At 36.2% G+C, this 60,948-nt stretch overlaps 1 protein-coding gene across 1 annotated transcript; it reads left to right on the top strand.

Moving 5' to 3' along the window:
* The first annotated feature begins 34,486 nt into the window (after positions 1-34,486).
* Positions 34,487-57,829, top strand: LOC101976827 (alcohol dehydrogenase 1). Its single transcript, XM_078020768.1, has 9 exons — positions 34,487-34,525; positions 35,582-35,683; positions 47,058-47,196; positions 48,602-48,689; positions 48,804-49,023; positions 49,225-49,485; positions 50,190-50,325; positions 53,785-53,923; positions 57,691-57,829. The coding sequence occupies exons 1-9, from the start codon at positions 34,487-34,489 to the stop codon at positions 57,713-57,715; spliced, it is 1,149 nt and encodes a 382-aa protein (XP_077876894.1). The 3' UTR covers positions 57,716-57,829.
* The last annotated feature ends 3,119 nt before the right edge of the window (positions 57,830-60,948 follow it).

A 60,948-nucleotide genomic window follows, 5' to 3' on the forward strand; every position in this document is an offset into this window, starting at 1 on the left:
ACAGATATATAAATTGAAGAGGCATACAGGACACCGAGCACACAAAATCACAGTAGACCAACGCCAAGACACATTGTTATGAAGATATCCAATATACAGAACAAAGAGAAAATATTAAAAGCTACAAGAGAAAGGAGACAGATTACATTCAGGGGTAAACCAATAAGGTTAACAACGGACTTTTCAACTCAGACACTTAAAGCAAGAAGATCCTGGAACAATGTATTGCAAACACTAAAAGACAATGGATGCCAACCAAGAATTCTGTATCCAGCAAAATTAAGCTTCAGGTACGACAACGAAATAAAAATCTTTCAAGATAAACAAAAGTTAAAAGAATTTGCAGCCAGAAAACCAGCACTGCAAAGCATTTTGAGCAAAACACTACACGAGGAAGAAATGAAAAACAATAACCAAAACCATCAGAGGGAAGTGCCTCGGTAAAGACAGAGGGCGGGGGAAAAGATAATCATGGAGAAACAAACTAAATTTTTTTTTAAAAAAAGGATAAATAATCAAACATGGATGGAAGTACAAACCATATATCAATAGTAACTCTGAATGGTAATGGCTTAAACTCTCCAATAAAGCGACATAGGCTGATATCATGGATTAAAAAAACAAATCCAACAATATGCTGCCTCCAGGAGACACATCTGATTGGAAAAGACATACACAGGCTGAAGGTGAAAGGATGGGAAAAAATATACCACACACACGGTCCTCGTAAGCAAGCAGGGGTGGCCATCCTCATATCGAATAAAATCGACTTCAAGACTAAGTTAATCAAAAGGGATAAAGAAGGACATTATATACTGTTAAAAGGAACCATTCACCAACAAGACATAACAATTATCAATATTTATGCACCAAATAATGGCGCTGTGACATTCATAAAACAAATTCTCCTCAAGGTCAAGAATCAAATAGACCACAACACAATAATTATGGGTGACTTCAACACACCTCTCTCACCATTGGACAGATCCTCCAAACAAAAGTTGAATAAGGAAACTATAGAACTCAATACCACAATCAATAACCTAGACTTAACTGACATATATAGAATATATCAACCATCATCAAATGGATATACTTTTTTCTCAGTAGCACATGGTTCCTTCTCAAAAATAGACCATATATTATGCCACAGGGCAACCCTCAGTAAATATAAAGGGGTGGAGATAACACCATGCATTTTATCTGATCATAATGGAATGAAACTGGAAATCAATGATAAAAGAAGGAAGGAAAAATCCTACATCACATGGAAAATGAACAATATGTTACTGAATGATCAATGGGTTACAGAAGACATAAAGGAGGAAATCAAAAAATTCTTAGAGATAAATGAAAATACAGACACAACATATCGGAATCTATGGGACACAATGAAAGCAGTTTTAAGAGGAAAATTCATCGCCTGGTGGTCATTCCTCAAAAAAAGAAAAAAACCAACAAATAAATGAGCTCACACTTCATCTCAAAGCCCTAGAAAAGGAAGAGCAAAACAACAGCAAATGTAGCAGAAGGCAAGAAATAATTAAAATCAGAGCGGAAATTAATGAAATTGAAACAAAAGAAACTATTGAAAAAATTAACAAAACTAAAAGTTGGTTCTTTGAAAAAATAAATAAGATCGACAGACCTTTAGCCATGCTAACAAAGAGAAGAAGAAAGAGAACTCAAATTACTTACATACGGGATGAAAAAGGCAATATCACAACAGATGCTACAGAAATACAGAAGACAATTAGAAATTATTTTGAAAACCTATATTCCAATAAAATAGAAGATAGTGAAGACATCGATAAATTTCTTAAGTCATATGATTTGCCCAGACTGAGTCAGGAGGATACACACAATTTGAACAGATCAATATCAATGGATGAAATTGAAGAAGCCATCAAAAGACTACCAACTAAGAAAAGCCCAGGACCGGATGGGTATACAGCGGAGTTTTACAACACCTTTAAAGAAGAATTAATACCAATACTTTTCAAGTTATTTCAGGAAATAGAAAAAGAGGGAGCTCTTCCAAATTCATTCTATGAGGCCAACATCACCCTGATTCCGAAACCAGACAAAGACACTTCAAAGAAAGAAAACTACAGACCAATATCTCTAATGAACCTAGATGCAAAAATCCTCAATAAAATTCTGGCGAATCGAATACAAAAACATATCAAAAAAATTGTGCACCATGATCAAGTAGGATTCATCCCTGGTATGCAAGGCTGGTTCAATATACGGAAATCAATAAATGTTATTCACCACATCAATACACTTAAAGATAAGAACCATATGATCATCTCAATAGACGCAGAGAAAGCATTGGACAAAGTACAGCATCCCTTTATATTCAAAACACTTGAAAAACTAGGGATAACAGGAACGTACCTTGACATTGTAAAAGCTATCTATGCTAAGCCTCAGGCTAGCATCATTCTGAATGGACAAAAGTTGAAGGCATTCCCTCTAATATCTGGAACAAGACAGGGATGCCCTCTATCACCACTTCTATTCAATATAGTTCTCGAAACACTGGAGAGAGCAATTAGACAGACAAAAGAAATTAAAGGCATAAAAATAGGAAAAGAAGAACTTAAATTATCACTATTTGCAGATGACATGATCCTATACTTAGAAGACCCAAAAGGGTCTACAAAGAAACTACTAGAACTAATAAATGAATTCAGCAAAGTGGCAGGATATAAAATCAACACGCATAAATCAAAGGCATTTCTGTATATCAGCGACAAAACTTCTGAAACGGAAATGAGGAAAAACACTCCATTCACAATATCCTCCAAAAAAATAAAATACTTGGGAATCAACCTAACAAAAGAGGTGAAAGATTTATACAATGAAAACTACAGAACCCTAAAAAGAGAAGTAGAAGAAGATCTTAGAAGATGGAAAAATATACCCTGTTCATGGATAGGCAGAACTAACATTATCAAAATGGCGATATTACCAAAAGTTCTCTATAGGTTTAATGCAATGCCAATCAAAATCCCAATGGCATTTCTTGTAGAAATAGATAAAGCAATCATGAAATTCATATGGAAAAATAAAAGACCCAGAATAGCAAAAGCAATTTTAAGCAGGAAGTGTGAATCAGGCGGTATAGCGATACCAGATTTCAAACTATATTACAGAGCAATAGTGACCAAAACAGCATGGTACTGGTACCAAAACAGGCGAGTGGACCAATGGTATAGAATAGAGGACACAGAGACTAATCCACAAAGTTACAACTATCTTATATTTGATAAAGGGGCTAAAAGCATGCAATGGAGGAAGGATAGCATCTTCAACAAATGGTGTTGGGAAAACTGGAAATCCATATGCAAAAAAATGAAACTGAATCCCTTCCTCTTGCCATGCACAAAAGTTAACTCTAAATGGATCAAGGAGCTTGATATCAAATCAGAGACTCTGCGTCTGATAGAAGAAAAAGTTGGCTCTGATCTACATATTGTGGGGTCGGGCTCCAAATTCCTTAATAGGACACCCATAGCACAAGAGTTAATAACAAGAATCAACAAATGGGACTTACTTAAACTAAAAAGTTTTTTCTCAGCAAGAGAAACAATAAGAGAGGTAAATAGGGAGCCTACATCCTGGGAACAAATTTTTACTCCTCACACTTCAGATAGAGCCCTAATATCCAGAGTATACAAAGAACTCAAAAAATTAGACAATAAGATAACAAATAACCCAATCAACAAATGGGCCAAGGATCTGAACAGACACTTCTCAGAGGAGGACATACAATCAATCAACAAGTACATGAAAAAATGCTCACCATCTCTAACAGTCAGAGAAATGCAAATCAAAACCACCCTAAGATACCATCTCACTTCAGTAAGATTGGCAGCCACTATGAAGTCAAACAACAACAAGTGCTGGCGAGGATGTGGAGAAAAGGGTACTCTTGTACATTGCTGGTGGGACTGCAAATTGGTGCGGCCAATTTGGAAAGCAGTTTGGAGATTCCTGGGAAAGCTGGGAATGGAACCACCATTTGACCCTGCTATTGCCCTTCTCTGACTATTCCCTGAAGACCTTAAAAGAGCATGCTACAGGGATGGTGCCATATTGATGTTCATAGCAGCACAATTCACAATAGCTAGACTGTGGAACCAACCCAGATGCCCTTCAATAGATGAATGGATAAAAAAAATGTGGCATCTATACACAATGGAGTACTATGCAGCAATAAAAAATGACAAAATCATAGAATTTGCAGGGAAATGGATGGCACTAGAGCAGATTATGCTTAGTGAAGCTAGTCAATCCCTAAAAAACAAATACCAAATGTCTTCTTTGATACAATGGGAGCAACTATGAACAGAGCAAGGAGGAAGAGCAGGAAGAAAAGACTAACATTAAACAGAGTCATGAGATGGGAGGGAAAGGAAGAGAAAAGGGAAATTGCATGGAAATGAAGGGAGACCCTCATTGCTATACAAACTTACATATAAGAGGTTGTGAGGGGAATGGGAAAATAAACAAGGAGAGTAATGAATTACAGTAGATGGGGTAGAGAGAGAAGATGGGAGGGGAGGGGAGGGGGGATAGTAGGGGATAGGAAAGGTAGCAGAATACAACAATTACTAATTGGGCATTATGTAAAATTGTGGATGTGTAACCGACGTGATTCTGCAATCTGCATTTGGGGTAAAATTGGGAGTTCATAACCCACTTCAATCTAATGTATGAAATATGATATGTCAAGAGCTTTGTAATGTTGTGAACAACCAATAAAAAAATTAAAAATTAAAAATTAAAAAAAAAAAAAATAAATAAATAAATAAATAAATAATGCAAAAAAAAAAAACAAGAAAAAATTACAAACCAAGGTGTTCATCATAAAATTCTTTATAAATAGAAAAAAATGATGGAGAATTCCATACCTAGGTAATTACTGATGATGCAAATTAGGAAACAAATGATAGACTAGACATTTAAAATTAAGATTACAAGACATTTTGATGTCATTAGAAAATTATTATAAAGAAGTAAATGGTAACTGTTCAATAAGTGCTGGCTGTTATAAGAACAAAGTAGAATACAAAATTATTTATGTAACATGATCCCAACTATATGAAAATTATTCTAAAAGACTAGGAAGAAAGATGTTAAAATTTTAGCAACTTTTGCATGAAATTGTAGATTTTTCTCCTTTTCTCTCTATGAATTTTTCATTTTGACAAATTAGAAAAAGTAACAGTCATTTGTATAATCAAAAAAAAATTTTAAATGTTGTCACTAAATGTCATTTTATTTCCTTCAATATTTAGACAATCACATGCTGAGCAACCATTTCCTGTGTTGAAAATTCTCCTCCTTCAATTGAATAAGTATAAGTTGAACCACCAAAGACTGGAAAAGTTAGTGCTAAAATAAAATCAAATCTTTTAACCTTTATTGATAAAGTAAAAAAATCTGTTTCATTTTATATATATAGACATGTGCAAGCAAGAATTACATTTAAGTTTCATTTTGAAGATCAAAATTTTTCTTAGTAAAAGAATTTTCTAATAAAGTTAGTGAACATTTAAGATTTTTTAATAACTTTAAACTATCAGTAACTCACTTATGGCCATTATTATTTTTTAATTATTGAGATTCTTACTTAAAGTTAATGATATTACAGGTCTATGTATCTTACAGTGCAACCTAGAAGGTTTTGTGTTATTTTTTTTTCAGTTTTAACGGGACAGGGATTACATTTTCTCATAGTTCTATGACACAAATTGATACTCAATAAATGCATATTTAGTGACTAATAAATATCCTACTCCCTTTTTTATGCCCATACATTCTGTAGCCTCAGAATATTAATCTTAAAAGATATACTATGTGGTACCTTTCATCTCCCAGAGGTAAACAGCAAGGATTCATTAAGGCATTTAAAGTAACTTCAAAGATTTAACAATTATTGAAGAGAGTTTAAACCAGGTCTGGAAAGACATAGATCTATCAAAGGCCCCTTGCCACTCTCAAAAAAGGCACCTCAAATTTTGGAAAATCATTAAATATCTGAGATTAGGAATATTTTGTTAAGAATTTCATTATACATGGTGTAGATCAGCTTTCTGACAGTATAACAAAATACCTGAGATAATTATAAAGAGAAAATGCTTATTTCAACTCAGTTTTGGAGGTTTCAGTTTTATGATCAACTGATCCCACTATTTTGAGCCTCTGGTGAGGCAGTGCATCATGGTAAGAGAGCTTAGCGGAGCCAAACCACTCATGGCCAGAAAGCAGAAAAGCAAGGAGGGAACCAGAATCATAAAATCCCCTTCAGAAGCATGCTCCCAATGACCCCAAAGTCTCCCATTACACCTCATTTCTCCTTCCACTACTTTCCAATAGTGCTAATCTGGGAATCAAGACTTTACCACATGGGCCTTTGTGGGACAGTCAAAAGATCCAAAATAGAGCACACATTAAATTCACCTACTCTTAAAATTAAGCCCAAGAAATTCAACACTTGATTTACTGACTACAACAAATTTAAAAAAAAACACTATATACTTCTAGTCATTATTTCATTAAAGCAGGAGAAGGTATTTGGGAATGACTACAAGAGTAACAAAGAAATGAAAGGGATCAAGAAGATGCTAAGAAGGAAAAATGGAGGAAAAGAGGGAGGTAGAAAATATAAATGAGAAATAATGAAAATAGGGGAACTAATGCTCAACAAATTGACACCTCCATGTCTAGTGCTGTTTCAAGGACTTTACCTCACTGATGAGAAAAAGTGAAGAATGAAATAAAAAATAATAAAAATGTACAGAAAAAAAGGAGTTCAACAATGTATGTTAACCAACTCTTCAGAAGCTACATTCTTTTATCATTTATTGAAACAGCATTTAGTCAGTAATTATTGTATGCTGGGTCACCATCATCAATATGTCCACTAATTAGCCAGTGTTCTCTGCTTTTTCCTTGATAAATAAAGTAACCATAAAGTATGTAACACAATTATAAATGCCAAATAGTCCACCAAGGTGAAGGCTGGAGTAGCAAGAACCTGAGCAGTGCCACTCTGATTCCTTGATAAAATCAATGTCCAGGACTATATATGCCCATTGGGGCAGCTGATCCCTCTCCTAGTTTATTCTACCAACAGCTTCCATAGACAATTACGTATTCTTATTTGATATGTAGAAAAAAACCTAATAAGGATATTTTAGCTGCCTGTCTATCAAAAAAGAACATTTAAAGATGCTGTTTCAACACAGTAGGAAATAAATTCACACATTTTTTGTTAGCATAACTCTCACCCATTTTTTACAATCATGACATAGTTGTTTCCAGTGTCCTTACTAAATAAACAAAGTTGCCCCTTCCACTGCAGATACTGGAAAACTAGTGAATATGATTTTCGGAACTAGTTTATATAAAGTAGTAATATGTGAGCTATGGTACATGAAATATTTTATTTTTATGATCTAATACAATTGGGTTGGACCTACCACAGGCATAAAAATTTAGGCCATTAGCTAAGAAGCTTTCAAACTTCCAACATAAGTTAGATTTTATAATAGTTATCTTATTTAGCTTAAATTTATTTTATAATTTTAGCTTAAAGAATATTTTCAATGTACAAGTTTAAAATTTTGAAAATTGATGTTTCTAAAAGTATTGGGAAAAAACTCACAATATTGGACCTAAAATTCTGTGCTTCTCAGTAACAGTGATACAAATATTTGTTTAAAAAAAAGAAATATATTGTTTGAGAATAATTCTCATATTTCAAAACTCTTTTTGATATAGGATACACAGACTAGATTTGAAAAGACTAAATATAAACACAAATCAAAACACAAGCCATGTGATGTTGGACAAATCATTTTATATCTTTGAATCTTCCTTCCCGAATTGCTAAGTTGGGGATGAGAAGACCTGTGTTCTTGTGGATATTGTTACAGAGATCAAATGAAATAATTCATGTAAAAACATTTTTTTAATATTCAATTTCGGAAAGGTGGGGAGGTACAGAGAGACAGAAAAAGAGAGGAGAGAGAGAGAGAAATCAAAATCACAAAACAATTGATTCTTGATCACTTAATTTCTATGCAGTTGATATCTTCTGGGATCTGGGGTACTGATGATCCTGTCCTGAAAGGAGCCTGTCAGTGAACTTTCCTTTAACACCAGGCCATGAAGGACCTGGGATTGTGGAGAATGTTGGTGATGGAGTTCTGTGAAACCAGGTAGGAAACTGAGAAGCAAAAATCTTCCCACAACAGCATACCAAAGAGTTTCTCTTGCAGAAATGGATTAATATATTTACCAGACAAAATAAAATGGTTTTCTCTGTATGATTCTAATCATATGTCAGGGATTTGCCTCTAGATTCTTCTAACTACATCATTGTATCAAAGAGATCCTGTGACTCCAAGAGTCATATCTCACCTCTGTCTGGTAATTCAGTGGGACAGTATCTGGGCCAAATCTATGTATCCACACCAAATAAGTTTTGAGAGAGCCCATCCCCCACAGCGGACACTCCACCAAGGGAATCAGCAGTCAGCATCTTGAACAGCTGAAATATCCACCGCCATTCTCCGACAGATCTCAACAACAAAACAGGTGTGTGGCACTCAGCCCATCCCCCATACATCGGGAGCTCGCATAAAATCTCTCCTAGGCTTGCTGGGGGAGGGAGAATCAGAGTGAGCCTGCATAAAGACTAGGGGGGAACTAGAGGCACCTGACCTGCAACCCCCCCTACCCATCTGCAGCCAAAAGGAAACCTGTCTAGCTAGAGCTGGGGGTGGGGCAAGCAGGAAAAATCCAAAGGACAGAGTGCCTGGGATCCCAATTGCCAACTGTGGGACCCCGGAGATCCAGGCCCACTGATTCGTGCGGCCTGCCCTGCGGCTACAGAAGGCTAGCAGGAGAAACCAGGAGGCTAGAGGCAAGGCCCTCGAGACTGGGCAGCTGGAAATTGCAGGCCCGCCGGCGACAGTTCACCCACTGCCCGCATAGCTGGGCGGTAGGAGAACACCCGGCCGCAGGTGACTGATCACCCACCCGCAGCCTGTGATACTGGGCGGCTAGAGACCGCCTGCCTGCCGCGACTGGGAGCTGAAATCAAACAGAGACAGTCCAGTCACACCACCTCATCAGGACACCCAGGCAAGGAACTGGGGCCGGTCATAGCAAAGTAGTGTCATCACTGGAGCTCGGACGTCGGATCTTCCTTCACAGTGGAATCCACGTCAGCAGGCATAGTTTAACAACACTAAGGAGAGGCATCAGAGTAATACAGAACCAAAACAAATCTATAGAAGAGAGTAGAAACACGACAATCAAATAGAGCTGGAAAGCAACGGGGACAACATGAGAAAACAAGGGAAAAAAGGAGTACAAACAATGCAAGACAACTTAATTCTACAAGAGGACATAGAAACATCAGAAGCAGGGATAGGGAAAGAACTCAAGGCATACCTAACTCAAATGGAAAGGAATATTAGAGAAGACATGAGACAGCAAGTCCAAGCAATAAAAATATATTTTGAAAATGAATTAAACAAACAAATTCAAATGGCAAAGAACGAGCTCTACCAGGAGATAGAGATCTTAAAAAAGAATCAAACTATAATCCTAGAATTGCAGGAAACTATAAACCAAATTAAAAACTCAAACGAGAATATTACAAATAGACTTGATCAAGTAGAAGTCAGAACATCAGATAATGAAGACAAGGTTTATCAACTTGAAAAGAGTATAGTCAACACAGAAAAGATGCTTAAATCCCATGAGCAATCTATTCAAGAGATATGGGATGTCATTAAAAAACCAAATTTGAGAGTCATCGGGATAGAAGAAGGCACAGAGATTCAAACCAAAGTAATGGACAGCATATTAAATGAAATAATTGTAGAAAACTTCCCAGAGATGAAAGATGGAATGGATTGCCAAATCCTGGAAGCCTACAGGACCCCAAACATTCAAAACTATAATAGACCAACTCCAAGACACATAATTATGAAGATAGCCAACATACAGGACAAGGAGAGAATATTAAAAGCTACCAGAGAAAAGAGACAGATTACATTCAGAGGTAAACCAATTAGGTTAACGACTGATTTCTCAGCACAGACTTTGAAAGCGAGAAGATCCTGGAACAATGTATTTCAAACGCTGAAAAATAATGGATTTCAACCAAGAATACTGTATCCAGCAAAATTGAGCTTCAGATTTGACAACGAAATTAAAATCTTTCACGATAAACAAAAGCTAAAAGAATTTGAAGCAAGAAAACCAGCACTGCAAAGCATTCTGAGCAATATACTACAAGAAGAGGAATTGAAAAATAGTGCCCAAAACTAACAACAAGAGGTATCTCAGTAAAGGAGGAGGAAAATAACCAAAAAAGTAAAACTAGCCAAACTAAAATAAATAAATAAAGAAGCATGACTGGAAGTACAAATCATATCTCAATTGTAACTTTAAATGTTAATGGCCTAAACTCACCAAACAAAAGAGACATAGGCTAGCAACCTGGATCAAAAAAACAAATCCAACAATATGCTGCCTTCAGGAGACTCATATGATAGGAAAAGACATACACAGGCTGAAGGTAAAATCATACCACTCACATGGCCCTCGGAAGCAAGCAGGAGTGGCCATACTCATATCAAATAAAATCAACTTCAAACCTAAGTTAATTAAGAAGGATAAAGAAGGACACTATATACTGTTAAAAGGGACCATCCACCAACAAGACATAACAATTATCAATTTGTATGCACCAAACAATGGAGCTGCAATCTACATAAAACAAACGCTCCTCAAGTTCAAGAGTCAAATAGACCATAACACAATAATTACGGGTGACTTCAACACACCGCTCTCGCCATTAGACAGATCCTCTAGACAAAAACTGAATAAAGAAACTATAGAACTCAACAGCACAATCAATAACCTAGACCTAACTGACATATATAGAATATACCAACCATCATCAAGTGGATACACGTTCTTCTCAGCAGCACATGGATCCTACTCAAAAATAGACCATATATTATGCCATAAGGCAAATCTTAGTAAATATAAAAGTGTGGAGATAATACCATGCACCATATCTGACCATAATGGAATGAAATTGGAAATCAATGATAAAAAAAGGAAGGAAAAATCCTACACCACATGGAAAATGAACAATATGTTATTGAATGATCAATGGGTTACAGAAGACATAAAGGAAGAGATAAAAAAATTCTTAGAGTCAAATGATAATACAGACACAACATACCGGAATCTATGGGACACAATGAAAGCAGTTTTAAGAGGGAAATTCATATCCTGGAGTTCTTTCATCAAAAAAAGAAAAAACCAACAAATAAATGAACTCACACTACACCTCAAAAACCTAGAAAAGGAAGAACAAAACAACAGCAATTGTAGTAGAAGACAAGAAATAATTAAAATTAGAGCAGAAATAAACGAAATTGAAACAAAAAAAACCATTGAAAAAATTGATAAAACTAAAAGTTGGTTCTTTGAAAAAATAAATAAGATAGACAAGCCCTTAGCTATGCTAACAAAAAGAAGAAGAGAGAGAACTCAAATTACTAATATACGGGATGAAAAAGACAATATCACAACAGACAGTACAGAAATACAGAAGATAATTAGAAAGTATTTTGAAACCCTATATTCTAATAAAATAGAAGATAGCGAGGATATCGATAAATTTCTTAAGGCATATGATTTGCCCAGATTGAGACAGGAAGACACACACAATTTAAACAGACCAATGACAAAGGAGAAAATAGAAGAAGCCATAAAAAGACTACCAACCAAGAAAAGCCCTGGACCTGATGGGTATACAGCGGAGTTCTACAAAACCTTCAAAGAAGAACTAATACCAATACTTTTCAAACTATTTCAAGAAATAGAAAAAGAAGGAGCTCTTCCAAATTCATTCTATGAGGCCAACATCACCCTGATCCCAAAACCAGACAAAGACACTTCAAAGAAAGAAAACTACAGACCAATATCTCTAATGAACTTGGATGCAAAAATTCTCAATAAAATTCTGGCGAATCGAATACAAAAACATATCAGAAAACTTGTGCACCATGATCAAGTAGGATTCATCCCTGGGATGCAAGGCTGGTTCAATATACGGAAATCAATACATGCTATTCACCACATCAATAGGCTCAAAGACAAGAACCATATGATCATCTCGATAGATGCAGAAAAAGCATTTGACAAAATACAACATCCCTTTATGTTCAAAACATTAGAAAAACTAGGGATATCAGGAACTTACCTCAACATTGTAAAAGCTATATATGTTAAACCTCAGGCTAGCATCATCCCTAACGGAGAAAAACTGAAGGCATTCCCTCTAAAATCTGGAACAAGACAGGGATGTCCTCTATCACCACTTCTATTCAATTTAGTTCTCGAAGTACTAGCCAGAGCAATTAGACAGACAAAAGAAATTAAAGGCATAAAAATAGGAAAAGAAGAAATTAAATTATCGCTATTTGCAGATGACATGATAATTTACTTAACAGACCCAAAAGGATCTACAAAGAAGCTGCTAGAGTTAATAAATGAATTCAGCAAAGTGGCAGGATATAAAATCAACACGCACAAATCAAAGGCATTCCTGTATATCAGCAACAAAACCTCTGAAATGGAAATAAGGAAAACCACTCCATTCACAATATCCTCAAAGAAAATAAGATACTTGGGAATCAACCTAACAAAAGAGGTGAAAGATTTATACAATGAAAACTACAGAACCTTAAAGAGAGAGATAGAAGAAGATCTCAGAAGATGGAAAAATGTACCCTGTTCATGGATAGGCAGAACTAACATCATCAAAATGGCGATATTACCCAAAGTTCTCTACAGGTTTAATGCGATGCCAATCAGAATCCCAAAGACATTTCTTGTAGAAATAGATAAAACAATCATGAAATTCATATGGAAAAACAAAAGACCCAGAATAGCAAAAGCAATTCTAAGCAGGAAGTGTGAATCTGGAGGTATAGCGATACCAGAGCTCAAACTGTACTACAAAGCAATAGTAACAAAAACAGCATGGTACTGGTACCAAAACAGGCAGGTGGACCAATGGTACAGAATAGAGGACACAGAGACTAATCCACAAAGTTACAACTATCTTATATTTGATAAAGGGGCTAAAAACATGCAATGGAGGAAGGATAGCATCTTCAACAAATGGTGCTGGGAAAATTGGAAATCCATATGCAACAAAATGAAATTGAATCCCTTTCTCTCGCCAGCCACAAAAGTTAACTCAAAATGGATCAAGGAGCTAGATATAAAAACAGAGACACTGCGTCTGATAGAAGGAAAAGTTGGCTACGATCTACATATTGTGGGGTCGGGCTCCAAATTCCTTAATAGAACGCCCGTAGCCCAAGAGTTAATGACAAGAATAAACAAATGGGACCTACTTAAACTAAAAAGTTTTTTTCTCAGCAAGAGAAACAGTAAAAGAGGTAAATAGAGAGCCTACATCCTGGGAACAAATTTTTACCCCTCACACCTCAGATAGAGCCCTAATATCCAGAATGTACAAAGAACTCAAAAAATTAAACAGTAAGATAACAAATAATCCAATCAACAAATGGGCCAAGGACCTGAACAGACACTTCTCAGAGGAGGACATACAATCAATCCACAAGCACATGAGAAAATGCTCACCATCTCTAGCAATCAGAGAAATGCAAATCAAAACCACCCTAAGATACCATTTCACTCCTGTAAGATTGGCAGCCATTATGAACTCAAACAACAATAAGTGTTGGCGAGGATGTGGGGAAAAGGGCACACTTGTTCACTGCTGGTGGGACTGCAAAATGGTGAGGCCAATTTGGAAAGCAGTATGGATATTCCTGGGAAAGCTGGGAATGGATCCACCATTTGACCCAGCTATTGCCCTTCTTGGACTATTCCCTGAGGACCTTAAAAGAGCACACTATACGGATACGGCCACATCAATGATTATAGCAGCACAATTCACAATAGCTAGACTGTGGAACCAACCTAGATGCCCTTCAATAGATGAGTGGATAAAAAAATTGTGGCAGCTATACACAATGGAGTATTATGCAGCACTAAGAAACGACAAAATCATAGAATTTGCAGGGAAATGGATGGCATTAGAGCAGATTATGCTAAGTGAAGCTAGCCAAGCCCTAAAAAACAAATGTCAAATGTCTTCTTTGATATAAAGAGAGCCACTAAGAATAGAACAGGAAGGAAGAGCATGAGGAAAAGACTAACAGTAAACTAAGACGAATGGGGGGAGAGAAAGGAAGAGAGAAGGGAAAACATATGGAAATGGTAGGAGACCTTCAGTGATACACAAAATTATAAGAGGTTATGAGGAGCAAGGGGGTGGGGGGAAAAAGGGGAGAGAATTGAACAACAGCAGAGGAGGTAGAGAGGGAAGATGGGAGGGGAGGGGAGGGGAGGGGGGATAGTAGGGGATAGGAAAGGTAGCAGAATACAACAGTCACTAATATGCCATTATGTAAAAATGTGAGTATGTAACAGAAGTGAGTCTGTATTATGTATTTGGGGAGTTCAAAACCCAATTGAGTCGAATGTATGAAAGATGATATGTCTTGAGCTCTGTAATGTTTTGAACAATCAATAAAAAAAAAAAGTTTTGAGAGAACCAATGTACCTCTAAATTTATCAGAAGCTCTTTAAGCATATGTTTCTTATATATATTATGTTTCTCAGAATGCTTAGCACAGTGTCTCTTGAAATGCATTGAATGTTTGACATATGAATCAATATTCCAATCAAATAGAATGTAGACCTTGATTTTTATTAACAGGATGACAGTGACATTTCAAAAAATCAATAGAAACCAATTATACTCTCTTCTCCAGGCTTATCAAAAAGGACCTTGACATTGCTATTCTTGGCATGCTTAAAATGATCACAGCGAATGAAAGCAATCACTGAGACTAAGGTAATATGGGAAACACCACAGCTTGAGACAACTACATGAATGGTTTAAGAAACTGTGTACTCAAGACATTCATCAAGCCACCATCAGCGTATTCATTCATAAGCAATTATGGAATGCCTGCCAGGCATCTGACACTAGGCACAGTAGGAGGGACAAAAATAGAAGGCATGGTCTACATCTCCAAGAATGTAACATAAACAGGACAGAAACATACTCTAAGTCCTCTTTTCCTAGAAAAATTCTAGTGGAAGGTTTTTGGGACTTCCCCATGTGGAACAAGTATTTGAAGGGAAATGACACACAAGGAGAATTTATTCAGAATCTAAGATCCAGTATCTTCGGAAATTTTTAGGGCCAATGCCTTATCAAAACTTAAGAGAGATCTTTAATGCCATCAAAACTCTCAAAAGGAATTACTTCTATGTTATAAACATGTGTTAGGACCAACAAAGAGAGTGTTGTAGACCTCTGACCAGGTTGTCATAAGTCCATAACAATTATGTTAACTGTTAGGATCTGTAAACAAGTCAAGATGGCGCCTGGCAGTATCTAGTTTATGTTAATTAGATAAGCTGTGTGGAATGTATAAATACCGTACCTATCCTACAATAAACAGCACCTACTCCTGCTGTATCAATGTACATAAGTTGCTCGTCACCCCCCGGCTATTTTGCTCCAGCCAGACTGCGGCAGATGGTGGCCTGTACGGGGAGCCCCGGGACACTCGGGGGTAAGTGACGAAAAAAAAGCTGCCCATCCAAAGATAGGACAGGAGCAAATCTACTTGTCCCTAGGCAGATAGGGCAAGAGGAAAAATTGCCATTTCAAGAAAATGGAGAAGATTGATACAGTATGTTTGTGTCTTGTTTTGTCTTGAAATGTTGTATTGTCTTTATGACAAAAATATGGAAGGGGTGTTAAGTAAATTACTAAGGGAAGGAGGCACCCCAGTGGAACTAAGAGCAATTAGGGCATGTGTTGATGGAAGCCTGGGAACTCTAGTCAGAAAGAAAAAGAAAGTTCAGAAGAAGAAGGATTATCAGGAAAAAAAGTTGCAGCAAAAAGATATTACTGAATACTTTCCGTTACCAGTGGGTGCGTGAATTGGCACGGCAGCTGCGATGTGCAGGAGCCGGTCATGCAGTGGCAGCCAGCTCTTCCCCACCCCCAGCCCGGGGAGCGGGATGCCACTGCAAGAGCCCAAATCCAAACCTGACACGGAGGCACAGTATTGCGGGCTCTTATTCCCTGTGCCCGGAAGCAGTTTGAGTCCAGGACACTTCCCAGGGCCATCTGGGGCTGCCCAGGACACTATAGCCGGCAGAAGACAATACCAGCATCCCTGATGTTTGGTCATTTTCAATGCAAATAACTAAGATACAACGGTTCTCCCACACCTGGAAGCTAATGAGTAATGAGAACTATTAAGGCTTATTTCTTTTTTTATGTTTCTATTTATTTTTGTTGTTGTTGTTGTTGTTCCTTAAACTTGAATTTTTTAAATTTATTTTTTAATTTTTTTTTAATTTTTTTTATTGGTTGTTCACAACATTACAAAGCTCTTGACATATCATATTTCATACATTAGATTGAAGTGGGTTATGAACTCCCAATTTTACCCCAAATGCAGATTGCAGAATCACGTCAGTTACACATCCACAATTTTACATATTGCCCTATTAGTAATTGTTGTATTCTGCTACCTTTCCTACCCCCTACTATCCCCCCTCCCCTTCCCTCACATCTTCTCTCACTACCCCATCTACTGTAATTCATTTTTCTCCTTGTTTATTTTCCCATTCCCCTCACAACCTCTTATATGTAATTTTGTATAGCAATGAGGGTCTCCCTTCATTTTCATGCAATTTCCCTTTTCTCTCCCTTTCCCTCCCATCTCATGTCTCGGTTTAATGTTAATCTTTTCTTCCTGCTCTTCCTCCCTGCTCTGTTCAATGGGTCTGAAGGCTTATTTCAAATGTAAAAAAACCCTTGAGATAATGTACTAAATTGTTCAGAAGGTTGTTTTCTTAGTGGAAAGCTACAGGATTTTTTTTTAGCCATCCGGAGTTTCTGCCTTCATCCCAGTGCCGGTGGGGACAAAGATGGAAGAATTTCCAGTGTTGCTATCATTTCATTAGCATAATCTTATATTTCATTATCCAGTGTGTTGTGCTGTTCTGAGGTTTCAGTTAATAAGAAGTGCAAGGGCATCCTGAAAGGCTTCCTTCCTTTTCTGCTTCACCTCCCTCATTTTTCCAGTGCAGTGGAAACAAAAGCACCAGAGATGAATGCAGTATAACTGTTCAAAATGAAATAAGTGCCTCTTAAATGTACAGATAATAAAATAAGCACTGAGAACTAATGCCATGTAACTCATTCTGTAACGTTAACAATAGAAATTGTGGAATTTAATTCATTATAACACTGATATGTCCATAAGATTGATCTCTGTTATCAGTCTATGAAAATTGCCACCAAGTGATCCCTTGTGCCCATCCTCAGGGTATTTCATATTTAGCAGATTTCTCATCTTTCATACAACTCTAGATTTGATGTGATGATTTTTCTGCTTTTCCAACATGTGAGGGTATCATTGTTGTGGTGTAAATAATCAATAAAATCAGTAAGAGCATAAGTTATAGTTTATAGATTAGTAAAAAATAGAGATTATAGATATAAGATTTGGTAAGTAAGATAAGACAATTATAAAGCAAGAGCTTTCATTGACTCCATTTTGCTGCCTTCCGTTTTTAAAAAAAAAAAAACTGTTGCACAACCCATTTCTGAGAGACAGAAACAAAAGCTGTCTTCTTATTAAAATTTGTTTCTCTGTACTTTGTACCCTACAGAATGTATCCAACTCAGGATGGTGCTTGTCCTGGTGAGCTACATCCTGAGTTTGAGTACATTTATGGGTCTACATGACTTTAAAATAGATTCTCGCCACTACTCAGCTGAAACTCAGGATACAGTAGTCTAACACTTGTTGGGACCGAGATGTGGTTAAGCTAACTGCTTTTTTTTAGCTTCTGTAACTTGCTTGCTTGCATGATGCTGACAAAAACCCCTGAGTTCTAGTTTTCATCCTTAAATTCCCAAGACAAAGGCCACGAAATTGCTTTTCTCCCACAGAGCTTCAGTCTCTATAGGTGGGTGACAGTTTCCTGGCCAGGTAAATAAAGCTCTCTTTGATTTGAATTCAGACCTAGAGTGTTTTCTGAAGCGGCTTCTCAAAACATCATAAATCTTCACAAGTCTATCTAAAGACACAATAAGTTATTTTCTGTCCCAGGGGGTTCATCCATCCTTTGGTGAGGCATTATCCCTGTCTGTTTTCAAAGCCACAAGCCTATTGGGGAAATTTTGCCAACTCCACTCTGAGAAAAAGTATAGGGTCCTCTAAGAGGGACTCATCCATATTTACTCCCTCAACACTTCCTTTCAAGCCCATTTTCTTTACCAAATTCAATATAGTCAATTCCTCACTTGGGTTTGGGTGATTAGGAGAAGAGAAAACATTTATTTCTTCTTATTTTGCTGTTATTCCTCTTATTTTCTATCTCTGCTTCAAGTCATTTCCATTCTCCAAATCCTTTGGATTTTGAAATACAAAAGCCAGGAGAAATATACACTGTTTCAATAGCAATATCCCATCCTGAGATTTGAGCTCAAGATGACTTAGTTAAAATTTAATGGGAGATATTACAAGTATTAAAGGGAAACCATAAAAAAACAAAACAAAATACTAAAGAAGCAATCAAAACCCTCCTCCGACAAACACACAAAAGTCTAGGACCAGGTAGCTTTCTAACTAAATTCTACTAAGCATTCAAAGAAGAATTAACACCAATATTTCTTAAGCTCTTCCAAAAATAGAGCTAAAGTGAATAATTCTAAATACATCTTAGGAAGCCAGCATCATCTTAAACCCTAAGCCAAATAAAGATGTCACATGAAAAGAAAACTATATATCAATCTTTCCAGTTAACAATGATGAAAAATCTTTAATAAAGCACTAGCAATCTGAGTCCAATTACATGTCAAAAGATTATAGATCATGATCAAATGGAACTTATTCCTGACATGCAAGACTGTTTTAACATTTTCAAATCAATTCATGTGACACATCACATTAATAAACATCATAATGGGGAAAAAAGCATTCAAAAAGATTATTTATTAAAAACTCTTCATAATTATGATATAAAAAGAAAATTTCTCAACATAATAAAACCAATTTAGAAAAAAAAACATAGCTGACATTATAATCAATGGGAAAACAAAAACTAAAAGTTTTCCCAGTGAGATCTGTACAAGGCCCACTCTTGGAACCTCTCTCCAACATAGTACTAGAAGTACTAGAAAGAGCAACAAACAAAAAGAAAATAGAAAAGAAAGAAAGAAAGAGCTTTAATATTCAAAAGGAAAAAGTAATATTATCCTAATTTGCAAGTGACATGATCCTATAGATTAAAGGAACCCAAAGATTCTACCAAAAGAAAACTGTTAAAACTAATAAGTTAATTTGGTAAAATTGCAGGACACAAAATCAGCATACAAAAATCAGCATCATTTTTATACAATGATCTAATATAAAATCAAGAAAATTATCCCTTTTATAATAGCATCAGAAAAAAAATGAGGCATTTAGGAACAAATATCACCATGGAAGGTAAAAGACCAGTATATTTAAAATTTTAAAACATTAATTAAGGAAATTAAACAAGGCAAAAATAAATTAAATATCCTGTGTTTGTGAATTAGCAGAATTAGCATTGTTAAAATGTCCATTCTACTCAAAATATTCAGTGCAATCCCAATGGCATTTACACAGTGACAGAAAAAAAATTCTAAAATTCATATAGAACCACAAAAGATCCCAAATAGCCAAAACAATTCTGAGAAAAAAAAAATAAAGTTGGAGCCTGTGGGGACAAGTGCATGGAGGACTCCATACATGGCAAAGGTTAAGGGCATCTGAGTGGAAGCCCACTCCCCCCGTGCTAGCACGTGAGCAGCAGGCCACTTACCCCATAGGCACAGTCCTAGGTGTGAGGCCATGTGTTGCAGTCCCTCTGCTTGCTCCACAGCCCACTCCTCGATTGGTCGCTGTAAGGATAGTTAGCAGAAATTGCATTGGTGGCTGCCTGTAACCTGTTTAGCTACTACTACCTGAGTATATATACATGGTAACTTCACAATAAAATCAAAACTGCTTCCTGTTTGTTCTCCAGAGGTCTTGATTAGCGACTCTGCAGCCACACTCTCCTATACCCTGAACCTCTGCACTGGACGAGAGACAGCCCATACAGGAGCCATCATATTTTCTGATTTAAAATTATGTTATAGCCAGACACGGTAGCATATACTTGTAATCCCAGCAGCTCGTGAGGCTGAGGCAAGGGGATCTCGAGTTCAAAGCCAGCCTCAGCAAAAGTGAGGCACTAAGCAACTCACTGAGTCCCTGTCTCTAAATAAAATACAAAATGGAGCTAGGGATGTGGCTCAGGGGTTGAGTGCCCCTGAGTTAAATCTCTGGTACCTTCCCCCCAAAATAATAAAAAATTTAAAAATTAAATCATATTATCAAAAACAAAACAACATAAGAATTGGCAGAAAAACAGACATCTAGCCAAGTGTAATAGAATGGAGAGACCTGAAACCAATCCAAACATAAACAGATAATTTTTGATAAGAGTAGCAAGAAGACACAATGGGAGAAGGATAGTCTCTTCAATAAATGGTGCTAAGAAAATAGGATTGCCATATTTAACTCTTCTTTGCACCTTACATAAAATCAACTCAAGATATATAAAACCACAGAAAGTAAAAAACTCCTGAAAGAGAATATAGGAGGAAAGCTCATGGCTATAGGCATTGGCAATGATTTTTTGGATATCTCACCAAGAGCTCAGGCCACAAAAGCAAAAATAATTGAGACTAAATCAAACTAAAGAGCTTTTGCATAGCAAAGAAAATAATCAACAAAATGAAATAGCAGCCTAAAGATTGAGAAAATATATTTGCAAGTCATATATTGGATAAAATGTTAATATTTGGAGGTAATGTTGAAAATAATGGCTGGGAGGACCCAACATGGCGGCGGGCAGGGAGGCAGTGCTTTCAGTACCTCCTCATTAATGGAGTCAGAGAGACGCATTAATACGCTTAGATTCTACCTGCTGAGAAACTTCTAGCAAAATTCCGCTGAAATGAGACCTGCTAGGAATTAGTAGGATTATTGGAGGTGACAGTTTTCCCCAGACAAGTGAATTTCCACCATGCGGCGTGAAGGTCCAGACCCGCCGGCGGCCCCCACGCAGCTCAGCGACTGGCCACCACCTGCACAGCTCAGCCACCAGCCTCTGAGGCGCGGCTCAGCAGGCGAGGTGGAGGGACCCTATGAAGAGGTCTCTAACCAAGCCTTCATGAAATAGCAAACCAGGAACCGAAACCAACCAAGACTGGGTCAGACCAGAGACAGGCCATTCCCACCCCTCTCTTCGGACACTCCGGCAAGGAGCCTGGGGCCTGCCATAGCAGAGAGGTGACGTCACCAGAGTTTGGCCAACGAGATTCCTTCCCAGTGGAATCCACTGTGACTCCCACCCCCACCAGATACAAACAGCCAGGAAACCTCGGGAATCTCTCCGGGGGCGTGACTGTAGGGGCGGAGGGAAGCAGAGAAGACTCCCCACCCCCAAGTCCCCCTACTGCCAGTGGAGTGGAAGTGACTGTAGAGGCCAAGGGAAGCAGAGGGGATTCTCGATCCCCAACTCCCCTTACCACCAGCAGCGACACCCAAGGTCTTAGCCGCCAGTTTCCAAGAGCATGCCCACAAAAGGGGTACGAAAAAATTAAACTGCTGGTTCCCAGATTACCGCTCCACAGCACTGGGACATAGATGAATGTCAGAGAGCATGCTCAGTTGTTCAGAAAATAGGGCATTCAGTGGGGCTGCAAGTGTAACCATATCCTTGGGGAACCGCCTCCGGTGAGAAGAACCTGGCTGGCTGGCTGCAGAAGGAAGGGGGAGAGGGGCCGGAGAAGTGAAACAGCGCTGGACTAACAGGAATGAGAGACTCCCAGGAGCCGCCTTACAGGGATTGCTGTTGGCACATAGAGGGCAGAAGCTCGGCTCAGAGGGCACAGCTCCGCCTACTGGAAGAGAAGAAAATGGATCTCTAAGACCCCATTTTTTTTCTTTTCTCCCCGTTTTCTTCTTTCTTTCTTTCCCTTTTCAAGTTTTATTGTTCTTTCCATTCTCCTCTATTCTATATATCTCTCTCTCCTTCTTTCTTTTTAAGAGCACCTTGTTTCCCCTACCCCCCAACTTTCAACCCAAGCATTACATCTTCCATTATGTGTAATTGTATAAATGCAAATAGATGAATGTTTTGAGGCTGTCTATAGGGCTCCTAAATACCTAGCTATTACCAAACACCCTGATCCAATCACCTGTTTAATATACCCTTTCAGTAGAGCAACCTTCCAAAGTAGCCAAGACATACTAACCCTCATACCATCATAGCACCTAACCTAAACATAAAGTCCTAAGACCAAACAACAAATCACTATATGCATACAGAATCCGGAAGCCTTTTATGAATTGAATGAATCAGCTTTAAAGTACAATAAAGCCCAACATTTCTAGGCATAGTCTCCCACCACAAAGGAGAGACCACAGAGATATAAAAAACCAAAACAAATTTATAGGAGAAAACAGAAACACAGCAGTTAAACAGAGTTGGAAAGTAACGTGAACAACATGAAAAAAACAAGGGAAAAAGGATTACAAACAATGCAGGACAACATAAATCAATAGGAGAACATAGAAGCATCAGAAAAATGGACAGAGAAAGAACTCAAGGCATACCTGACTCAGATGGAATGGAATCTTAGAGAAGTCATGAGACAGCAAGTCGAAACAATGAAAGAATACTTTGAAAAGGAATTGCATAATCAAATTCAAATTGCAAAGAAGGAACTCTACTAGGAGATAGAGATTTTTTTAAAAAATCAAACAGTAATCCTAGAAATGCAGAAAACCATAAACCAAATTAAAAACTCAAACGAGAATATTATAAATAGACTAGATCAAATAGAAGTCAGAACATGAGATAATGAAGACAAAGTTTATCAACTCAAAAAGAATATAATCAACGCAGAAAAGATGTTTAAAAATCACCAGCAATCCATACAAGAGATATAGGATGTCATAAAAAAACCAAACTTGAGAGTCATTGGGATAGAAGAAGGTATAGAGGTTCAAACCAAAGGAATGAAAACTCTGTTGAATGAAATAATCTTAGAAAACTTCCCAGATATGAAAGATGGAATAGATTGCCAAATCCTGGAAGCCTACAGGACCCCAAACATAAAAAAACCATAATAGACCAACTCCAAGACACATAATTATGAAGATATCCAACATACAGAACAAGCAGAGAATATTAAAAGCTACGAGAGAAAGGAGGCAGATTACATTTAGGGGTAAACCAATTAGGTTAATGGCTAATTTTTCATCACAGACTTTGAAAGTGAGAAGATCCTGGAAAAACATATTTCAAACGCTGAAAAATAATGGGTTCCAACCAAGAATATGGTATCCAACAAAATTAAGCTTCAGATTTGACAATGAAATTAAAATATTTCACGATAACCAAAAGTTAAAAGAATTCGCAGCCAGAAAACCAGCACTGCAAGGAATTTTGAGCAAAATACTACGAGAAGAGGAATTGAAAAACAGCATGCAAAACTAACAGTGGGAGGTATCTCCGTAAAGGGGGAGAAAAATAACCAAAGAGGAAAAACTAGCCAAATTAAAATAAATAAATAAATAAACATGACTGGAAGTACAAACCATATACCAATAGTAATTCTAAATGTTAATGGCTTAAATTCACCAACCAAGAGACATAGGCTAGTAAACTGGATTAAAAAAAACAGATCCAACAATATGCTGCCTTCAGGAGACTCATATGATAGGAAAAGACATACACAGGCTGAAGGTGAAAGGTTGAAAAAAATCATACCACTCACATGGCCCTCGGAAGCAAGCAGGAGTGGCCATACTCATATCGAATAAAATCAACTTCAAACCTAAGTTAATCAAAAGGGATAAAGAAGGACACTATATACTGTTAAAAGAAACCATTCACCAACAAGACATAACAATTATCAATATGTACGCAACAAACAATGGAGCTGCAACATTCATAAAACAAACTCTCCTCAAGTTCAAGAATCAAATAGACAACAACACAATAATTATGGGTGACTTCAACACACCGCTCTCTCCATTAGACAGATCCTCCAAACAAAAGCTGAATAAAGAAACTATAGAACTCAATAACACAATCAATAACCTAGACTTAACCGACATAAATAGAATATATCAACCATCATCAAGTGGATACACGTTCTTCTGAGCAGCACATGGATCCTACTCAAAGATAGACCATATATTATGCCATAGGGCAACTCTTAGTAAATATAAAGGTGTGGAGATAATACCATGCATCTCATCTGATCATAATGCAATGGAACTGGAAATCAATGATAAAAGAAGGAAGGAAAAATCCTGCATCACCTGGGAAATGAACAATATGTTACTGAATGATCAATGGGTAACAGAAGACATAAAGGAGGAAATCAAAAGATTCTTAGAGATAAACAACAATACAGACACAATATATCGGAGTCTATGGGACACAATGAAAGCAGTTTTAAGAGGGAAATTCATTTCCTGGAGTTCATTCCTCAAAAAAAGAAAAAGCCAACAAATAAATGAACTCACACTTCATCTCAAAACCCTATAAAAGGAAGAGCAAAACAACAGCAAATGTAGCAGAAGGCAAGAAATAATTAAAATCAGAGCGGAAATCAACGAAATTGAAACAAAAAAAAACATTGAAAAATTGATAAAACTAAAAATTGGTTCTTAAAAAAAATAAATAAGATTGACAGATACTTAGCCATGCTAACGAAGAGAAGAAGAGAGAGAACTCAAATTAATAACATACAGGATCAAAAAGGCAATATCACAACGGACACTACAGAAATGCAAAGATAATTAGAAAGTATTTTGAAACCCTATATTCCAATAAAATAGAAGATAGTGAAGATATCGATAAATTTCTTAAGTCATACGATCGGCCCAGATTGAGTCAGGAAGACACACACAATTTAAACAGACCAATGACAAAGGAGAAAATAGAAGAAGCCATAAAAAGACTACCAACCAAGAAAAGTTCTGGACCGGATGGGTATACAGCAGAGTTTTACAAAACCTTCAAAGAAGAATTAATACCAATATTTTTCAAGCTATTTCAAGAAATAGAAAAAGAAGGAGCTCTTCCAAATTCATTCTATGAGGCCAACATCACCCTGATCCCTAAACCAGACAAAGACACTTCAAAGAAAGAAAACTACAGACCAATATCTCTAATGAACTTAGATGCAAAAATCCTCAATAAAATCCTGGCGAATCGAATACAAAAACATATCAAAAAAATTGTGCACCATGATCAAGTAGGATTCATCCCTGGTATGCAAGGCTGGTTCAAAATATGGATATCAATAAATGTTATTCACCACATCAATAGTCTTAAACAGAAGAACCATATGATCATCTCGATAGATACAGAAAAAGCATTTGACAAAGTACAGCATCCTTTTATGTTCAAAACACTAGAAAAACTAGGGATAGCAGGAACTTACCTCAACATTGTAACAGCTATATATGCTAAGCCTCAGGCTAGCATCATTCTAAATGGAGAAAAATGAAGGCATTCCCTCTAAAATCTGCAACAAGACAGGGATGCCCTCTCTCAACACTTCTATTCAATTTAGTTCTTGAAATACTAGCCAGAGCAATTAGACAGACAAAAGAAATTAAAAGCATTAAGATAGGAAAAGAAGAACTTAAATTATCACTATTTGAGGATGATATGATACTATACCTAGCAGACCCAAAAGGGTCTACAAAGAAGCTACTAGAGCTAATAAATGAACTCAGCAAAGTGGCAGGATATAAAACCAACACACAAAATCAAAGGCATTCCTGTATATCAGCAACAAAACTTCTGAAATGGAAATGAGGAAAACCACTCCATTCACAATATCCTCAAAACAAAAAAAATACTTGGGAATCAACCTAACAAAAGAGGTGAAAGATTTATACAATAAAAACTACAGAATCCTAAAGAGAGAAATAGAAGATTTTAGAAGATGGAAAAATATACCCTGTTCATGGATAGGCAGAACTAACATAATCAAAATGGCAATATTACCCAAAGTTCTCTACAGGTTTAATGCAATGCCAATCAAAATCCCAACAGCATTTCTTGTAGAAATAGATAAACAATCATGAAATTTATATGAAAAAAATAAAGACCCATAATAGCAAAAGCAATTCTAAGCAGGAAGTGTGAATCTGGCGGTATAGCGATACCAGATTTCAAACTGTACTACAGAGCAATAGTAACAAAAACAGCATGGTACTGTTTTTGGTACAAAAACAGGCAGGTGGACCAATGGTACAGAACAGAGAACACAGAGACCAATCCACAAAATTACAACTTTCTTATATTTGATAAAGGGGCTAAAAGCATGCAATGGAGGAAGGATAGCATCTTCAACAAATGGTGCTGGGAAAACTGGAAATCCATATGCAACAAAATAAAACTGAACCCCTTTCTCTCGCCATGCACAAAAGTTAACTCAAAATGGATCAAGGATCTTGATATCAAATCAGAGAATCTGCATCTGATAGAAGAAAAAGTTGGCTCCGATCTACATATTGTAGGGTTGGGCTCCAAATTCCTTAGTAGGACACCCATAGCACAAGAGTTAATAACAAGAATCAACAAATGGGACTTACTTAAACTAAAAAGTTTTTTCTCAGCAAGAGAAATAAATAGGGAGCCTACATCCTAGGAACAAATTTTTACTCTTCACACTTCAGATAGAGCCCTAATATCCAGAGTATACAAAGAACTCAAAAAATTAGACAATAAGATAACAAATAACCCAATCAACAAATGGGCCAAGGACCTGAACAGACATTTCTCAGAGGAGGACATACAATCAATCAATAGGTACATGAAAAAATGTTCACCATCTCTAGCAGTCAGAGAAATGCAAATCAAAACCACCCTAAGATACCATCTCACTCCAGTAAGATTGGCAGCCATTATGAAGTCAAACACCAATAAGTGCTGGAGAGGATGTGGGGAAAAGGGTACACTTGTACATTGCTGGTGGGACTGCAAATTGGTGCGGCCAATTTGGAAAGCAATATGGAGATTCCTGGGAAAGCTGGGAATGGAACCACCATTTGACCCAGCTATCACTCTTCTCGGACTATTCCCTGAAGACCTTAAAAGAGCCTACTATAGGGATACTACCACATCAATGTTCATAGCACCACAATCCACAATAGCTAGACTGTGGAACCAACCTAGATGCCCCTCAATAGATGAATGGATTAAAAAATGTGGCATTTATACACAATGGAGTCTTACGCAGCACTAAAAAATGACAAAATCATGGAATTTGCAGGGAAATGGATGGCATTAGAGCAGATTATGCTAAGTGAAGCTAGCCAATCCCTAAAAAACAAATGCCAAATGTCTTCTTTGATATAAGGAGAGCAACTAAGAACAGAGCAGGGAGGAAGAGCATGAAGAAAAGATTAATATTAAACAGAGATGAGTGGTGGGAGGGAAAGGGAGAGAGAAGGGAAATTGCATGGAAATGGAAGGAGACCCTCATTGTTACACAAAATTACATATAAGAGGTTGTGAGGGGAAAGGGGAAAATAAAACAAGGGAGAAAACTGAATAACAGCAGATGGGGTAGAGAGAGAAGATGGGAGGGGAGGGGTGTGGGGATAGTAGAGGATAGTAATGGTAGCAGAATACAACAGTCACTAATATGGCATTATGTAGAAATGTGGATGTGTAACCAATGTGATTCTGCAATTTGTATTTATGGTAAAAATGGGAGTTCATAACCCACTTGAATCAAATGTATGAGAGATGATATGTCATGAGCTTTGTAGTATTTTGAACAACCAATAAAAATGTTAATATTCGAAGATAATGTGTAATCCAATTTAGAAAAACAAACCAGTAAAAAAAAAAAATGGACAAAGGATGTGAATAAGTCACTCTCAAAATAAATAATTAAATAAAAATCACCAACAGGTATATGAAAATGTGCATCATTAATCATCAGAGCAATGCAAATCAAGACCACGTGAAGTACCACCTCATACCCAACCATAGAATGTCTATTATTGAAAAAGTCACAAGATAACAAATATTGGTGAGCATGTGGAGAAAAGGGAACTCTTTTACCCTACTGGTGGAAATGTACAATGGTAAAACTAGTAGGAAAAAAAAGGATGGAGGTTTCAAAAGAAATGGAAAATAGAATTACCAGATGACCCAGAAATTTCTCTTCTGTTTATATATCCAAAGAAAGAAAATCACCACCTTGTAAAGATATCTGCACTATGATGGGGAGCCGCCCTGGATGAACACGCCTTTAAGTCTTGATGCCCCAGGGCACTGAACAATTATTGCTTTCGAAGTAACTTGGGCATTACCCAAACTCAGATTAAGAGGTGTGGCTCCAGGTGTAGGTGTCACCGACTGGGGTTGAGTTACACTCACCAGCTCCTTTGTAATCCTACCCCTTCTGCCCTCATTGCATAGAAAGTTCTAGTAAACAGCATCCCCCCAAATAAAAGCCCACTTCTGAATATGCTTGAGCGCTCTCGCTCTCTCTCTCTCTCTCTCTCTCTCTCTCTCTCTCTCTCTCTCTCTCTCTCGTCAACCTCTTTGACCTTCTCTTGCCCCTCTTTGGGGAGCCTGAGGCTGGAAGCCATCCTAAAGCTCATATAAAAGGTATTTTGTGTCTGTGTCGTATTTTGCGTCACCCCAAATTCACATGAGTGATTTTAATTCAGCCGCCAAGCTGGACGGGGGCGACATAATACCATCTTCAATGCAGCATTATTTGCTAGAGCCAACATATGAAAACAACCTGTTTCTGTCAATGGACCAATGGATAAAGAAATTCAGGTGCACATACACATTGCAATACCATTCATCCCTCAAAAGGAACAAGTTCTTGTCATTTGCCATAGAATGGATGAGCCTGGAGGACATGATGCCGAAAGAAAAATATGGTCTGACATATGGTCTGACTTCACTTATATGTGGAATATTTTTAAAATTCAAATATATATATATAGAGAGAGAGAGAAAACAAAACAGGGGTCACTAGGGCTGGGGGCTGGTGGAAGGAAATGTAGAAATATAGGCAAGAGGACACAAAGTAGCAAATACATAGGATGAATGAGTCTAGAGAGCTAAGACACACATGAGGATTATAGGTAGTGAAATTGTTGAGATTCATGCTAAATGAAATTTTAACAGCTCTTCCCCCTCCAAAAAAAGGAGGGGGGCAACTGTGAAATGATGAATAATTTGCTTTGCTATAGTAACCTTTTTAGTGTCTATGTGCATCCTACATCATTGTGTTGCATAACTTAAATATACACAATAAAATTCATTTTTACAAAGCTTCTACAGAAAAAAAATCAACTTTTAAAAACAGGCTGGCCTCACATTTCTTGTCAGCTATATTAGCATTACTAAAAAATTACTTCAAAATTCTGACAATATTTTGAACCATTTTCTATACCAAAATGTATCTAGACTGAAAGGAAGACAGGAATCTGGGAGATATTCAAGATCCAGAAAGTGGATCCTATACCAAGGAGCACATTACCAACAGCTCTGACATGTGAATGTCCCGAGTACATATCTGATATTAAGTTATTCCCTGTTTCCCCTGAATATTCTTCATCATTATTAGTCAATTCTTACTTTATGTTCAGCCATACCTGAAGATTTTAACTAGAATCCAAGATGTAGATGTTTGCAGTTTGAGGCTGCCTAGAAAATATTCATCACTCATATGTGATAATGCATCAGTCCCAATATTTCTTTAAAGTAACACACCCTTCAACACCCTCTTAAGTCATAGGGAGTTCTAGTTTCGGACCTGAGCTAAGCTTATGAAATGTAATCAAAGGAGCTCTGCTGGTTTCTGGGGACAGGTAAGCTAATTCTCTGAGAGGTGCCAAGTTGGTAGAACATCACTGTGCAAATTCTGGAAATAAAAATGACTGACCCAAGAGCAAAACCAACACACAGGAAAAGCAATTCTAGATGGAGACCACCTGCATCCAAATAAAATGACGCTTGACGTACATACTGGACCTAGCATGTACCTGGTACATCGAGTTACTGAGGGGAAGTGTGACTTGATTGCTGACAAAAACTAAACTTACTGTAATTAATGATACACTTAATTTCCCTTCTTCATTAATTTTTTTATTCTAATTTTTATTTTTTAGTTGTTGATAGACCTTTTTTTATTTGTATGTGGTACTGAGAATCAAACCCAGTGCCTCACACATGCTAGGCAAGCACACTAATGCTGAGCCACAGCCACAACCCCTTCTTCATTAATTTTATGTTGCCTTTTCCTTATTAATTTATTTCCTTACATCTTTTGGATAAACTACTTCACAACATCTATTTCCTAACTCCTAGTATATAAGTTATGTCAAAGATTTTAGAATGCACACTTATAAACTATATTTATCATTCTCAGATTAATAGAGGTAACCCATAAGTATAAGTCACCCAGCTTTCCCATCTCTGATCTATATGATTAAGAGATCTTTTCTCTACCAAGAAATATAATAAACTACTAAGTCCCTAAGGCCATGCACCATGGATAGAAGACCTACATTCAATATTTATAGTGGCTTCCACTAACTGAATGCCTTGAGGTATTACACACAGTGCTAAGTGTTTTAGACATTTCCACTTATCCTGATAAAGGGCTTATGATCTAAGCTTATGATCCATTCTGTACATGAAAAAACAGAAACACTGGAAGTTAAGTATTTAATCAAGATCAATCAACTAGCTAATAAGAGACACAGGTTTCAAACCCAAGCTTTTCTTTTTGCTAAATCTATGCTTCTAACACGGAACTAGATTGCTACAAGAAAGAATTGTTATAGAAAATATTCATTTATTCAGAATATTTAGCACCTTTCACATTCTAAATAAGTACAGGCAATACAATAATGGACAAAGCCTACATAGGGCCTACTCATATGCCACAAATATTTTTTCCACAAACATTGATATTACTCTTGGATATAGATTTCCAGGAGCTTCAGGAAAGATAATTTGAGTAAATACCACCTTTTTTCATAATTAGAAATTTTATTTAAATCTATTTTTATTTAAATCTATTGGTCTAGATTAATTTTAAATTAGCAATGATGATTAAATGATATGTTATTATAATCTTAAAAACTAATAGATAAGGTACACTATATAGAATTTATTTATAACTTTTCTAAATTCATGTAGTTAGATAAGTTATTAATTTCATGAATCTCCCATTTATCTATTTTTGTTTATCTGATAATATTCTCATGTTCTTTCTTTGATGATACAGATTATACTTTCTCTTTAAACTCCAAGAGTGACTTTTGCTAAATGTAGTTTCTTGCTCTGACAATTTCTCACCAATTTGCTTACTTCAGCACAATCATTTCCCTAACGCTAAGTTGTCTTATTTATCTCTTATCACTGTTTCTATGCCATTACAAAAAAATAAACACCCCTTCTTCTGGAAAAACTGAACGGAAATGGCAGATTTTATCTTCAGAAGAAGATTTTTTTTATACTTTTTATGGCACAAGAATGTTTGCAGAATATATAATCTAATGTGTGAAGGCAAGGGTAAAAATTTGTGCTATGGACTCCTTTGAATGAGGAGTCTATTCACACCTATGATGAGGTGTGAACTGATGATATGCTACCAGGTGATTGTTACCTCAGTAAGGAGAAAACATGCCTGACCATTTCAGACACTACCTACAAGATCAAAAAAAGGGATTATCAGGTAAGGTGGTGGTGGCTTAACTGATGCCAAAGGTCCATCCAGCAACAGATGTTGAATGCTCAGGTCACAGCATGTCCTACTGTGTGACCAGTGCACGTGGAGGATTTGGCTCAGCCTTCATCTTGAGGTGCAGGGCAGCTAGCATTTCCCCTGGGATAAGCAGTACTGACTCCAATGACATTTTCCCAGGTGAAATATTTAAGGGATTTTATCAGTGAAATACTACCAAATTGATTTCAACCATACATTAAAGGATCATACAACATGCCTGAGTGGGATTTCAGCCTGGGATACAAGTATGATTCAACACATGTAAATCAATAAATTTGACATGCCACCTTAACAGAAGGAAAGACAAAAATCACATGATCATCTTAGTTGACAAAGAAAAGCACTTGACGAAATTGTTCTTTCATGATAAAAGTATTCAACAAACTAGAAACAGAAGTTTATCTAAGCATTAAAAAGATTATATATGAAAAGTCCATGGCTATTATACTGAAAGGTGAATCTCAAAAGATTTCCTCTATATTAGTAATAAGACAAATTTTTCCATTCTTGTGATTTCTATTCAACAAAATACTAGAAGTCCTAGAGAGAGAAAATAAGCATGAAAATATTTATACATGGCTTCCAAATTGAAAAATAAGTTAAATTATCTGCTGGCCAATAACATATTCACATATATTCTAAAGAAAACCTGTTTCGATTAATAAATGAATTCAGTATGCTTTCAGGATACAAATCAGTAGATAAAAGTCAGTGGCATTTCTCTACACTAACAACAACCTAGGCAAAGAAAAAAAATCACTTCAAGTCAAGATGGAATAAAAGAGACCATATTTATTTACTCTCACCATCTGAAATAACTGAAAGATGTAAAATTTACTACAAAGATACAATAAAGACAGTTTCAGACATAAAAATGGACATGGAAATCAATAAAATAGCAACAGATGTCAGAAATAAACCCATATGATTATGGCTAATTGATTTTTGACAAGGATGCCAAGACCATTCAATAGAGAAAGAATATATTTTCAAGAAATGAGCCTGAAATAACTAACTATCCACATGCAAAAGAAGTTTGATCCTTACCTCATACCATACACAAAGATTGAATCAAAATAAATCAAGGACCTAAATTTAAAAGCTAAAACTCTGAAAATGTCTGAAGAAAACTAAATATAAATCTTCAGGACATTGAATTAGTCAATGTGCATGACATTATTATTTATAATAAGCCAAAACTAAAACAACCCAGGTGTCTATCAATAAATTCAATAGAATACTACTTCACAATAAAAATGAATGCATTAGCTCCGTGTGATGGCACATACTTGTAATCCCAGAAACTCAGATAATAGAAGTTCAAAGCCAGCTTCAGCAATTTAGTAAGGCCCTAAGCAGCTTAGTGAGAGACACTGTCTCAAAATAAAAATTAAAAATGAGAGACACTTTTTTTATTAAAATAAACTTAGAGTAAATTAAATGAAAAGAACAGAATAAAGTTTTGAAGTAAGTCTACTGAGATAGAAGGGTGAAATTATAAATAGAAAAGCTAGATTAAATAAATGAGTTTTACCATAAAGCCAACAGAAATAGGTTTCAGCTAGAGAAGGAGAAGCACTATGTCTTATTTTCACCATTTTTATTCATCATTATCTTCATTACCTGTCATCAGACAACTGATAACCTATAATTGTCCAAAGAATGAGTGCCAAGGTGAAAACGCTTGTGCTTGATCTTTCTGTCCCCTCACATGACCAATAAAACTCCTGTTTTGCATTAAACAGTTTGAATTAGGTTTCTGTCTGACAAGTTTAACTCCTTTCAAAATAAGTCTTTAATTTTTTTATTTTCGTATCATAATTCCTGTTCTTCTACCTTTCACAATCTTTACCATTCTTTCTAAATTTTTCTCAAATTTTTCTCACTTCTCAGCATTTTTTATACTTTCTTCATAATTCTTCCCACAAAATCATGGGATTTGAAATCAGAAACCTTATTTGAGCTCTAATTAAAATTAATCTGCAATCATTTCTGAACATTAGTCTCCTCATAAGAAAATTAGTCTAGTTGTCTTGTGAAGGATCAAGTGACATTATGGATGTAAAAGAATTTCCAAACTATAAAACACAATATATGCTTTGGGGGAGGTTGCTACTTTCCCTTCATCATTTTTTTCACGTTCTTTTTAAAACCCTTATTTACTTTCCTCTTTTTCCTTCACTAGCTCTCCATTTTTTCTCCTCAAGATTTGCTCTTCTTCATCCTTCTCCTCAGTTTCATAGTTTGCATTTTCTTTCATCCTTTCCTCAACCTTTTATTTCTCTCCTTTTCTCTTCCCTCCTCCCTTGGTTGCTATGTAGTAGATGAGTCACTCTCAGGTGGGATGAAACTCTGAGGCTCCATAAAAGCTGGTGAGAAGAGACAGAGTTCTCACTTCTAAACCAGTCATAAGGAAAGATGGAGCAAGGCAAACTCTTCACAGAAACATCCAACAAAGTAAGTGCTGGTTTGCTTTTCAAATGTAGCTTCATTAATCTTCTTGTCAGTAGATGTATTTAAGGCTGTTAAAGATACCATGTGAGTATATATACACCATGCTTTACACAGAGGAAGAATTCCTGGTCATTTGTAAATTGATTTTTAAAAAACAAATTCACAATTGTGATAAAGTAAAAACTCTTATCATTTAAAAAACAACTTAATCCTTCTGTAAAGTAGAATAAAATCTTTCTAGCGCTAAAAGAATCTGTCAAATAGAGCCACCTACTAATACAGAAAAATCAATAGATAACTATCAAAGCTTGAGCTGTGTAAAGATTTTAAAATAAAAATGCAGTAAATGAATAAAGGTTATAAGGCACAAGAACTATGAAGATAGAATAAAATATTCTATATGATGTTTTATGGAAATAAACTGTGGCTAAGGAAACAAAATTAACACTATTTTTTTCCTATTTCCAAAATTAACACTATTTCTTTTCCTATTTCTCTTTTCTTATTATAATCTTTTCACAATAAATTCCAGTTTTCTCTATTTTAAATAGATGATTACTATTAGAATTTACAATGTAGAAATCTAGATTTAGAAAACTGAACTGGGATCCATAAACTAGTTGGACAATATTTATATCTCATGACATTTGGAATACAGATGAGAAATCCCCTAAGTATCATTCAGATAACTAGAATAAAACAATTTTGAGACAAAGACTACATATCTATATAGATATATATAGATATAAAAAGATATAGATATATATGTGTGCACATATATAATCATATTGATATAGATATATGTCTATAGAGAGCTACTTACATATATAAATATAGATATATGTGTATATATAAATCATTTGACTCCCAATTTATATTATTAATGTATAAAAATATACATGTGATTATTTTCAATGAATGAAGTCTATTATTTATATTTCAAACTGATAAAGCAGAATGACCATTCAGTATTGTAAGTGGGAATGTAACTAAATGTCTCACCCAATTTTAGATCAATAGGAATAAGACCACTTTGTCATTTTGTCTCTCTATATATAGGTTATCACATGCCGGGCAGCCATTGCCTGGACAACAAATGCCCCCCTGTCTATTGAGAAAATTGAAGTTGATCCACCAAAAGCTGGTGAAGTTCGAATTAAGGTAAATATAAATGAGACTTTTAGTAGGCATGAATGCAGATGTGTGTTTATAATTATTTTGCATTTTAAGAGGAAAAAATGACATTTTATATTTAAAGAAAATCAAGAATTCCTATGATTTACAGCAGCTCTATATTACTGTATTTAATAGTAAGATCATTGCATTGTGTGAAAATGTCAGAAACATAAAGTACATAAATATTGAAATGTCACTAAATATTTTAAATATACTATTGTTTTTTAAATTTTGAAAACTACATGAGCAATTGTTGAATCATAAACCTCTTTTATTCACAATTATAAAGGTATTCTGATTATAACTGCTGTGGTTTGATTGCCCCTTCCAAAACTCATGTTGAAATTTAATTGCAAAGTTAAGGGTATTGGGAGGTGATACCTTTAAGAGAAAATTATGTCATGGAGCTATCATCTCATGAATGGATCCAGATTATTGTTGTGGGAGTTGGTTAGTTATCATGGAAGTAGGCTCCTGATAAAAGGGTAAAATCAGCACCCACACCTCTCTCTGTTTCACACATGCTCACTTAGCCCTCTGCCATATTAAGACACAGAGGGGAGGCCCTTGTGAGGTACCAGATTCCATACTGTTAGATCCAGCCTCCACAACTGTGAGCCAAAAAGAATTCTGTGGTTTACAAATTATGCAATCTGTGACATTTTGGTGTAGCAGCAGAAGAATGGAGTAAGATAACAACAAGCAGATTCTTTACTCCCAGTGGAATAGATGAGAAAACTGAGACCATTCCCCAACCCATCTCCTACCCATGGAGTCTTCACTCTAGATGCATCATTTCTAGGATACCTGACTCAAATCACCCACCTACCTCCACAGTGCTCACTAGTAAGGAAGAAGATCACACCAGGCAGGGCAAGATGAGAACTGTATGAACATACTCAAGCTATAATGGAACAGTAGTTCAAACAAGCATTTTTCTCCCAGTTCTGGAGGCTGGAAGTCTACAAGATCAGGGTGTCAGCATGGTTGAGCTCTGGTGATGACTCTGGCTCACAATGACTATCTCTTTGCCATGTCCTCACATGGTAGAGAAAACAAGCAGGCTGTCTGGTTTCCTTTTATAAGGATAGTAATCTCACGATGGGTGTCCTACCCTCATGATTTCATTTAAACTTAATTACCTCCCACCAAAATATCCATCTCCAAATACCTCATCACGTGGGGGTTAGGGCTTCAATATGAGTATGAATTGGACACATCTCAGTCCCTTGCAAGAATTTACCAACTCATAGGGCAAAGGTGTCATTTTAGGTAACAAGTCATTGTCTTCACCCCCAACTTTGTTGCATTAATGTAGAAATTTTAACCACAGAAATAGGCATGAAAGATTCATAATTCTGCAGCCCTGTTAAGGGAGATAACTTTATTTGGAAAAGAGTATGAAAAGACTCATTTCTGAAGGGATTGTCAAAAATATTAGAGATTTCTTAGTGTGTTTTCTCTTGCTATAACAAAATACCTTTAACTGGATACTTTATTTTTAAGAAGAGACATATTTAACTCACAGTTTCAGAGGTCAAAGAGCATGGTGCTAACATGATTAGTTTCTAGTGATTAGTTTCTGGTGAGGACAACATGCTGTGTTACAACATGGCCGAGAAATAGAAGGAGAAATTCTCTCAATAACTAATCCAGTCCAGCTAGACCTAACTGGTTCCTATGAGACTATAAGTTATTAGTTATTGAGAAAGACTTTAATCAATTCATGAGTTTAGTGTCAACATTACCTAATCATCTCACAATAGAACCCACCACTTAAAGTTATCACCACTGTTTTAGTCAGCTGTTTCCTGTTCTGTCCAAAGACTTGACAAGAACAACTTTAGCAAGGAAAAGTTTACTTGACTCATGGTTTCAGAGGTCTTAATCTTTAGACAGCCGACTCCATTACTCTGCATCTGAGGGGAGGTGAAACATCATGGCAGAAGGGTGTGACAGAGGAAAGCATCTGGGAACAGAGCTACATAGCTACAGGAAGCAGAGAGAGAACTCTGCTCAACAAGGACAAAAAATATATCCAAAAGTGCACCCACAGGGACCCACCTTCTCCAGCCACACCCTACCTGCCTACAGTTACCACCCATTAATCTCTATCAGAGAAGTAATTCACTGATTAGGTTAGAATGCTCATAGCCCAATCAATTCACCTCCAGACTTTCTTGCTTTGTCTCACACATGAGCTTTTGAGGACATCTCCTATCTAAACCATAACAACCACCTCTCAATACTATTATATTGAGGACCAAGCTCAAGCACATGAACCTCAAGCTACAAAACATATCCAAATCATAGCAGAGATCTTAGTGATGAGCAGTTAAGAAGACTGAAAGCTCCATGAAACTGGTAGCAGCAAGTTCAATGCAGAGCGCCATCCAAGGATACTATTAAAAGGAGTCCACTAAGATCATGTTCATCCATGGAGGTCCAAAAGACTATGGATAAGCACTAGGCACCTTTCCCTCAGGAGCAACCAAAATGGGCACTTGAAAGCTGCTAATTATTACTAACCATGGTGATAAATGGGAAACATTCCTCAAGATGCTGACCCAGGGGAAAATTCTAGGAAGCCAGGTTTAAAAATAAAAATATACAGGAAAACACTGAAAACCTAAGTCTGACCCTAGAAAAAGCACAATGAAAGGATTGGAAGGGGATAGGAAGAAGAGACTAATCAGAATCCAGAGATAGTATTCTATTATCTAAATATTCAGTTTTTGACAAATCCTAAGACATACAAAGAAACAGTTGATCATTATACTGGAAAAAAGTAAGCAATTTAAATTGCTTTTCAGAGATCTCAGAACTTGGACTTAGTAAAGATTTAAAATCAGCTATTATAAATGTTCAAAGAACAACATAAAACAATATAGAAGTTATTTTTAAAGATGACAATGATTCATCTTTAAAGCAACTAAATTGAGCTGAAAAGTATAATCACTGAAAAAAAATTTCCATAGGAGGCATTCAGGAGCAGATCTGAGCAAGCAAAAGAAATAACCAGCAAACTTTAATATAGATCCTTTGAAAACATTAAAGTTCACCAAACAAAAATCATAGAGATGAAGAATACCTTAACTAACTTAAAATTTTACTAAAGGGGTTCAACAGCAGAATAGACCAACCAGAAGAAATTATCTGTGAACTCAGGTTAGAAAAAATTCAGTCAAGGAAAAAAAGGAAGTAAATGATTAAAGGAAGATTAAAGAAACTATGGGATATCAATAAGCAGACCAATTTATAGAGTTTGGAAATCCTAAACAAAAGAAAGAAAAGATTAGAAAGCTTACTCAAAGAAATAATTAGTGAAAACTTCTCAAATCCAGGGAAGAAAATGGGCCAAGAAACCCAAATAAGATGAACTCAAAGATCTAAACTGAGATATGTTTTAATCAAATTGTCAAAGTTAAAGAGAACATTACCAATAACAAAGTGATTAGTCACATACAAGCGAATCTCAATAAAACTATCCATGGTTACAGAAAAAGACCCCAAAAGGTCATGAAAGGAACAAAAAGTCCAACAAAAAAAATGCTATTTCTCACAAAACTGTCCTCCAAAAGACAAAGAAGAGTAAAGACTTTCACAAACAAAACAAAAGCCAAGGAAGTTAATCATCACTAGATGGATCTTATAAATAAATAAATGAGTTCTTTAAGTAGAAACAAAAGGATGCTAAACAGGGATTTCAAAGTGGTTTTCAAGAGATAACTCACCCTAGTTTGCTTCTCCAGGGAGTGGAAACAAAGTAACAGTAAGTGTGTAACTATTTGAGGAGGTGAGGGACTATAGGTGAGCCCTGGAAGTTGATGGCACAGTCTAAAAACCTCTGGAGGGAATATGAGCATTGTTCCTTAACCTGTTTTGTGAGAAAAGTGGGGCACAGCCTGCTTTCCATCATAACTTATTTGGTGACAACTGAGAGGCATGACAACAAGCAGCAGCTGCAATTAATTACCTTGCCCACCATACCTGGTAGATTCCGATCTTAAAGAACAGGTGAGAGATGTTTCCAAGAACCTTGGCTAAGAAGAATTTTTGACCCATTTTCTTTCCTCCATCTGTTCTTTTATTATTACTTTTTATATCTCACCATTTTCTCTTACTTTTGTCTTATTCTGTGTTTATTCTTTAATTGGATTTTTCTTTTTTCTAATTTTTCCCTCTTGATTTGTATTTATATAATTTTTCCTTTTTTGTTCTGCTTTTTATTTTATCTATATTTTCTCCTCCTCCTCCTCTTCCTCCTCCTCCTCCTCCTCCTCTTCTTCTTCCTCCTTCTTCTTTTTCTCTCACAACAATATGATATTGGCATAAAGTAGATATATGAGCCAATGAAATAGACTATAAATAAACTTACACATAAACAATAAACTTTGATGAGTATGCCAAGAATACACAATGGGGAAAAGATAGTCTCTTCAACAAATAATGTTGGGAAAATTGAATATCCACATTTAAAAGGTTGAAAATGGAAATTTTCTCATGCTGTATACAAAAATCAATTCAAAATTGATTAAAGACTTAAACATGAAGTCTGAAACTACTATAATAAAACATAGAGGGAATATTTACAACATTGGTCTTGGTAATGACTTCATGGACAAGAAGAAATTAAAGGAAATAAGTACCAGAATGAAAAGGCAACCAATAGAATGAGAGGAAAATATTTTCAAACCTTATAAATTATAAGGGGTAAATATCTAAACTACCATAAGGAACTTCTATTAACTCAATAGCAAGAAAAGAATGTAATGGGCAAAAGACATAAATTGCATTTTTTCAAAGCAAACATACATTTGGTCAATGTGTTTATCAAAAAATGATCAATGTTTATAAAAATGCTAATTATTAGGGAAATGCATATCAAAACTGCAATGTGATATTGCCTCATACCTGTTAGGGTTGTCTATTATCAAAAACAAAAGATATCAACTCTTAGCAAGGATGTAGAGAAGTTAGAACTCTTGCTAGCTGTTGATGGGAATTCAAATTGTAGCACCCATAATAAAAATAATATGGAGATTTCTTCAAGAAATTAAATAATAGAACAACCATATAAGGCAGCCCCTGGATATTTATCCAAAAGATTGAAATCAGTATGTAAATACTACTGATACAACTCTCCCATGCTTATGTCAGCACTACTCATAATAGCTTAGATGTGGAAACAACCTAAATATCCATCAACAGATGAATAAAAAAATGTGCTTTATGCATGCATTTGAATACTACTTGGTTTTTATAAAGAAGGAAACTCTGCAATCTGTGATAATATATATGAACCTTGAGAACATTATGCTGTAAAATAAGTGCATCTCAGGATGACAAATAATATATGACTCTACTGATATCAAATATCTAAAATAGACTCATAGAACCAAAGACTCGTGTGGTGGTTTCTAGAGCTGGGAGAAAAAGGGAAATGGAGAGTTACTAATCAGTAAGAATAAAGTTTCAGTTAAACAAGTCAACATCATTTATTAGAGAGACTGTCTTTTCTCCTGTGTATATTCTTCCTTCAGTTGAGTTAAAAAAAAAAAAAACTGCTGTACCACATTGTACCTGTAGTCAACAATAATGTATTGTACACTTAAATTTAATTAAGCAAATAGAAATCATATTGTTTTTAACACAATAAAATAAAAAGGAAAAGAGAAAATCTTAAAAGCACAAGAGAAAAGAACAAATCACATAGAAGGTAATCTCAACAAGACTAACAATTGATTTAACATCAGAAACAATAGAGTTCAGAGGGCAATGTGATAACATACTCAAAGTGTTTGAAGGAAAAAAACCATTGACCAAGAGGAATCTAGCAAAACTATCTTTCAAAAATTAAGGCAAAATAAAGACATTCACATATATATTTTAAAAGAGTAAGATAACTTCTTGCTGATGTACTAACTTAAAAAAGATACTCAAGGTAAATTCTTTAGTCTGAATTATACAAATTAATAATTCCTTAAGTGCAAATTTTACTTTATACACAAAATATTTAGCTATCTCCAAATTAAGTCTTTAAAACTATTAAGTGCCTTTAAATGGGCATTTACTCTTTTTTAATAGATTTTTTTGTTTTAAAACTTGTTGGTTTTTTGTTTTAAAACTAAATACAAATTGAGAAAATAAAATATCCATCAGTGGGAAATTTTAATAATTGCTTAGATTCAACCATTTGATGCTTCACTTATATTAAAATTCACCTATAATACACAATTTACTTCAAGCATCAAATACACTAGGTAGCTCCTATTTATTAGTAATGACTGAACCTACATTCTGAAAAATTTTTGAATGCATTTATATGATTAACAAACATAAGAACGATATGAGATTCTACTTTTAGTCTCCAGTTCCTGCAATTTAAACATTCTGGCAGTAAGAGAGCTTTGCCCCATCTAGGATTCTTCTGCTAGGTTTCAGAAAATAGCACTACATCTTGTCCTACTATGGCCAAGACTATCAGCACTGGATTGCCAGATCCTGCTTCCAAATCTTTGTTTTTAATCTAGTAAGTTTTTAGACTTTCAATTTGCACTTGTTCAAAGTAGAGCATTTTGTAGAACAATCAATTTCCAATTGTTACCTGCAGAAAAATTTAGATGTACCTGATAACATAATATGGAAATTTGGTTCTGGTTTTACCTGTTAACTAGGGGTAAATCATTTCTTAATATTTCTCCTCTGAACACTTTTTTTTCTCTTTCGCATCTTTTTCTCTATTATGGTCATTGGCAATGGATAAACCATCTTAAACACATTTTGATGTAAAGTAACACTTTCTGATAGAGTCAGATTTGATCCTGATAGGGTCAGACACTACTATCTGGTAAAATAGTTTTACTACTGATGTTAGAACGCTTTCTATGTAATTCATTAGAAGTTCTCAATAGCAACATTTAAGGGATTTTTATGCCTTTTTATTTTATTCCTGTTAGCTATGGAGAGTAAATATCTTCTTCATTAAATAAAGTGGCAAAATTCATAACATTTTTTAAACAGATAAGGTATGTCCCAAACTAACTAGGAAAGTGGCAATATTGCTCTTCACCCATTAAAATGTTTAGGAGAGAAATAGTTTCTTTATTACCACTGTCTTCTTGTGACTATTTGAGAACCACAATAGTATGTTTCTTCTCCCCCTTGTCACCCTATCATAGCACAGAGCAGCCTATCTGCTACCAAGATCTAGTGTCCAACAAACTTAGGAGAACTGACACATAATTGATAAATAAGAATAAAATGATATTCCCACTAGAAACACAAGATAATTCTAGTTTCCCCACATTCAGTGTTTTGCATAATCAATTATTTTATTTTAGTTCTTACAGAGACTGCATCATCATATTATTTTAAAGTACATTTTCTTAATGACTAAGAAGTTTGAGTATGTTTCATATGCTTTTGGCCATTCAGATATAATGGGTTGTGAAGTAGATTATAGTGCCTTGGTCCTTTTTTCTATTGGGTTGTCCATCTTTTCCTTATTTATTTGTAGACATTCAATATATATATGTATATTTTTGTCTAGATATGACTCCTCAGTTGATTATAACTGGGGCAAATTTCATCTTCCACTCTGGTTTCTTTTCACTCTATTGTTTACACACTTGAAGAGAATTTCATAATTTACTGAAGTCCAATTTATAAATGTTTTCCCTAATGATTAGTTCCTTTTATGGCCCAATTAAGAAATCATTCCCTGACCCAAGATCAGGAAGATAATTTCCTTGTTTTTGTCTAGAATCTTAACTGCTTTACACTTTGCATTTAGATCTACAAGTAAAAAATGCCTGGCAATAATTCTTTTGTGTTTGTTGTGAGGTAGAATCCAAGGTTAACTTTCTTCCTACTTATATAACAAATTTACCAAGTTATTTGAAAATTCTGCCTTTACCCCTACACTTTAGTGCTACTTTTTCTCTAAATCAAATGGCTAGTATGTCTGGGTCTATTTCTTAATTTTAATTCTGCTCCATTAACCTATTGGTACACTTATCATTGTACCAAAACCAAATGCTTGCATTATCATAGATTTATATTATCATACAGAATAAGTCCTATAATTTGTTCTTCAAAATTTCTTGACTATCCTTGGCCTTGTTCACTATTTCATTGAAATGACTCAAAATGTTATACTTCTTCATCATAAATTTTTATCAGAATTACCAGTAGACTTAAGCATTGAATCCTTCTCTTCCATTTCACATCTCATCTTCAAAGAATTTTCACCTTTTACCATCAGAAATATTTGAATAAAATCTAAAAAAGAAGGGAAAAATATATTTTTTTAAAAAAAATTTTTGCATTTATTTTGTAAGAAACTGTTAGTAAGCTTTTAATCATTATGACCAGCATACTTAAAAGACCAACTTAAGAGGAGGAAAAGTTTATGTTGGATCATGGTTGCAGAGGACTCAATCCATGGTGGGTTAAAACAATTGATCTGGTCCTGGGGTGACACAGAACATCATGGTGGAAGGGCATGGCAGAGGACAGGTGCTCAGCTCAGGGTAGCCAGGAAATCGAGAAAGAGTTAGTGTCAGGGACAGATATATTCCTGAAGCCATGCCTCAATGAACTATTTCTTCCAGCCATGACACACCTGCCGATAGTTTTTCATCACTTCCCAGTAAATTCATTGAAATTATTAATCCATCAAATAAATTAATTAATCTACTGATGAGATCACATGCTTCATAATCCAAACATTTCATCTCTGAATATTGCTGCATTTACTAACACATGAGCTTCTAGGGGCAATATTACAGATACAAATCATAACATTCCACTCATGGGCCCCAAAATCTCATGACTACTTCCCAATGAAAAATTCCTTTTAGTACATCTGCAAGAGTACCCATAATCTCCAGAGTTCCAGCATTGCTCAAAAATCTAAATCCATAGACTCAAGGCAAACCCTTAGCTGTCAGCTCCTATAAAAATTATAAAGCAATTTACATGCTTCCAATATACAATGGCACAGAAGAAACACACATTATCTGACACATGAGCTTTTGAGGGAAACCTCACATCTCAACTATAACACTATGTCATTGTGCAAGACAATTAACTTTGTTTTAGTGGTGGTAGTCTCTTCAACGATCCTACTTCCTTGACCCCAGTTTTAGTGCTTTGTCTGGCCAGACTGCAAGAAAACCACCACATACTTCAGTTTCTGGACGTAGAGTTTTGGGACTTAACATTTGCCCCACTGGGTTTCGATTTTGCTTTGGTCCCATTCCTTCTTGCCCCTATTACTCCCTTTTGGATGGATGTTTTCTCTGTGGCATTGTATATTGGAAGCATGTAAATTGCTTTATAATTTTTACAGCTCACAGCTGAGAGGTTGCCTTGAATCTTGGAGGTGGCTTTGGACACAGAAGCAAGGGAGGGGCCACAGGGGCAATGCATCCTTTCAGGGCACACCCCAGTGACCCACCTCTTCCAATCATGTCTCATCTGCTTACAATTACCACACAGTTTGTAGGTTCAAACTAGGATGAACTGATTGGGTTATAGCTTTCATAAGCCAGTTATTTACCTCTGGATATTGTTGCATTTACACAGGAGCTCTTGGGGATACTTTATACCCAAATCATAACAGAGGGTTGATCTTTTCCACAGCCCCTCTCTCTCTTCCCTTCCCAGATGCCATGAGTTGAACAGCCTTCCTCTGCCTCATCCTTCCATTATGGTGTTTCTGCCTTGAATGCAGCTGACCAATGGCTGAATCCTCTGAGACCATGAATCAAAACAAATCCTTCCTACTCCAAGTTGCTCTTGTCAGACATTTTGTTTACAGTGACACAAAGGTGACTAACAAATTCTATTCAGTTTATTTAATGTGAGATCTCCCAGTTAGATTCAGGTTATGCATTTCTGTAGGATGTCACTGGATTAACGTTACATTCAATCAGTTGAAACTCAATATTAATTTATTCCATGGCTTGTCATCTGTTGCATATATGGTGGCCAGCTTTTTTACTTATCCTTGGAAAATTTAATCTGGAAAAGCCTTGCTTACCACAACTGAAAGCTGAACTACTCTATGTAGAATTTCTCAGTTATACTTGAAAATAATCTTGCTAGTTAAGTTCTAATTTCATAAATAAGGTGCTTGGTTTCAAATTTTATTTTGAACTAGTTGATGCAGTGTGCCAAAGCCTAGCTACTAGAAAACTAGGGACATTTCATATAGCTCACTGAAATTGGGGGAGAGGGATAGACCATAAAGTTCATTCAAAATACAAAAGATAGAAGAACAGCCTAAAGTAATTCGAAAATAAAAACAAAAGAGTGAAAAGGAAGATTATTTTTATTTGTAGAGAAACCTAGCAGATTATTTTTCTGATAAAATAGGGATTGAATATCAAGATGCATGATTAATCAGAGATTTCCTGCAGTCAAAACTCAAGGCAGAGAGACATGAGCTTGCAGGACAGTTATGCAAGCAAAAAGCCTGAGCAAACACTTGCAGAACCCATAGAAATAAATATTTTCAACCTCCAAAGATCAAAAAGGAATAAGAAAATAAGTCATCATGGAACTGAGCAATCAGATTTGCAAAAAGTACCAAAGCTCCAGGGTCAATAACTGTTGAGTAGAGAAAAAACAGTGAAGAGAATATCTAATGCCTTATGAGTGTACCAAGTGAAATGTGCAATGAGAGGCTAACCTTTGATTTGCCACCAACTCCTTCCAACTGTGAAATTTCAATACCGTGGGGGGAAACCAACTTACCTTTTTTACTAGAATAGCTGGATAAAGAGACTGATTACAAAAAGAAAATGGAAAGAAAACTGTGCTCCAAAGCAGAGTATTAGGGGGAAAAGGGGCCTTTCTTTTGGATATTAACTGCATATTATGAACTAGCAAGCCAAGATCTGGGTGGGGACTTAACATGAAAAGCCTTGTGTTTTAGCTTCTTCTACTGGCAGGTAGAGGGCAAGGCAAGGAGAACAGCATAAATATTATCACCCAGGGTTTCTTCCATTAGGGTGTATGTATCAAAACAGACGCTCAAGTTTGGGTTGTGTGCTTCACCATATCTCACAGAATGCATAGCTCCTCTTGACAAAGAGCCAGAAAATAATTCAGTGGTGTTTATGATGTTAAAGAGGTCTAGGGGAAATTATACAGACTGATAAACCAAATGCTTTGGTCCTTTTCCTGAAACAGGTCTATTATAGGGACACAATCAATAATGCCTCAAATGTATAGCCCAAGTTTTAAAGAATATCTTCTGCCTCTAAAGTAGGAAATATTGCATTTTTATGAAAGACTCAATCATTTTATGACAAGGCATTTTATCTCCAATCACGTAATCACCTTTCAGATTATATCCTCTGGGGTCTGTGGTACAGATAAGCACATCCTGGAAGGAAAAGACAAAGTACCACTTCCTGCAATTTTGGGTCATGAGGGAGCTGGGATCGTAGAGAGTATTGGAGAAGGAGTAACCAGTGTGAAACCAGGTAAGTAAGGGCCAGATATGGTGTCAACTCATGTTCAAATTAGCTTTTAAATTATTCCCCAACAGCACTGTAAAATACGGAATCCATCATACTTTCACAAAAACATTAAAATGCATTCACACACCAGGTACAGTGCATCATACAAGCAACCTAAGATTCAGAATGTTCCAGTTTGGGTTTGGGTAGCTAAGACAGGAGGATCTCGAGTTCAAAGCCAGCCTCAGTAACTTAGCAGGTGCTAAGCAATTCAGTGAGACCCTGTCTCTAAATAAAATGCAAAATAGAGCTGGGGATGTGGCTCAATGGTAGGTCGAGTGCCCCTGAGTCCATCCCTGGTACCCTCCCTCCCCTCCCCCACAAAAAACACAATCTACTCGTTTCCATACAGATTATGGCAAATCTATATTACCAAAATTGAACTAAGAATTGAAAATATATACAATGTATTGTAATACCAATAAATTTAAAATATGTATGATTGACAATTTTTTCTACACACACACACACACACTAATTCTCTAAATTGTCTGGAATAGGTATCATTTATAAAAGTTTCTTTCAGACTTTGTATTTGCATTTTTATACTGTTCATGTTTCAAAACTTTTACTATGTTATATATGTTATTCTAACAATACACACACATGTCATAGATATTTTAAAACCACTTTGTGAGGAAATAGAAGCCTTGGCAAAATAATCATTTTATTAATTTAGCTACTTAATGGCAGAGCAAGGATTAAGGACACAGGAAGCTTTCCCTCAAATTCTAGACTCTTGTTCAATAATAAAACATTTCATAATAAATATTAATTCTGGCATTAGCATTGGAGTATTAACTCATTGTTTCAACAAATATCAAGTATATATTAAATGCAAACTTGATCTTTCTCCTGGGATAGAACACTACCAAAATAAGTCAGGCACTTTGGCATGTACCTGTAATCCCAGCTACTTGGGAGGCTGAGGCAAGAGGATGGCAAGTTCAAGGTAAGCCTAAGTAACTTAGCAAGATCCTGTCTCAAAATAAAAACTAAAAAGCATTGGGGATATATCTCAGTGATAGAGTACCCCTGAGTAGTTCAATCTCCAGTACAAAAAAAAAATGCTGTCAAGATAGAGGAGCCTTATACCACATATATTGATGCCACTGTCTTATCTTTGATTCCAATTTTATGAAACATAAATTCCCCCAATTTTTTTCTACTTTGAAGGTCTATTTGCATTAAAATTGACTTGTTTCTATTCCAAAGTGAAATTATAAATAACTTCAAAGATAATGATAACTTTTATTATAACCAATCACAAATATTTACTATGAATGATACCTTATAGATAAAGGTGGGGTTTATTACATTCAATGTCTCCACCCAGTTGGTAATCATTTTCTTTGTTCTTTTTCCTTAGGAGATAAAGTCTTAATGTTGCCTCTTCCAGAGTGCAGAGAATGTAGTTCTTGCTTGCACCCCACGGGCAACTTCTGCTTGAAGCAAAGGTTAGTTTTAATTTCTTTGACTTTCTTTCACCCCATTTGCTTTCATTGATACAGTTATCAACTTAGAGCTACATCCTTTATTTCTCTTTTTGTCACTATGTATCTGTGGCACAGTATTCTTCCTCCAACTGGATTAATGTTAGATGGAACCAGCAGATTTACCTGCAGAGGAAGGAAGATTTATCATCTTTATGGCACAAGCACATTCACTGAATATACTGTGGTACATGAAATTGCAGTGGGGAAAATTGATGATGATGCTCCCATGGATACAGTCTGTATCCTAACCTGTGAGGTCCCTACAGGCTTTGGACCTGTATTTAACATTGCAAAGGTAAGAATGTGCTTCTGTGTTGTTTTCAGTGACACTGTCTATATAACATCAAATTGAACTCCGTTCTCTAAACTTCTCTGAACTTCTTCCATCACAGATAAAGCCAAAGAGGCCTTTTCTTTCCTCACGAGAGGAAAGTTCTTTCAACACAAGAGCATCGGCTTTGGATGCCTAATTATATTCTATCCTCTGAATTTGCAGGTCACCCCAGGTTCCACCTGTGTGATTTTTGGACTTGGAGGAATTGGCTCAGCTGTCGTCATGGCCTGCAAAGCCGCTGGTGCTTCTAGGATCATTGGGGTGGACATCAAGGAGGAGAAGTTTCCTCGGGCAAGAGCATTAGGAGTCACTGATTGCCTTAATCCTCAAAAACTCAAGAAACCTGTCCAGGAGGTGGTGGTAGAAATGACTGGCAAAGGTGCTGACTTTGCCTTCGAGGCCATTGGACTTATTGAAACCATAGTAAGTTATCTTGAAGCACTGCCTGTCAATATGAGTGTACTTATTAACTTCATGAAGACACTACTATAATTACTTCTTGAAGACATTACTATAATTTTGGTTTTGCTTTGCCTATTTTTTTTTTTTTTGGTTTGGGGCACGTTGAAATTGTTTGGGTGCTAGGGATTAAAGTCAGGAACATGCTAACCATGCACTCTACCTCAGCCCTGATAAAATTATTATTATTATCTCTGTTTTTATTTTGGAACTGGGGATTGAATTCAAGGCACTTTAGCACTGAGTTACATCCCCAGCCCTTTTTTAAATTTTATCTTGAGACAGAGTCTCAGTAAGTTACTGGGACTGACCTTGAAATTGCAGGCATTTACAACAGTACCTCCCCCAACCAAAAAAATAATACTATAACTAAAAAAAAAAATGAGCACCTTTCATAATTTGTACTGAGCCAAGTAATTCATATATTTTATCCCATTTAATCTGTATATCATTTTTACTAGCTAAGTAGTAACATTATCCTCATTTTAAAGATTGAAAAACTTAATCATCATGAATTTAAGCAATTTGTTCAAATCATAGTGAGTGTCCTACATACTGTCCTACTCTATATGACTTCTCCTATACATCCTCCCTGAGAACATGTTCTGCAATTGTGAGTTGACAATTTAGGGCTGCTGAGAAGCTAATCCATCCATCTCTGAAATTAGGTCGCAACTTTGGAATCGTGCCACCCAAGCTACGGAGTGGGTGTGATTATTGGATTACCACCCACAAATTCACAACTCATTTTTGACCCAACGCTTCTTCTCTCTGGGAGAACCCTGAAAGGTGGTGTTTTGGGAAGTGAGTATTTTACTTTCATTTTGCCTTTTTCAGAAACCTACACATCCTGTGTGCTCATTGGCAAGCAGTGGAGGGGAAGGAACATAGGAAAAATAATCCTCTTTGAAAGGAAATAGAAGACAATGTACCAAAAATAGGAGAGTACACCTTCACCTCCCCACACTCGTATTTATTACCTAGAGGAGCAAAAGGAGATGAGCTTAACATCATTGATAAGATACAGAAGAGTCATATCGTAGGGTGCTCATTGGCACCCTCACATTCTGTAAATGGTGGAGAGCTACAATATTTTTCTGAACCACTCCCCAGTACAGAATAAGACTAGAAGAAAATCTTGCTGTGTTGACATTAGTTCTCACCTCAACCATCAGCCTAAGTGTCTTCTTCAGAACAAAACAGGCAACTCCAATGTGGAGTCATACTTGGATATCTCTTCTCTAAATGTCTCCAATTTCTCCTTGTACAAAACCATTGTTGGACTGTTTCTACTCCCTTGAAATCTCACATAATGGACTAAATTTGAATATGTGAACCCTTGAGGGGCATATTAAAATCATATCTAAATCATATTATTATCCTTGATTCCATGGAGGAATTTATTCACTTTTTTCTGACATTCATATCCTCCATATCTCCTTCCCCCACACAATATATAAACACACTAAGGAAAATCACAAAAAAATTCTCATTCTGGATGCAAAAAAATGTGTAATGGTCTTTTCCTTTTACTCACTTTCATTTGATAGATTTCTTAGTTACCAAAAATTTTGCATACCAATAATGTTATAACCCAACATTTTAGTCCAATTGACCTATTACTATGGTTTAGAAGTTAAATGTCCCTCAGTGATCTATGGTAGAATGCAGGTGCTGTGGAGCTTTAAGAGGTGGGGCCTTCTGGGAGGTCTTTAGGTCTTTGGGGGGCACATTCCCAAAAGAGACTCTGGTAGGACTCCATTCTCCTTCTCCTCTGCTTCCTGACTCATGATGTAAGCAGTTTTATTCTAACTCATGTTCCCCATCTAGTGCAGTCCTAGAGGCTCAAAGTAATGTCCTACCCCTCTCTAATCTTGAACTGAAACCTCCAGAAATATGATAACTTTAAAGTTAATTATCTCAGGCATAGCATTATGATTAATACACTTATTAAGAAACAGAAAATTTTTGTAGCCTGAGTTCTGATAAAAAACACGCTGGCTATCTCTTTTTTAAAAAGAGTTCAAATTTTCTTTTTAATCCCATCTTCCCCCAAACTGACATTTTTTTATTGGTGCATTATAATTGTACATATTCATGAGATTTTTATTACATATTCGTACAAACACACAATACAAAATATAACAATATAATTTGGCAAATATCACTCTCTAGCACTCTCTCTCTCCCTCCCTGCTTCCCACCCCTTGGTCTCTTTTCTCTACTGATCTCCCTTTGATTTGCATGAGCTCCAACCCCAACTTTATTTTCCTTTCTCTTCTCTAGCTTTCACATAAGAGAGGAAAGTTAAGGGTACCCTTACCCTTAACTTTATGAATTTGATTTATTTAACCTTTTTTGGGGGGTCACTGGATTGACTCAGGGGTGCTTAACCACTTAGCCATATCTCTTGCCTCTTTTTATACTTTATGTAGAGACAGTCTACTTAGGGCCTTGCTAAATTGCTGAGGCTGGCTTTGAACTCCTGATCCTCCTGCCTCAGCCTCCTGAGGGACTGTGTGCCATGGCACCCTGCTAATCTCATCTTAATTAACATTTCATAATAGTCCTCAATAAATTCTAAATGGCTATAAAGAACTGGACTAGGAATATAAAGACCTGGATTCTAGGTTTAACTTTATACTTTCTAGATCTATATTAATGTTGTAAAATATACCTCCATCCCCAGGATTTGTTTTAATCAACTATCATAAGAAGACATACACATAGATAATTGCCTTGAAAGAAGAGTATATTACCTCAGTTCTTAAGAGAAGGGGGCACTTCACTCCATGTAGGGCCATACAAGGAAGCACTAGGCTCAATCAGGAGACAGAAATCTAAAGTCAGGATCAGGTCCTCCTTTCCCCTGTTATTGAAGATTAAACACCCTAGAAATGCCAAGGAAAGAAAACAAATTTTATTTAAGGGATAGAACAGACACAGACTTCTCTAAAAGGGAGAAGGAGACCCAGAGCTGTATCCAGGGAAGTGGGGGTATCCTGCCTCTTTCTAGATTTTAAGTTTCTTTTCTTCTCATGCCTTCTCTTCTTATCTTGACTATATGAGCAAAAGGTAGGAAAAGAGCAGCCCAGGGGCTTATTGCTTAAGTTAGAAAATGCCTCCTTCCCCTGCCTGGGAGAGGTGTTAGCCAACAATTAATGGGAAAGTGCTATCTACCCACTTCCTTTTCTTTGATAAATCAGCTACCTATCCTTTGCTCTGGTTTCAAAATGACATGGGAATCATGGGTCATTGTCTTTATTATAATATTTACTGAAAGCAATAGAAGACAGAGTAATAAAACTCAGAAATTTTAGAATTAATTGAAATCATTTCAATGGTTTCTGAGATACAGTGTGTTCTCTAGTTACCTGGTAAATGGCCCTGGGGTAATTTAGGACAGAGATATATTGTCCCACTGTGAAGCCTGATAAAAGGGGAGGGGAGGGACAGGGCTTAAAGGCTTGGGCTGGTTGGTGAGCATGTCAGACAAGTGGTTTATTATTCCTTGGAACTAATTAACCTTGGAAGGAATGGTTCTTCCCCAGGTCCCCAAGCCCTCAATATGTCAAAGCATTTTAAAATATGGAAAATTTTAAATATATATATAAATATAATCAGTGAAACATATTTCACCTCTCTGAACTTTAGTCCTCACAGTTACAAAAATGGAGAAAACAATCCCTGCATCTGCCTTGCTTCTGGTGATTATAGTAAATGGGATCTAGGTAGGGTTCCAATAGCATCTAACACAGCTACTCCCCTGCCCTCGAACGCCACTACATGATTAGGTTTATTTCAAAGATTGAAATGTTAGGTTTGTGAAGTTTGTGTTCATATATATATATATATATATATATATATATATATATATATATATATCCTTGTGGTGGGAAACTGTAGTAACTCAAATTGAACCAGCTAGAAGTTAAATTGGTATAGAAAAAATTAGTGTCCTGATGACAGGGCAGAGGTAGGGGCCATGACAGCATTGTGTCTGCTCTGCCAGTCCACTAGGCTTATCTATACAGGGCTCCTCAATGACTCTGAATGATCTTAACACTCCTGAGCAGCACCCAGATGTGGAGGATCTGGAATAAATTGCCTTTGCTTTTGATGCCAAGAAAAAGGATTAAAAGGTGAATGTATGACTACCTCCCATGAATGCTTTTGCCAGTTTTATACACAAATAGTTCATTGGATTCTTTGGTTAGTTTTGTTACTTTCAGGTCTTGCTATTTTTGTCCTTTCCTTCTACAGAGTATAAAACCAGAAGCTGTATTCCTAAAATGGTAACTGACTACCTTCAAAAGAAAATCAATATAGACCCACTTATAACCCATAAATTGCCTTTTGAAAGTATCAATAAGGCATTTGAATTGCTCCAAGGTGGACATTGGTGAGTATTTGTGTGTGTGCATGCACGTGCACACATACATACATCTGTGTGTCTGTGTCTGTATATCTTACACATGCAACTTTTACCCAAAATTTTATAAAACATGAGAGGGCATAGATCAAGTGTGAAAGTGGGCAATTGTGAGAAATGGTTTAGGGGTCAGCAATAAAAGAGCTGTGAGTCTCTTTTGAAGAGTGCCCAGGCCTCCATTCAGTCACTATGTAGTCCAAATGGCTGCCTTGGCCTATGCCACTGTTCCTGTTTACAAAATGGGGATTAGGGTTCCTGCTCTCTTGAGAGACCATATGAAGAACACATGTAAAAATAAAAATGATCAGTGAAAGAAAAAGCACTGTGAAAATAAACTTTCATTGTTTTCAGTTTAAGTGCTAGCACATATGTGACAAAGAGATTAAAATGTAACTTGATTACCAAACTGAGAAGCCCAAAGTTTTAAAATGACCATTCAGCATAAAATTAAGTAGCTACAAAAAATCCCTGCTTTTATGGGTTTATTTTCAATCACAGTGTACTATTTGACATTTCAGAAATATTTCCAATCTGCATACATTCATGAAGCACCTAAGAGTTTATGCTAGACACATTAGCAAATCTAATCACTGCCTTTAGGTCATTGCCAATTTGGCCCTTGAATGCAACATCCTGAATACATGAAAAACTGCAGCGTGGAGCTAGATGTGATATCTGGCCAAAAATTCAAAACTCAAGATTCAGGGGAAAGAGACCTCATTTCTTAATGAATAGAATAGGATGATCCCTCAGGAAGAAGGTATCCATTGGCCTTGGGAACTTGTAGGTCTATAAAAAGAGAATCATCAGAGTACAAGGCATCATAGAAATTGGGACTGTATACAGGAACCCAAATAGTGAAAAAGCCAACATTTAAGGAAGAGTTTGTTCTTGTATAGAGTAGTAAATATAAAGATTTTGACTACAAAAATATTTTCCTTATACACAAAATAAAATGCAAAAACTTTTACACCTGAAGAGAACCAGATTTCCTTAGGATATTACCTTGCTTTTCCTGAGCCTGACTATATTATATTGCTGTGAAATCCCACCTTACAATTTTTTTAAAATAAACCAATAATAAAGTTTGGTTGAAATTATTAAAAGTGCATTGACTGGATTGACTAGAATTAACTCAGATCTAAAAATCTGAAAAACACAGATGATGGGTTGTGTCACCTTGAAGACAATTTCCAGCTCTATGATGCCACCTGTGACTTTATGTATATTGAGATCAAAGCAAATGAGACAAGAGCTATGTTTCCTATAACAATGTGACCCAAACAGATTCAAAGAATTTTTTAATTGACCCTTAGTTAGCAAAACATTGTTTGTGGAATGTTTTAGCTAAATATTCCACTCCTATACCCAGATACTATTCAAATAAATCACTTCATTGGTCACCAATAGTGACAGAGTATACGGGGTAAAAATGGGAGTTCATAACCCACTTGAATCAACTGTATGAAATATGGTATGTCAAGAGCTTTGTAATGTTTTGAACAACTCATAAAAATGGTGAAAGAGTATTAAAATCCATTTATCATTTATCCTAGAGAAATAGAAGATTGTTACATAATACACAGACTTTCATGCATATTTAATTTGTGTTCTCAAAAATATTAAAGACCCAAATCACCCAACTTGTAGCAGGGGGAATTGCATAATGCCATCTGATTTTTTACAGAAATGAGATAGTCATTTTGCTAATATACAGAGCAAGTTTTTATTTATAGGTTGACCACTTTTTCATAGTTTGCAAGCATAGAAAGAACAGAAAAGTTGCCACTTCTGCCCTTCCCATTGATTCTGAAAGGTGGTTACTACAAATAAGCCCCATATGTTAATTTTAAAGATTTTTCCTCCCCAATTTGAAGCTTACTTCCAGAACTTTATCCTGGAAGAAGGCATTTCATTACCATATTAATAAAGACCTCAAGCAATTTACATTGCTCAAGTGGCCTACCAGGAAATGTTACTTCTCTTTAAATTTAACTTTTTTAGAATTGACTTGATAAATATTTACAAAACAGAAACATTAGACTTTGTCATAAATCGTTAAAAAAAAACTAACATTGTTCTTCTTAACATATGCAGTGTGTGCATGGTAGCAGAATAAAATGTGGTATGAGGATCTGGATGAACTTTCCAGAGGAAAGAAGATATAGATCAAGCCTCTGTTGCTTATACAGACTTCTAGGCTAGAGCACTGCTGACAAACCTCAATCCCACGAGCAAGCCATTTGTAGAAACTTTTGTGCAAAGGGACCTCTTGAGCTTTGACTTTATAGTTTATAAGTTCATGGAACCTCTGAGGTCACTTCATTGTCACCCTCATTTATGGAGAATAAAACTAAGAACCAAAGAAGTATAATGTCTTTCCAGGATCACATAGTCAGTTAGAAATGAGCATATTCTCCAGGATTTTTGCTACTCCTTCTTCTAAATGAATCTTCCATGTTATGCTCATATTTTAACATTTTACCCACACATTTGATGCTTCAGTCAACTTAAGGTTTTTTGATCCCTCTCCCAAACCCTGGCCCTCGAAGAATGATGTCAGAGTAGCCTGTCTCTGAAATTTCATACATGTAGTTCTTCATACTAGCACCCATCCCTGCCCATACCCATCCCAACCAAAATCCATGTCTCCAACTCCTGGACATTGTCCAAATCACAGTGCAGCAAGGCCTCCAAGCTCCCAGAATTCTAAGCTACCTATACTTTCTCTGCTCCCATTCTGCCTTTTATTTCCCCCATGATAACATGTAAAATACTACATTATAATTATATGAATAGTTATTCATCTGATGAATTCTTTTTAAAATTTTTTTGTAGTTGTAGATGGACAGAATGCCTTTATTTTATTTTATTTTATTTTATTTTTCATTTTGTTATGTGGTGCTAAGGACTGAACCCATTGTCTCACATGGGCTAGGCAAGCACTCTGCCACTGAGCTACAGCCCCAGCCCCTCTGATGAATTCTTGAATATCACATTTCTAATTATAACCCCCACATCAGATACAATGCTTTAAATGTAAAAGTTGCTCAGTTTTTTAAAAAATTATTTAAATGAATTAATAAATAAAAAGATGGAATAATAAATAAAAATCCCTAATACATATGCAATAGAATAGTGGATTAAGAATACTGTACACATCTAGGGAATTTACCAATATACAATGCATAACGTATTTTGTTTTCCCTGATAGAGAGTAGTTTGACAGCTAATAAAGTAAGGACATAATACCACAAGAGATGAGAACCAAAAGAAAGACATTGACATATGAATTGGAATATAGTGATTATCCTCATGTAGCCATTCACAATTAGAAAATGGCTAGGGGCCATGGAAATCCTCCATTTCCCACCAGACCAACAAGTGGCCTGCTAAAGATTTCATAGCAATATTATATAGTTAAACTCAAAGTCACAGAGTGAAATGAACTCTGCAACTGTGGGTCCAAAGGAGATAACTACTCAAAGTCATCTCTTGCCTTATTGTCTCTACTTCTCATTACTAAAATCAGATCACATGGTTACTTGTCACCCACTGGACTTAATTCCAGAAATGTTTTCTGATGTCTTTAAGGGGAGGGGAGAGAATAATATAGAGATAAGAAATGGGGATGAGTGAACAACTCTCTTTAAATGCACAACTTACAACTAGTTTTTGCTACCTGTATTTGCATGGGCAAGTTGGTCAATTCAATATTTTAATGCTTTGTGTTTCAGCATCCGCTGTGTCCTCTTGTTTTGAGATCCCAGATAACGAAGATGGAGTATGAGCACCCTCAGCAATGTTCCTTTGTGCTTCTTCACCTCTTTGATTATTTACTTGCAATATATAAAGAGAAAAATTGAAAGAGGGTACTTCTAGAATTTTAATGAAACTATTATAAAATTAATGATTTTGAAATTGATGTCTATATTTCTATCTTCTCTCCATGATACCAATCTCACTTTAAATTTGTCTTATTTTTTATGGGCCTCAAGTCAGCTTATATTTTTTAAAATACCACTTATATTATGGAATGCTTCCCACCATTCCATATGCTGCTCAGTTGACTTGTCTCAGAAAGAACTAAACTGATGGTCTGCCTTCTTGGACAAGTACTGGGAAGAGAGATGGCTAATTGTTTTGAGTTTCAGCTTAACATACATTGGGACAGATTTTTCCAGTTATGGTGGTGGGCAGGGTGACTGCTTTAACAGTGGTAAAAGTGCCAGACACTCAGTCTTTTACAAACAGAAATGAATCTTTTCCATTTTTCTTTAATATGCTGTTCTTCCATGAGCAGTGAACCTAAGCCATCTCTTTCTCTGTTCCATTTCCTCTGCTTGAATAGATAAATGCCACTTTGATCACTAATGTCATTTTGTCACAAACTGGGTACAGTTGGGGTGTGCTAATACTGTAAACTGAAAAGTATGAAATTAAAGAAGGATAATTGGCAGAATTCAGGGAAAAAAATCACCACTCAATATTTAACAATACTACAAACACAAGGATAAAAAAGAAATGCATCTTTGGATCTACTTTTAGCTAAGAACTACATTACATGAAAAGCATTTCTGATAGGAAACTCCTAGAAATATAAAATAATATACAACAAAAAATCCTTTTAAATGTATGTTTGAACTAGAAGAAAAGTTTGTTTATTCTAGTCCAAGTAGTAAAATAACTAGAAGAAAGGAAGTCTGGCAAGACAGAAATAAATCTTTTAAACAATAATTCTTTTGTTCTCACCAAACACATGAGCGTGCTCGTGCTCGCACACACACACACACACACACACACACACACACACACACTCCATTCCTTTCCATGGTAGCAAAGTCTACTGGGAGATTAGACATCCACTTATGCCAGACTGTAAACAGCCACCAATTGTCACCCTCACACTAGGCTGCTGTCAGAGAAAGACAAGGAGTGATGTGAAAATTCCAACAACACCAGGTGGCAATGAGCCCTATCATTGGGAAGTTTGGAATTCCATGTCCAGCTACCCAGCCCTTCCATGTCCAGCACAAGATATCAACAAAATTAACAAATTTTAAGCTACATTGACCAAGAAAGGAAAATCAAGTTTCAGAAATAAAAGAGAGAACATTATCAACAACTTCATAGAAGCTAAAATAATTATGAAGGAACAATATAGGCTATAGTATGTCAATGAGCATAGATGGTGTTTTAGTCAGCTTTTTCATCACTATGACCAAAATACCTGATAAGAACAATTAGTGGAGGAAAACTTTATTTGGGGCTCATGGTTTTACTCAGTCCATAGACAGTCAACTTCATTGCTCTGGGCCTGAAGTGAGGCAGAACATCATGGCAGAAGAGTGTGGTAGAAGACAGCATGTCAGACATGGCAACCAAGAAGCAGAGGGAAACTCCACAGGCCAGGGACAAATATATACCCCAAAGATATGCCCCCAATGACTTATCTCCTTCAGCCATATGCTACTTGCCTTCAGTTACCAGCCAGTTAATCTCTAACAGGGCTTAATTCACTGATTGGGTTATGGCTCTCCTAACCCAATCATTTGACTTCTAAACATTCTTGCATTTTCTCACACAAAAGTTTTGGGGAGATTCCTCATATCTAAACCATTACAGATGAAATGAGGAAATTCCTAGAAAGACAAAAGCTACCAAAACAAATGTAAGAAGAAATAGAAAATAGACCTGTAACAAGCAAAGAGACTGAATTAGTAATCAAGAACATGATATAAAAAAGCCCATCTCCAATGACTTCACTGGTGAGTTCAAACATTTAAAGAAAGTTTAATACATATTTCTCACAAACACTTCCAAAAAATAGAACTGAAAATATTTATCAACCCATTCCATGAGGCCACTATTAGCCTAATACAAAATGAAATAAAGACTTTATGAGAAAGAAAAATAACAGATTTATATTTCTTATGAATGCACACTTCAAAATCTTACACAAAACATTAGTAAATTAAATCCACAAAAATATTTTAAAAAGTATACACCATGACCCAATATGATTTTACCCACATACTCAAGACTGGTTTAATGTCTACTAATTCAGTGTCATCCCATATCTATTGAAGAATCTCATCATCTTAGTGGAAACAGAAAAAATAAGAAAATACAACACTCTTTCATATTAAAAACTCTCAACAGATTCAAGATGATTCAATAGAGGAGGTCATGTTCCTGGCTGCTCCGTGGCATGGAAACAATAAAGGAGACAGGCTGTTTCTCTGCAAGGTGGGTGAATAAAACAAAATGCTGGGGGGACTTTACTGGAACTTAGAACTGGACATTCAAAGCAGACTAGGGACTGAGGAGGTTGGATAAAATAAAATAAGGAAAAAAGTCCCCAGTTGCACAGCAGCTGCTGGAGCTGGGCAGAAAGCACCAGCCAGAGGTTCCTCCATGAGCATAAGAGAGGGATAAGGGAAGTAACGGAACCCACATTTTTGGCAGGACTGAGTAATGTCTTAGTATAAAGCATATAGATACCAAGTATGTTGCCCAACAAACCTGAAAGATGTGCTGCATGATATCCGTGTGTGGAGAAAGAAGCCACCATAGAAAGGAACCATTTTGCAGCCACAGTGCAGGGCAGAGCTGCTGAGGAAGCCAATTCCAGGCAAACAAATTATGGCCTGAAATACAGTCCCACTAATCACACTCTGAATGACATAGAGTGTGCTTAAATGAACAGGTAAAAATCAAACGTGGAGAGAGGTTTCCACAGGAGATAACTGTCCTAGAAACCCACCTGGGCTCTATTCCTACCCTCCAACACAACTGCTTGCAGGACCTGCTGGTAGAGACTCATCTAGATGGGAACTCAGAAACATGAGGGTGAGAGAGATTCTTTGGAGACTGAACCCAAGAACAGGAAATGAGGGATCCACACATAATGTAGGGGACTAAGAATCAGGTCCCCCACTACACAAGTGGCACCCAGGGGAGATCCCTGGGATAAATTCTTCCAGCATGGACCA

This window comes from Ictidomys tridecemlineatus, chromosome 9 (assembly GCF_052094955.1).
Source record: "Ictidomys tridecemlineatus isolate mIctTri1 chromosome 9, mIctTri1.hap1, whole genome shotgun sequence".
Taxonomy (NCBI): domain Eukaryota; kingdom Metazoa; phylum Chordata; class Mammalia; order Rodentia; family Sciuridae; genus Ictidomys; species Ictidomys tridecemlineatus.

Excerpts from the sequence above, each read along its gene's own strand:
- LOC101976827 (XM_078020768.1), top strand. The coding sequence starts at position 34,487 with ATGGAGCAAGGCAAACTCTTCACAGAAACATCCAACAAA. Across the intron at positions 49,024-49,224 it reads CTGTATTTAACATTGCAAAG|GTCACCCCAGGTTCCACCTG; the intron begins GTAAGAATGTGC and ends CTGAATTTGCAG. Across the intron at positions 53,924-57,690 it reads TTGCTCCAAGGTGGACATTG|CATCCGCTGTGTCCTCTTGT; the intron begins GTGAGTATTTGT and ends TTTGTGTTTCAG.